Source organism: Embiotoca jacksoni, unplaced genomic scaffold (assembly GCF_022577435.1).
Source record: "Embiotoca jacksoni isolate LCO1_2020_lvr unplaced genomic scaffold, fEmbJac1.0.p SCAF_22, whole genome shotgun sequence".
Classification (NCBI taxonomy): domain Eukaryota; kingdom Metazoa; phylum Chordata; class Actinopteri; family Embiotocidae; genus Embiotoca; species Embiotoca jacksoni.
In genome coordinates, this window is record NW_027185363.1 from 8,221,402 (window position 1) to 8,283,760 (window position 62,359).

General features: G+C 42.1%; 5 protein-coding genes and 1 non-coding gene across 16 annotated transcripts; 4 read left to right on the forward strand and 2 right to left on the reverse strand.

Moving 5' to 3' along the window:
- The first annotated feature begins 5,293 nt into the window (after positions 1 to 5,293).
- Positions 5,294 to 9,932, forward strand: LOC138203113 (charged multivesicular body protein 5). Of its 2 annotated transcripts, none has more exons than XM_069157720.1 (8): positions 5,294 to 5,465; positions 6,612 to 6,716; positions 6,809 to 6,855; positions 7,495 to 7,588; positions 7,883 to 7,954; positions 8,164 to 8,272; positions 8,892 to 9,007; positions 9,485 to 9,932. In XM_069157720.1, the coding sequence occupies exons 1-8, from the start codon at positions 5,397 to 5,399 to the stop codon at positions 9,533 to 9,535; spliced, it is 663 nt and encodes a 220-aa protein (XP_069013821.1). In that variant the 5' UTR covers positions 5,294 to 5,396; the 3' UTR covers positions 9,536 to 9,932. The 2 variants fall into 2 exon arrangements, with proteins under 2 accessions (XP_069013821.1, XP_069013822.1); XM_069157721.1 differs by lacking the exon at positions 5,294 to 5,465 and adding an exon at positions 6,278 to 6,480.
- An 870-nt stretch (positions 9,933 to 10,802) lies between these two features.
- trnar-ucu (transfer RNA arginine (anticodon UCU)) lies at positions 10,803 to 10,894 on the reverse strand. Its single transcript is given in 2 exon segments — positions 10,803 to 10,838; positions 10,858 to 10,894. It is a non-coding gene; the product is annotated as a tRNA-Arg (tRNA).
- A 209-nt stretch (positions 10,895 to 11,103) lies between these two features.
- Positions 11,104 to 14,446, forward strand: bag1 (BCL2 associated athanogene 1). Its single transcript, XM_069157724.1, has 7 exons — positions 11,104 to 11,214; positions 12,000 to 12,128; positions 12,351 to 12,433; positions 12,514 to 12,627; positions 12,751 to 12,858; positions 12,953 to 13,015; positions 13,165 to 14,446. The coding sequence occupies exons 1-7, from the start codon at positions 11,178 to 11,180 to the stop codon at positions 13,252 to 13,254; spliced, it is 624 nt and encodes a 207-aa protein (XP_069013825.1). The 5' UTR covers positions 11,104 to 11,177; the 3' UTR covers positions 13,255 to 14,446.
- A 14-nt stretch (positions 14,447 to 14,460) lies between these two features.
- Positions 14,461 to 17,114, reverse strand: myl12.2 (myosin, light chain 12, genome duplicate 2). Of its 4 annotated transcripts, none has more exons than XM_069157729.1 (4): positions 16,994 to 17,114; positions 15,921 to 16,146; positions 15,530 to 15,691; positions 14,461 to 15,025 (listed from the first exon to the last, which is right to left on the reverse strand). In XM_069157729.1, exons 2-4 carry the CDS (start codon positions 16,102 to 16,104, stop codon positions 14,853 to 14,855), a joined length of 519 nt encoding a protein of 172 aa, XP_069013830.1. In that variant the 5' UTR covers positions 16,105 to 16,146; positions 16,994 to 17,114; the 3' UTR covers positions 14,461 to 14,852. The 4 variants fall into 4 exon arrangements, with proteins under 4 accessions (XP_069013830.1, XP_069013829.1, XP_069013827.1 ...); XM_069157728.1 differs by having other exon boundaries at positions 15,921 to 16,155; positions 16,994 to 17,113; XM_069157726.1 differs by having other exon boundaries at positions 16,868 to 17,113.
- Positions 17,115 to 17,823: 709 nt separating this feature from the next.
- On the forward strand, positions 17,824 to 39,768 carry myom1a (myomesin 1a (skelemin)). 2 transcript variants are annotated; one of them, XM_069157722.1, is made up of 38 exons: positions 17,824 to 17,963; positions 19,280 to 19,476; positions 23,415 to 23,555; positions 23,680 to 23,866; positions 23,976 to 24,133; positions 24,340 to 24,432; positions 24,569 to 24,657; positions 25,077 to 25,121; positions 25,616 to 25,777; positions 25,886 to 26,047; positions 26,601 to 26,742; positions 27,100 to 27,299; positions 27,380 to 27,436; positions 28,416 to 28,540; positions 29,110 to 29,293; positions 29,483 to 29,657; positions 30,121 to 30,242; positions 31,154 to 31,350; positions 31,596 to 31,722; positions 32,436 to 32,614; positions 32,718 to 32,832; positions 32,968 to 33,124; positions 33,275 to 33,381; positions 33,587 to 33,631; positions 33,820 to 33,956; positions 34,087 to 34,231; positions 34,563 to 34,622; positions 34,710 to 34,777; positions 34,870 to 34,995; positions 35,561 to 35,644; positions 35,933 to 36,020; positions 36,129 to 36,167; positions 36,316 to 36,421; positions 37,763 to 37,926; positions 38,057 to 38,093; positions 38,335 to 38,357; positions 38,678 to 38,733; positions 38,876 to 39,768. In XM_069157722.1, exons 2-38 carry the CDS (start codon positions 19,331 to 19,333, stop codon positions 39,131 to 39,133), a joined length of 4,506 nt encoding a protein of 1,501 aa, XP_069013823.1. In that variant the 5' UTR covers positions 17,824 to 17,963; positions 19,280 to 19,330; the 3' UTR covers positions 39,134 to 39,768. The 2 variants fall into 2 exon arrangements, with proteins under 2 accessions (XP_069013823.1, XP_069013824.1); XM_069157723.1 differs by lacking the exon at positions 19,280 to 19,476 and having other exon boundaries at positions 17,825 to 17,963.
- A 949-nt stretch (positions 39,769 to 40,717) lies between these two features.
- On the forward strand, positions 40,718 to 59,947 carry lpin2 (lipin 2). Of its 6 annotated transcripts, none has more exons than XM_069157732.1 (20): positions 40,718 to 40,801; positions 46,579 to 46,779; positions 49,581 to 49,676; positions 50,650 to 51,014; positions 51,107 to 51,214; positions 51,337 to 51,463; positions 51,545 to 51,884; positions 51,983 to 52,082; positions 52,261 to 52,448; positions 52,929 to 53,022; positions 53,133 to 53,202; positions 53,293 to 53,385; positions 53,482 to 53,564; positions 53,835 to 53,982; positions 54,382 to 54,530; positions 55,850 to 55,936; positions 56,522 to 56,674; positions 57,830 to 57,944; positions 58,556 to 58,659; positions 59,200 to 59,947. In XM_069157732.1, exons 2-20 carry the CDS (start codon positions 46,588 to 46,590, stop codon positions 59,342 to 59,344), a joined length of 2,757 nt encoding a protein of 918 aa, XP_069013833.1. In that variant the 5' UTR covers positions 40,718 to 40,801; positions 46,579 to 46,587; the 3' UTR covers positions 59,345 to 59,947. The 6 variants fall into 6 exon arrangements, with proteins under 6 accessions (XP_069013833.1, XP_069013836.1, XP_069013835.1 ...); XM_069157735.1 differs by lacking the exon at positions 40,718 to 40,801 and adding an exon at positions 40,979 to 41,063; XM_069157734.1 differs by lacking the exon at positions 40,718 to 40,801 and adding an exon at positions 41,099 to 41,182.
- Positions 59,948 to 62,359: the final 2,412 nt, after the last annotated feature.

The window sequence follows — 62,359 nt, forward strand, 5'->3', positions numbered from 1 at the left end:
CAGAAATTGTGGGATTACCGATGATGGCGTCAAATCAGAAAACAGCAATGCAGGTTATTGCAGAGGGCACTCTACTCTGCAATTACATTTGGTGAACTTGCTGAGTACGAGTTGTTAGTGCCGGGATCCATTGCAGGCTTACCAAATGCAACCACTGCACTGCCAAGAAGGAGTCACCACTGGGAATCCAAATCAGTGATGCAGTAGCGCAGATTCTTTTACATATAACTGCATATTTTTTTTTCTATTACAAAGGGTAGTGGTTTTCCTATATTTGGCATTTGTCAAAGGCTCCTGGAAGAAGTAGCGCTCTTCACATATCTGATAGCTTGAATGGGCTGAAGGATTCTTACAGGGCTGAGAGGCAAATTAAATCAGTCAGTCCTCATTTGCATTGATGAAGCTGTCAGCCATAATTACTAAGGTTATTGCGTTTTCTTTCTACTCTGACCCTATCTCAAAGCTATAGATGCATTAGAGAGCCATTACATACAGCAAGGTTCAGTTATAGGCTCTTCCTTCTAATGAGGATAACGTTGTTCAAAAAGCTCATTGCTTGAATACGGCACATGCTAAAGATAACAGTGGTGGGAAAAATGGAATAGGAATATACCATTGTAGAAATAATTGTATCAATTATGTCATACAGGCAGGCCATTACTCATTACACCTACTCAATAAGGCACCGATTATAAGGGGCTTATGGGTAGTTCCGATGGCATTATTTGGGGTTCATAAATTATTTAGCAAATCTTCATCAATTTCTCACAAGGACAAGTTAGGCCTTGACAGGTGGTGAAAAATCTCTTTGGCTGTAGGCAATGTGTTTGTCATTTTTGACTGAGCCTTGCAATTGTGATGCAAATAAAACACTGATAACTGGATTTCTGTCCAGATGCTCTGTAGAGCTTTCTCCCGAGGTAACTGGTGTAATTCCTGATTCCTGTTGTTCTGGGTTTTGTACCCTCATGGTGCACTTATTGTAAGTCGCTTTGGATAAAAGCGTCAGCTAAATTAAATGTAATAGAAATGTAATAATTGTCCACTGGAGCATTTGTTCTTATTAATTGAAGCGCTAGAAAGACAAAGCAAGTATCATGCTTACCAGAGGAGGATAAACACCCGCCAGAATTGTTGAAATAATACCCATCTCATGGGCATAATGCCCATAATACATCTGTACAATTCTCGCACATGCCACTCCACCCAAATGTGTGAATAACAAAAAAAAAATTCTAAATTTCCAAATGTAAGTTTTGAGATCATTTTTGGTTAATTAACTTATTATTGTTGTGTACATTGTTGAAAGTCTCACTTCACAGCTACACTTTTCCCTGTAAACGTCTCTACAACTCTTCAATAAATAGTCAGCCAATCCATTACTTGATAAACCAAAAATATATATGCAACTATTAAATAATCAAAATATCACGTAAGTCGTTTTTTAAACAAACGTGTCAAACATTAGCTGGTTCCTGCTTTCTGAGATGTTAGAACTTGCTTTTCTTTGTCATGCATGATCGTAAACAAAACATGTTTGAGTTTTGGTCTGCCAATCAGACAAAACAAAATTCAGATGTTATCAATGGCTGTAGGAAACTACAGAAGGAATTTTTCATTGTTTTCTAACATTTTATACACAAAATAACGAATTGATTATTAGAGAAAAATTAAAAAATAAATAACCAGAAAATAGAGGTAAAAAAAAAAAACTTTGACTAAAAAGAAATACCATCTTGGATATATAAAATGTTATTACAGATGGAGTGTGTTCTGATGAGATGTTAACCCTTCTAGCTGTGGCAGCAGTGTGTTGCCCCTCTGCACTACCACACACCACCTTGGTGAGTTGATTGTAAGATTGGTGTGTTTTAAAAATTACACCTATTCAGCTTTGAGTAGTGAATAGACTGATCCATATAATATACCGATATCAAATATAAAAAATATTGCAAATTTACACCAGAGTAGCTGCAACAAAATAGGGAATATGTTATTTATATTAACATCTAGCCAATAAATAATCATTTTTGTTGTTGATTAACTACAACAGCACTTATATATCAAAACTAGGATAAATATGTATTAAGTAATTAAGTAGAAAAAATGACTTGATATATTTAAAAATATTATAGTTACAAGTATTTATAAATGATATACAATAATCCGGGTATTTAAGTGTCATTGGGTGATTCATACTATACCATCACACACAAAAGAAATCAAACTATAAAGGCCCTAGATATTATCATGTATGACATTTAAAAAAAAAAATCAAGAATACAAAGTGAAAAAAAAAACAGAATTTAGAAGACTATAGCTTCTCCGACCCCTTCGAGCATTACTATTTCTTGGTAAAGATTCTCCGGTATCTCAAAGTCTCTCGGGCTTTCTGGTCCAGCAAATCATTTTACTTCTTGAGTAGTTCTACAATGTCCCATTCAAGACTGTGCTTTTCCTTCTTCAGTGCAATGTAGCTGTTTTCCATTTTTTTCATTGCGCTTCTCCAACCTTATGAGCTTCTGCAAGGCTTGGTTGCACAACTTCTTGGAAACCTCCAGGTCCCTTTGCAAATCCTCGACTTTTTTGCAATGGGCACCTGCCACCTTGACTGATTCTTGGCAAAGAGTCTCTTGTGTCTCAAATTCTCTCAGGCTGTCTGTCTCGATCTGGTCGGCCAGGTAGTTTTGGTTCTTGAGCAGCTCTACAATGTCCCGTTTGAGACGATCCTTTTCCTTTTTCAGCGCTGTGTAGCTTTTGTCCATTTTCTCACTGCGTTTCTCCACCTCTTTGAGCTTCTGCAAGGCATCATTGCAGGACTTTTTGGAAACCTCTAGTTTCCTTTGCATGTCCTCAATTTCTTTGCAAAAGCCCTCCGCCACTTTGACCGCCTCACGTTTGTCTGCCTCTTCTTTGACCCTTAATTCCTTTTCTTTCTGAAGTATCTGGTTCAGCTCCAGGATTTGTTGATTGAGACCCTCCTCCATGGTCTTAAGATCATAGCTGAGCATCTGACTTGTTACTGAGGGCTGTTGTGAGTTATTTATTTCATGCTTCTTCATAAGTGCCTCTCTTGCTTTGGTCTCTGCCGTCACTCGAAGGTCCCGCTCCAACTGGAGCTGGTCGTTAAGCTTCCTAACTTTTTGAGACAGAGAGTTGCTCATCATCTTCTCCATTTTGAGCTCAGCTGCAAGCACCTGGTATTCGGTTAATTTATCGTCCTCCAGGTTTTGACCAGCTGTCTTCCAGGCTGAGGTGGGGGCCGTCACACTTGTCACCTTGTCAACCTTTGTAAAGTTGACTTTCTCAGTCTTTTTCTTAAGTTCGTCAATTTCTTGACTCAGGGCCATTCTTTCCTCCCTCTCTACTGCTAGCCTTTTCTTGTAGTGCTCTTTCATCGTTGCATTTTTCAGCAGCAGCGCATCATGTTCACCGTGAAGAAACTTGAACTCCTTCTCATACATTTGAAAGAGGTCCGTGGTATGGCGACGGCTCGTCAAGTACTCCATTTTGTGATATTTTAATATCTAGATATTTAATCCAACTGATAACTTTGTGAGAGCTATGTCTTGTGCACCATACACTGTTAGTCTCGGGTGAAGCTCTGTGGGTTTCTTTCGTGGATGCACTGCTATTAACTGCTGACAACCTGAACTGTACTTCACTAGAATTCTAGAACATTACACATTATGACATCACATGACATCAAAAGTGTTCCAGGGTGGATGGATAGATGTTGTAAATGGGATTCCCAATTAAAGCACATATTATGAAAGTGTGTAGTACTATCGCGTTTGACTTTAACTGTTTTTGACTTCTAAGATTTCGTTTACTGATAAAGGCAGCAGAACTACACAGTATAAGCACAGCGGGATTCTGTCGAATCATTTTTATCATGTAACCATCATAAGGCCAGGCAACCTAAAACCCGTAATGTCATTATACAAACAAGCTCTTCATGAAATATTGGATCACAAGTCAATAAAATGAAACCATTGTAAATTTCAGAAAAAGTTGCCTGTAATTAATTAATCTTTGGGAAATTTATAAATCACTCATTCATAAAATAGATTGATAAGTCTGTGAATTGCTCCAGAACTATAGTTTGTCAAATGATTTTAAAATATAGGAGAAAAAAATGCCAATCCAAAGGGAGCAGTTAGAGGAGACTGCAAATAAGAAAGACATAAAACATTTACTCAATTCTCTTGTCCATGTAAAGGCCTGCAAATTTTGAATCCATTTGCTATCAGGAATAAAAACAGATTGATTTTAAAGTTTTCAATACAAAGTCAAAACTAAAAAGCCAACCTGTGAACAACGAAATACATCAATCTTTTTTGTTGTTGTTGTTCTTAATCATTTTCATTGCTCATAATTGTCATTTGTAGAATCACAGTTTGAAGCAGTATTTTTGTGTATGTTTGTTTTATTGTATGTTTCTATGGCTGTATTAGAGTGTTTAAATGTGTGTATTGTCCCCTAAAAGCCTAACCAGGGACAGGGACCGAACATTTTATTTAAATGTACTGTGCCTACATGTATCTTAAGAAATCTGGCAGGCCAATAGCTCATTATGGCCATTTTACATTACTGAAAATGTGTAAAAGTTAAAATCTAATATGATAGTCAATAATATAATGAACACATCTCAATTATTAAAAAAAATAAAAATAAATTTAAAATTTAAAAAAAACCAATTATTGTTTAATGTGAAAAGACTTTGGTGTTTTCATGCAGCGCCTCCATCAGGTCAAAATATATTTTAATCCAAAACTTTAGTTAATGACCAATTACCTGCAGTACTAACTGTATCCCCATCAGCCTCAGCTGTTCTTGGTGGTTTTGTGCTTATTAACAAATATCAGATATCTATGATACATATTGACGAGTAAAACTGTCATTTCAGATATTCACAGTTGGTATTTTGACTGATAAAAATACAGATATTGACAATTATAATTATGACTAGTACCAAGTACTGATTCATTTTGGAGGGATAATTATTGTATAACATAATATAATTACAATATTATAATCAGTCGGTGTGGATGTGTGATATTAATATAGAGAGTCAGGTCAGTCAAGAATCTGACGAAAGCCTTCATTTCATAATATCTGCAGTGGAGGAGTAACAAAGACTCCTGATGGATGCCGTGTCAGTGGGGACAAAAGGATTCCTCTGAAGGCTGCAGTACCTCTCCTCACCGCTGAGGGACGGTTGCGTCACTAAACCCTCATTGGTCAAAACTGCTTTCGCCAACCAATGGAATCCTTCTGCGTCCGGGACCGTTGCTTCCGGGTGTCTTCAATGAAGAAACCCCTTTTGCGTTTGATGCTTTTTTTTTTTGGTATTTTTTTTAAGGGAAACTAAAAGGCCATAAAACGTTAAGAAAATGAACAGAATATTTGGTCGCGGGAAGCCCAAAGCGCCTCCTCCGAATCTGTCGGACTGTATCGGCAACGTGAGTACTGTCAAGGCTGAAGAGCTATTGTTGTTTACGTGTTTATTATCCTGACCTAACGGTAACGTCACCGAGCTATCGTGGTCACAAAAGGGTCGTAAAAACAGCCGACCGTGGGAGCTCGCTCCCAGCCTGCAGTTATAAGTCCCCTCCTTATATATATATATATATTTTTTTTTTTATCCTGGTTTGTGGAGGAGGGATGTGTGTGTGTGTGTGTGTGTGTGTGTGTGTGTGTGTGTGTGTTTAAACCGCAGCAGGCTTTTACCTCCCTGTTTTCCTCTAAGGCACACACACACACACACACACACACACACACACGCACATACACACACACACGCACACACGCACACACGCACGAAGGACAATTTAGCTGGGGGTTATTTTGACCAAAAACTTGCATTTTCACAAACGTTTGGACTCTCACCATTACAATATTTATTTGAAAATGCATTGTCTGCCCTAAAAAAAAAAAATAATAATAATAATAATCATCATCAGAGAACACTGGTTCAACAAATCTTCTAGTGAAGCTATAATGGCTCAAGTGTTGTGAAGAAAACAACGTTGGTGTGAGAAGTCTCACTTCTTGTTAAGACTCAAATATACCGAGTTGGTTCACAACATTTTCTCCGCCGTGTGAATTTGAGACACGACTCAGGCAACAACAACAACAACAACAAAAAATAAATAAAAATAACTCCCTAAGAATCACCTTGTCACCGGCTTCACTTAGTTATAAGTAGTTTCCGGTCTTTTTAAAAAAAAAAAAATTTTGTAGCTGCATCTCCCCTTTTTTCTTTCTCGCAATTTTCCCAGTTGGTTCGTAGGGTCGGCAGCAAAGATGGAGACGGACTTAACCTGCACTTGACCCACGTATTCACCGTTTTGATTGACATCACGACAGCCTTCCCTGGTTTCTTCTTCACAGCTTTTGGACAAAAGACAGATTTTTTTTTTTAGAAAAGCACTTCTCCTTCAGCGTTGACTCTTAAAAGCTAGATCTACTCAAAATGTAAGACACGGTCTCAATATGTGGGACAAGGGGTGAGGGGGGGGGGGGGGGGGGGACAAACGCTCTGCGATCACCCTAGTTTGTCAGGATGCTGGAAATCATTCGCTCCAATCAATGTCCTCCTCCCTCAGGTGGATGCCAGGTCAGAGTCCATAGAGAAGAAGATTAGCAGGCTCGATGCTGAACTTCTGAAGTACAAGGATCAGATGAAAAAGATGAGAGACGGGCCCTCCAAGGTAGGACGCGTTTGTTTCAGCCTCGGGTGTTTTAAAGGATGCCAGACAAAAATGACCGAACTTCAGTGTTATTTATTCCTTTTCAAATGCAGAACATGGTGAAACAGAAGGCGGTGAGAGTCCTGAAGCAGAAGAGGATGTGAGTCCTCCACCGTGCCGTCATGAGCACGTTTTAACACAAGAGATAGAAGAGCTGGAAGCTGACTGATACATATCCGCGTGGCAAAACCTTACCAGTAATCACGGATATATCGCGTTCAGATAAAGTGGCAGATAAATATCCAGATGCTCCAGTATATGTTAATGATGTGGTTATTTAGGGATGTGTTGCCAGTACATAGTTTGTAGATCCCACGGTACTGACGTAGAACGACCGTTGTCTATACGTCATCATTCACAAACATAGGGGGTGTAACTAATGATTAATGACATCATACATGAATCGTTTGGTTGGTCAAATATTCCTCGACCCGAAAGGGCGATGTCGTCCGATTTCTTGTTTTGTCTCAAAGCCGAAGATATTTCGTTTATTAGAATTCAGTTATTACCATGTTCCTCAACATAGTGAAGTCCTCACAACAGGACTGACTTAAAGAGTTCGTTTATTATCAAAAATAGCTTCCTTCTCTTCAGCTCTATGCAGATAACAATCGTCAGTATCAACGTCACCAGTCCAGTGTTGGTAGGACTCAAATGAGAAGTGAACTTAAAAAAAAAAACAATTAGGTGCAAAATATTCGTTAAAAACGAACTGTGCTGGGGTTTTTTTTTCACGCAGGTATGAAGGTCAAAGGGAACAGCTGGCTCAGCAGTCCTTTAACATGGAGCAGGCAAACTACACAATCCAGACATTAAAGGACACCAAAACAACAGTAAGCCCCACATTTATTTTATTTTATTTTATTTTTTTTAAATTACAGCTTTTAACCACATCAAACATAACTAGATTTGTGACACACTTGTCTTTTATAGCTCAAGTTGATTTTATTTTTTTGGTGTAATTTAATCAACAAACATGTAGAATAATACCTAAATGTTGACAACTTCTAGCTGGAGAGCTGAACTTGAGATCTGACACTGATCCCCAGATCGGGATGTTTGTTTACCTGGAAAGATATCGGCACAGATTTATGTTGCCAGTGACTAAATATACTTTGTGTCCCCAGGTGGAGGCCATGAAGATTGGTGCGAAGGAAATGAAAAGGGCCTACAAGGACGTCAAACTTGACCAGATTGACGTATGGTTGTTACGTACTCTCCCATGAAACTGTTTCCGTTACCGTTCAGCAGTTCACGCGTGTTTCTGTTACCCGAGGCATCAATACTCACTGGGATGCGCTCATTTTCTGTCTATTTATAGAAACAGAATTGTTTACTCCACGTGCTTACGGGACTTAACTCGGTTTGTTCAGACACTAAGAAAGGATGCATGTATTTGGACCTCCAGGATTTACAGGACCAGCTGGAGGACATGATGGAGGACGCCAACGAGGTACAAGAAGCTCTGAGCCGCAGCTACGGCACTCCAGAGATCGACGAGGACGATCTCGAAGCAGGTAGACTGAGCTGACCGAGGCTTTTGTTTGCTTTTTTTTTACTTTGCGGGCGGACTCCTTTATGTTTTTTTGGGGGGGGGGGATTCATTTAACAGGTAATGAGTGCAAAGTGCAAAAAGTGTGCGCGGCAGAGTTTGAATCGCACAGTGGATTTTGCGGGGAGCCGTGATCAACCAGAACCGCCTCGGGTTTGTATTTCTGCGGCATCCCGTCAAGATGCAGTTCACGTTTCACATCCGTGTCTGTCCGGGCCCGTTTCCGGTCCTGAGATTTTGCGTTTATAATAATGGGACAGACGTGAGGTCACATTGACACTGACCTCACTGACATCAGTTCATCCTCGAGGCAAAGTCAAAGTTTGTGCTAAATTTGAAGAAATTCCTTCAAGGCGGTCGTGAGATATCGCGGTCGTGAGCAGAGGACAGACAACTTTAAAAAGACAAAAAAAAACACAAAAAAAACCCGCCACAGTTGTTGTCGGCAAGTCAATCACGTTACAGGCATTTTACAGCAGGTGGAGCCGCACGCACCTGACCGGGGCTATTTTTGTATTGCTATTTTTATTTGATTTGACTTTGTTTTTATTAGTGCGACAGTGACAGTATAGCTGTGGTTTCAGAGCTGGACGCTCTGGGCGATGAGCTGCTGCTGGACGACGACAGCTCGTACCTGGATGAGGCCTCAGACGCCCCATCTATCCCCGAGGGAATCCCCAGTGACAGCAAGACAAACAAGGTAACGGCCTCCGGAACAACTGATGGCGCTTTCAAAAAACACGCACCGTGGACTCATTCCTATGAAGATACATGAAAGTAGAAGTAAACATGCTTGGGTTTTCATGGGTTTTGCGTCTACAGTATCGCGGATGCATCATATTCTTTCTGCATTTTCCAACTTCCAGGCAGCCACTTGTTTAATTATTATTATTATTATTATTATATGAAAGTCAAGAAAAAGAGATTTGAAAGTTGTGGTTGTTAAAAATTGTATTCAGGATTTGGGAGTGTGTTTTCAGGAAAACAGTTCGAGCTTCCCATCTTTTAAGCTGTGTACTTGCAGCTCTACTGTCTTAAATGAACCAACCACATGAACAATAACGCTTGAAATGTAACCGTGTGTGTGTGTGTGTGTGTGTGTGTGTGTGTGTGTGTGTGTGTGTGTGTCTCGAGGTCTGTTTTCTTGTGATTGATGTTTTTTTCCTGTTGCTTTCAGGATGGTGTCTTGGTGGATGAGTTTGGCCTGCCGCAGATTCCTGCCACATAAAGAAGGAACCCGTTCAAACAACTGCACTTCAACTGAGAACACTTTTATATGTAGAGTAACATTTATACATGCAAAACCATTTGACCTGAGAACACTACGATTTCTAAGCCTTCACGGTGTTTAGGTTGCGTACTGTTATTACTACCGTGCTAGCATGAGGCCTTGTAACATACTGAACCTTTTTTAAAAACATTATTCCACTGATTCTCCCTCTGTCGTCCTCAACAACTCGTCCGTGTCGTTCATCAGTATTACTTAATTTATTCTGTTGTTAGTTGCTCTGTGTCTTGTTTAGTCATTTTGTTTTAACTCTCAAAAGGGATTTCCACTCTGCCTGTTTAAAATATCTGCAGGGTTATTTGAAACATGCAAAAATAAATTACGTGTTTCAATTTCACCTTGAGTTTTGGATTTATTAATTACTATTTAGCTTCATTTTCTTTGTCTTGCTGGTTGGTTTTGGTTCTTTTCTTTGTACCCTTTTAGCTGTTGCGGATTGAAGTCACAGAGCTTGTTGTGTCTTTCTCGTAGCTGCCGTCAGAAAACAATCATGCTCTTCTTCAGGAGGTGGACTACTGTTGACATGTGGTGGCTACAGTTCAACAGAACCAGTCTACACATATATACACACACACAAACCAAGCTGTATTCTCATAGTGTAACACAGCCCTTGTCACTGTTATAAAGGTTGATTAAACACACATGTACATCATGCGCAGCGTTGCATAATCTTAGCTGCGTTGTTAATGTCGTTAAAGCAGGCAGGGGTCAGACATTTTGGATATTGCTTTCTTGATGAGAAATAAAGGTCGAAATTGACACCATGAAGCTGAAAGCAGGCAGAGCGAGGTTAACTTTGCACAAAGTCTGGAAAGAGGAACACAACCAGTCTGTCTCAGCCTAGAAGAAACTGCATCTGCCTACTTGGTTTTTTGTTGTTGTTTTTTCACCTACAGGTGATTACATGTAGTCTAAAACACACGAGAACCAGAATCTGCCTTTACAGCATCTTCCAAATGTTATTGTTTTACTGTAAAGTGTAGCTTCCTGTCGTGTCCTCAGTACTAACAGAACATCTACGTCTCTGAATATGTTCATAGTGGATTTGAATGAGAAAACGCTTTGACATAACTTTTACTGGTATACTACACAACTGATAACCTACATGATGAGCACCAGGATTAATCGCAGTTATATTCTATTGTTTGAACCTTATGCCCTATGCAGAAGAAACCGTTGAACTGTTTACGCGCCTGATTAAAAAGCCCGACTCTGGTGGGACTCGAACCCACAACCTTTGAATAGCATCTCAAGTGATTGACTAGAAGTCCAATGCGCTATCCATTGCGCCACAGAGCCAGTCGTGCGGCGGGGTCACATTGGGCCGTCCAGTCGAAGTCCAAATCCGTTAGATCTTGCACCATTATAATTTTGTACTTTTTTTATGTGCACCTATTTCATTTGTATATGTGTGTAATAAAAAAAAAATATATATATATATATTTTTTAAAAAGGTGTATAAATAAAACGCAAAGTGTTTCTGTTAATGCTAACTACTTCCGGTGTAACCCGGAAGTAGTTAGCAATCATTAACAGTTAGCTGTGTGGTTCATGTTGTGATTAAAGGACGCCAAAAGGCGAAATGTCAACCCAAACGTTAACTGTGACAGTCGCATACGGTAATATGATGTTGCATTATTTTTTACACGATGATTACCAGACGGTAGAAATATAAAAGTTTGTGAATCGTCGACCAGAGCGAGGACATGCTAAGCTAACGTAGCTGTTCCTAAAACGTTTGCGAGTTGGTTAACTCATTTTTTTTTTTTTAGCTTTAACTTAGTTCCGTTCAATATAATTTACTCGTAAAATACACTTGTAAATCCTGAGGAATAAAACCCTCCAGGGATTTTTAAAAGAGGACGTTTTGATCAAGTGTGAAGATTTTAGTAACTGGCTTCGTTTTTAAGACGGGAAATGTTTGTGTTATATGCTTTTAACTGGTTAAGTACTAATTTACCAAATGACTTACTCCTTTAAATGAACACCTTATTAAATTAATTTTCCTCACACTTCAAAGGCTTAGAAAAAAGAAAAAAAAAAAAACAACCCCCGGGTTACAAACCAGATGGAAAAAAAAAAGCGTCTCGAATTTATTTCGTATGTGTCGTATTTGCTTTTGTTTCGATGGCTCGAAAAGACTTAAAATGTCAAGTTTTTAAGTTGTTCTGGTACGATTTACTTCTGGGATCAAATCAACGAGAACAAATGGAAACTAACACGTGATGTCTGGTTTTCTGAGGCTGCGGAGTGAAAGTGATGGATCTGAATGGTCCTGGTTGTATCCGAGGGGGATTTAGGAAACTTCCACTCCCATTGTTGTGAAAGTAATTGTCACACAGGGAGGTGTACCTGCTTCTATTTTCAGAGTTTCATCTGCTTTTATTTTTGTCTCTCGCTCCAGGACCAACTAAGCACAGCATCACACTAACGGGTCAAGATGATGACAAAGGTCCAACCGTTAAAGACCTGTCCGAGGCTCTCACTCAGGCCACCGGGGTCCCGTCGGCCTCACAGAAACTCATCTTCAAAGGTAAATCTGTTTGCAACGCCTGATTTTTAATGTCGTGGACACCGGTCGCTGATTGGTCTGAGCGGTGGAGTGAACGGGGCTTCCAAGCTGTAACCGCAACGAAGAAAACTGAAGCCGTGAGCAATAGTCGAATCAATCTTTCACACCCGGGGGAGCTTGAATTTTTTTTTTTGATGATGTACATCTGGTTCTAAACTTTGTTTATTTGTCCTGGCGTTCCAGGGAAATCACTGAAAGACATGGAGGAGAGTCTCTCCAGCTATGGAGTAAAAGAAGGCTGCAAACTCATGATGATTGGAAAGCGGGTAAGGTATTTGCATGCGCCGTGGTCTCCGACGCGTGTCTTTATATGTAAAATGAAATACTGACAATGATCCACAAACAGAACAGTCCTGAGGAAGAAGCTGAACTGAGGAAACTGAAAGACATCGAGAAATCTGTGGAACAGACGGCTAAAAAGCTGGAGAAGGTCGATGGGGAGTTGACTGGACTAAAAAATGTAAGCGATCAATCATGGTTTGTAAGTTGTGTAATATTCCTGCATTGATTTGTCCTGTTTGCTTTATATATTTGTGTTAAAATTTATGTCACTCATTTTTTTATTTTTATTCTCCCCCCGCAGGGCTTTCTGGCCAAAGACCTGCAGGCGGAGGCGCTGGGCAAACTAGACCACCGAGTGAAAATAGCAGCTGAGCAGTTCGTGAAGATCCTGGAGCAGATAGATGCCATGGTAATCTACTTTTTTTTGCTTTTAGGCATTTATTTATGAGTGTGTTTTATTTATATGTCACGCATAGGAAACTGAGCTGCTTCTCTTTCAACAGAGTCTCCCAGAACATTTTAACGACTGCAAAATGAAGAAAAAGGGACTTGTAAAGACGGTGCAGGTGAGCCTATATTTTATATATATATATATTTTGTTTTCTTTTACCTCATGGTTGAAATGCACTTATTGTAAGTCGCTTTGGATAAAAGCGTCCGCTAAATGACATGTAATAAAACATGAAACCAAAAATATGTTATTTTGTGTCAATAGGACTTCCTTGCCCAGTGCGACAGGATCGAGGCTTGTATATCGGACCACCTATCGAAGATCCAGTCGAAAAACCTCGCCCTGGCAGAATAGTTAAGTCTTCCATATCAGCTCTATCCATTGCTCCGTGAGCAATGGCGAAGTGTAAAGAGAGCTTCAAGTGTGAAGCAGGTCCTGGTTTATTTATTGTTGGTGTGATGTGTTGGGAGAGAATCTTCATCACAAAGGATCGCGTGAGGAGGAGGAGGAGGAGGACGCTGGATCATCGAGACCGATGCTGGGTACATCACGGACGGATTCTCTCGGTTCGAGACAGGTATGAAGTGTTGTCTGAGATATGGTGACCACAGACACTCTGAAAGGATCAGAGGTGCTTTGAATTGTGGTAAATGTCATAGCTTCATTTAAAACATCCAAACTTTGCGCTGAATGGAACGTCCAATGCCAAATGTCTAAAAAAAAAATTAAAAAAAAACTTGACCTGTTTATCACACAAACTATCGCAACATAAAGATGAATGTTGTATTTTCTTTGTGTACTAACTAGTTTGTGCTACACGGCCAAAAGTATACGGACACCCCAACATTAGACGCACGTGTAAAAGGCTTTACTCAAGTTTCAAGCCGCAGGGCTTTGCTCCAATTGCGTCCCCGCGGCATTCGTAACGCTTCGGTGGAAACGTTTACGGCTGCAGTTCATCCCGAAGCTGAACAGAGGTCGGGTGTCTCTGCAGGCCGCTCAAGTTTCTCCAAACTGCACATCTTTCTTTAACAAATGTTACAGGAAGGAGGCCTGTTCTAAAAAAAGAGAGCCGAAAGTAATCGAATGATAATCGCCAGAACTTTTAAAAGGTAAATGTTCTCCCGGATGAGGTTTGCGCTGCTTTTCTTCATCACGGGTGATCGTAAACTGACGATCTTTGGTTCTGTGACTGTTGGTCACAAGATGTGTGATCGCGGTTTGAAATTGTACGGATTTTTTCGTAATTCTATTTTATAAACCAAAGGCTGTATTAATGGATTGAATTATTGTGGCCTTGGCCCCAGACTATTCAAATAGCCCAAAGACAGGGATGTCCATATACTTTTGGCCACATAATGTATTCTACATTAAGCATCGTAAACAAACCACCAGCTCCTTTTGTTAAACTCGTGCGATCATGTGTCTTTGAAACTTGTGTGAAGTGTGGAACTGTAATTGCTTCACTCAGCCCGACACATCATGTCCCATTTTCCTTTAAAAAAAAATAAATAAATAAATAAAATAAACCTTTGTGAAAGATGAAGAGGGCTTTGGTGATTCATCTCGGAACACACTTTAATCTCAAAACGTATTCTGCAAAATACAACCGATTCAGTCGCAGCAACAGACGTGTTGTGTCGGTTTATTTCCAGCTTTTGTCCGTGAGGGTCGTTTCGTACATGGTTTACTAGCTTGAACAGACCCTTCGGTGGTGTTATCACAGATGTGCAAAATGAGCTTTAAAAGTAGGGTTAGCGGCGGGGAGAGGGGAGGTGTGTGTGTGTGTGTGGGGCGGGGGGGCAACAAGCAGCTTAAACAAGCGACCTTCGGTCGGCTGTACCACAGCGAAGCTTTGTCACGAGCCAAGTAGCAGGATGAAGCCGTTTGAACTCGAATGGAAACCCGTTGCAAGATACATGAATAAACCTGGTGCGGCGCTGCCTCTGTCGCTAATCGTCTTTGTCCTTCGCGCCGTGTTTTAGAATGCGCGTGAACGCCACGTAGTTGAAGTTGCTTTTCTTGTCGATGGGCGCCTCGCGGAAGAGCTCGTCCACCTCCTCGTCCGTGAACCTGTCGCCCATCGTAGTCAGCAGCTCCCGCAGGGACTCCTCCTGAATCACACCTGTCGAGAAGAAACACACGTCTATATATATATATATATATATTGTATATATGCAAGGTGGTCGCTGCCATTACCATTAAAACAAGCACCTAACTGATAAAGAGAAAGTTAAAAGGCCAAAAATTTACAAAGAAAATAGATGTCAAATCTACCATTTAGTTTGTCGAACGTAAGAATTTACTGTTGTTTTATAAAATCACCGACAAAAGCTTCATTTCTTTCTTTTATGTCACTTTCGGATTGTTTTTTTGTGGGTTTTTTTTTTTTTTAATGGAATGAAATGTTAGCCTGCAACGGGTATACAAATCTTTCCACAAATCATCCCTCCCACCGGTGAACGTGCAAATAACCCGCACATTCGGATACATTTTGAATTTCCCTCGAGTTTGGACAAAACGATCGAGAAAATAATTGGATTCTACGTGAATGGAAATATTGATGAAAATCCCTCTGCGCGACAGAAAAGCTGACCCAATCGGTTCGCGTCTCGACGCTCGAGCTCACCCGCGCCCTCCTCGTCGAAGCAGGCAAAAGCGTTGCGGATCACGTCCTCGGGATCGGTGCCGTTCAGCTTCTCTCCGAACATGGTCAGAAACATGGTGAAGTTGATCGGGCCCGGCGCTTCGTTCATCATGGCCTCCAGGTAGTCGTCGGTGGGGTTCTTACCTGGGAAAAGCAACAACAACAAAAACAAAAACAAGGTCCGAGTCGCTCTTAACCGGCTGCGACGTTCAGGGAGAGCATCGGCTTTACAACGACACGCTGGAAGATTTCTTCCTTTTTAAAATCTCTTAATTACTGAAACTACCACCCGAGTTACTTCGCGTTTCAAAATCGAGGAACGTTTACGATCAATCGCGAAGCTAATCGCGAGTAAAACACGCGTCATCTCCACCTAAAGAAGCCAGCATGTCGTGGAGGTCTTCCTTGTCGATGAAGCCGTCCCTGTTTTGGTCGATCATGTTGAAAGCCTCCTTGAACTCCTGGATTTGAGACTGATCAAACATGGCGAACACGTTGGAGGTGGCGCGCTGGGGGCGCTTCTTGGTGTTCTTCCCCTTGGCCCTTTTGCTCGACATGTTGCCGGCTCGTCGGTGTCCCCCTCCCCTCTCCTCTTCCTCCTCTTCCTCCTGTAAATACAGATGACACGACGGCAGCTTAAGCTCGGCAATACGATCAAAGTGTAAAAAAAAAAAATCTACAACGTGGTGGATTCGTCAGATTTATCTTGATGGCGTTAAATGTTACGAATGATTGATTCCCTTTTTGTTCAGGCTTTTATGTTTTTGTTGATTTAAATGCTGCGTGAAGCTAAACCATCCTTCAGTGTACCCCCCCCCCCCCTCCCATCTCCCATGATGCACTGAGCTCCTCTCTGACACTTCCCATAGTCATTTCCTAAAGCAATTAAACGAACAAGACATCAAAGCAAGTTGCATCACGTGCGAGTTTGTTATTTTCGTAAGTAGAAACTGCGAAATTTTTACCCGCTTTGTGTTTTTGCCTCAACTTGCCAATTATGAAACGTCCCCCACCACTTCTGTTAAGTGGTTTAACGGTGATATTTTTTTATTATTATTATTTATTATTACTCTTTATGAATAGTACTTAAATGATCATTTGCTTGCTGAAAATGTGCATTGTATTAAAACGGTGATGACGCTGCCACCGTTTCAAGGCCACATTACAGACAGCAAATCGGGGCAAATAATTATTGACAGGCGGAAACTACTTGTATTTATAGGATATATTTATGCGCCGACATGCATCTGCTGCACTGCGTACTTCATCAAGCCCCCCCGTCCCGAACAAAACCATTTAGTTATCAGGTAACCAGCTGACCTGGAGTGACCGCGTTAGCTTTAGCCAGCCGGCCGAGACGACTTCACAGGAAAACCCAAACCGTTTTGTGTCCTCGAATTATGAGACCTCGATGCGAGATAGATCGGTCATGTACAAGACACCCACCGTCGAGGGGAAGAAAAAAAAACAACCGAGAAGTTGGAGCCAAACAGCTGCACGCAGCTAACGATGCACCCGCAGGATGATGATGATGGTGATGGTGAACCATTGATGTTTTACTTCCTCTTTCCCAAATTGACCAATCAGGGCGCAGCTGGACGGAACCAAAAGTCTGGAATATTCCAAGTTGTCAGGTCCGCTTCTCGCTGTCGTCTTTGTTTTACATTTAATTAGATTAATTACTTAATGCGTGATGGTACTGGCAACACATCTATGATTTCTACACTGACGCGATTATAAGCGCCGACTTACTTTAATCATTAGCTCGCATTTGTACAAACGATTAATGCTCTAGTTAACGACCTTCACCACCAGGGGGCAGCAGTTACCCGTGTGTCATACGAACATGGCCAAAGCTGAGAACAAAGTGAAGTTTGAAGCGATTCTTTATCTCAATGTTAAGCTGAGGAGTGGACCAACTGCGTGGTTTTGCGCAGAATGAGTGCGGACCGATGTCACAAACAAGTAAGTTGTCTAAGGTCCCATTCTGCTGCAGCCCTGTAGAGTGAATACTTAAAACCGTCAGGTGTTTGGTTCAGATAAGAGAACTAGACCCCTTGTGTTTTGGGGCGGCAGAAGCACTAAGGTGCTATAGGCCCACGATTTCCCTATAAAGGTTTCCACTTCACCCACTGAGGCAGTACAGTATGGCCAGGCCCAGGGAGAGACCCCTCAGCTCCTCTGGCCCTTCTCATGGTCTCATGATCTAAATTTAAAGCTGCCCCAGCCTTAAAAGGTCGTGACGGTGTCTTGTGCATTCTGCCGAGTGGCAGCATTATTTTTGTTCTGTGGACTGCTGTCCTGTCCACTGCCCCTCACCCTTGCTGCTTTGCCTGGATCTGAACTTGCTTTAGCTACTTTTGGAATAACACACCTTTTCTCCTATTTGCAACTATTGTGGATTGGTGGATTTGTGGTGAGTGATGCATATATTTTATTAACAAGTCTGTCTCTAATACTGAAAAAATATTCTATTTCATGCCACTTGGTCATCTTTTGAAAATCTTGATTTTGCAGGCCTGAGGCCTACTTACACTTTATTGATTCCTTTTGTTGAATAATGTGTTTTAATCCATGTTTGTTTATCATCTCTTTTTCTAACAAGGATTTCTTCATTTCATAATACGGTGTTCTTGTGGATTAGACTGCATGTGTGTCACTGCAGTGAAATATCATCCTAATCTATCCCATTAACATAAACTTCACCTTAAAAAACACTAGGTTTCTATGACCCAGATTTCTCTCTCTCTCTTTATGCACTGTGTGCCCTCATGGCTTACAGTCCAGTTTAGTGTGCAGTTCTTGAGGGCATATACTGCTTACAGTGGGTGTTGCTTGAGTACATATTGAACTATTCATTATTGTCATAAATTAAATCCAGGTAAAGTGCAGATCTTATAGATATTGTAGTGCCCCGCGGTTACATGTTGATAGGGCTGTACCCAGAGGAAGTGGTTCATGTTTTTAACTTGTCTAACTTGAGGGATTCCTATAAGAGCAGAAACATTTATCTGATTAATTGCTTTGTGGATTCACAGGAAAAAAATAGGCAAAAATTGTGATGATAAATAATTCTTTATGTTCCTCAAAATGTCAAAAAATTATCTTATTCTGATCTGCTTGTTTTGTGACAATAAACGGAAAACTTTTTGAATTTCGACTTTTATTGGCCAAACAAGCAGTTTGAATATGCCAACACTGAGTTTAGGACATTGTGATGGATGTGAAATGAATAAAATGAAAATAATTAATTTAAACAATAAAGCACATAATCATTTGTTGAAACCATTTAGTTATGTTATTATAATCAACCAAAGCCTGCAAATTAATTAAGACATTCCCAAATATCTTGTGCTTTTCCCAGCAGATCATCACAAAACACTTAATAATCCCCCTGCTGGAGAAGGAATTGAATTGAAATCTGAATTGAAATGTACATATTATCTCTAAAGACATAAAACCAATAAGACAAGTGTTGAGAAATCAATGCTGCTGATTATTTATTACCCGTCGCGTCATTTAACACCGTATCGTAGATGTTAACCAGAGCTAACACTTCAGCTCCCCCCATCAAACTAAAGTCATCATAACACCATCTTACTGCCATCTTTAAAATTGTGTTGTTTTTTTTTTATAACTAAATCACCACTCCTAATATCTAATCACCATCCCCTGCTCGGGACTAACCCCTAAAATCAAATCTACAATAATAACAGTGAGGTTGATTTACAGAGCTGGTAAAGTAAAGGACATTCATTGTAAGTTGGCGGAGTGGCCCTCAGGATGTCACGATCATTACAAGTGACGCAGAAGCAGCAGCATCAACAGCAGGAGACGCAGCAGCATCACTATGAGAGCAGCTGTTACCTGAGCACCAAGTCGTCCGTTAGCAAGCAGTCCTTCTCCACTTACAAGAGCTCCAGCCGTCGGTAAGACTACACAAGGTCCAAAATTCATGTATGATAGGTGCACCAGAAAGCTCAAAAAGAAAAAAATGAGGTTCCCTTGATGTAATATGCCACTTTCATAACCCGAGGAGTGATGAATGCGTTCAAGCAGACCTCTTTCAAATATTTAACGCTGTACTTAAGGTCTGGAGCGAAGTGTGTTCAGCAGCAGGAAAGAAAAAGCGCGTAGGGGAATTAGTGCTTTCAACCAGAGCAGGTGCTTTCTATTTGCGGGTATTCATATACAGATTGAGCTTCATCTTGTATGATACGTCAGGGTTTTATCTTATTCTCATTGATGGTGTAGCAGAGTGGCCTTTCAAGTTAAAGTCAAGTATCCAGTCTTCACGAGCAAACTGCGAGGCAAGAATGATAGTATTTGAACACTTTCCTTTCAAAACTCACAAAGCTATCAGACTCACTCTTGACAATACATGCTGTAGGTCTAATAATTGAATCCCTGTAAGATATATTATACAAGTTTACCATGAGTTATTATTAAGTGTTTTTGCCTTCAAAACTTGACTCAAAGAAGTCAACTCTCAAAGCAGTCTAGTCGAAGTACCAATTGGTGTTGCTTAAAGACCGAGTTTAGTCCAAGTGTACAGCTCTGTGTGGTTGTAATGTTTGTAACTACTTAACCATGTATTTAAGAGAGAAAAAAAAAACATGCAATATTTATATGAAATAATTTAAGCGTAAGATAATTAGCCGCTCTAGCCATTAGCACATTGATATACCATGCAAAGTCCAAAGAATACTATAATAGCAACTTGCAAATTGGTAATTTTTCAAGAAATGACTGGTTTAAAGTTACAATATCGAAGATCTCCACTTTGGGTTTTTTTTGGCGGAACCTGTGATGAAAAGCAGTAATCGCAACCATGTTGTTGAACTTCACTTTCCAGAGATCCAAACAGTGTGTGACGTCAGTCAGTTGGCAGTCGAAGAGTGTGCGTGTTGCGTTAGCACCACCGTCCCTCTCTGGTGGGAATAACCACTGCCAGGCGATGGAAAACGCGTCATTAACTTTGCTTGTGATTTTTCCCAAAGATGTGACTGCAGACACAAACTTTGTTGAGTTCATGTGCAAATGTAAGGGCTTTTTCATCAGTGGATCACAGGCTCAATCACCATTGTGATGATTCTGTGACAGTTAGCAAGTGATCACATATTTATTTAAATCCAACTCTTTAAAATTTTTACTTAAAGTTTCTTTAGTGTAAAGATTTCCTGCTTTTATTTATTTATCTACATTAGATTGAATAGCTTTGTTTATTGACCATTGATTGAATGAAATAAGCAATTTTAAGATGTCACCTTGCAAATATTTTGCTATTGTCAGATATCTTTCTGACCAAACAGTCAATTGGTGAATGAAGAAAAAAATAGCTTATTTGAAATCACTACAAGTTGGTGTGCTAATATAAGATGTACCGATGACCATAGATTTTCCAGCCTTAACTTGATACCGTAAATATATAAAAAAAATTAAAAAACAATAAAAATAATTTTAAAAAAAACAGGACGTGGCATTGAGGTATTAACATAGAGATTTCTAATTAAACACGGGGGGACTGTTCATCACTTCCTTCATGTTTATGCTGATTAAACTTGTATTCAGAATTCTGTGTCAGATTTGAGACGAGGTTTTATCAAAGCCCAGAACGAGGCCTTGTTAAAGAGATACTAACCATCAAAACAAGTCAGCCTCAAGCTGTCAAGGACGTCACTTATTGATTCATATATCTCGATCTTCCATTGTGTCACTAACACTCGTCAGCGTTTAACACGGTGAGAGTTTCTTTGTCCTTGAAGCTGCGGGGCTCAGTGTACATGTTGGAAGGAGGAGAACTTTCTAAATGGGGTCAAGGAAAGAATTTCAGCTGCGGTGAAGGGTTGCCAGATATATTCATGAACTGCTGAGCTATTTCTGTGGACATGACACGAGACGTCGCCATCGGGCCAACCGTAGGCATTGTATGGAAGTCAGGAGGTTGTAGCTGGTTGTGCACTAAAGGTTAATACTGAATAACTCTTAAACCAGGATCAACATATAACTTATCAAGTTGATTGGTGTTTTTTGTCGTATTTTGTAAAGCCAGACTTTGTGTCTGAGTTTCCAACTTTTATTATTCAAACCTTACGACTGACACAGTGTAGCTTCTCAAACTCTAAGAAATGAAATGCTCTTTTCAGCAGTATAACTTTTTACACTTTTGACTTTCCTTTTTTACTCTGAACCAAACGGTTTCCTTTCAACACAACTGGTGACTCAGCAGTCAAAGTAACTTTACGACACTGCAGGTATCTTTGGTGAGACTCTCTCCATGTGTCTGTCTCCTGCTTGTGCATTGAGCCCCCCCCTTGATCCTGCCTCACAGTATGCAGTAGAGTCTTATCAAAGCCGCGGGATCCTGCTTTTCCTCCAGGACAATATGGAAAGACAAGGGGAGACCTGGCAGAGATTGCGAAAGGAAAGCAGGGCTTTAAAATGAACCTCTCCACCTGGCTGCATATCCACCAGTTCCGGTTCCATTTATAAACCCAGCGGACAGTAGGGAAGTCTGAGAGGCTGATGGGGAAATGAATCAGGGTGTAATATGGGTCGGGGTCCTGGAGGGTGGACGGAAATATATCTTCTCTGAGTAACTGGACTGTAGCATCAGCTGAATATGTCTTTATGTAACCAGCAGATTTATTTAAAGGTTTGTATGCAGAGGTTCAGTATGGGTCATGTTGTTCTTGTTATTTTTATATTGCACTGCAGCTTTGAAGTCTTTCTTCTGAATATATCTTTTTCCCTTTTTTGATCATTACGAACAAATGTGGTGCATATACTGCGCTGTGTTTATAAGGCACAGATAGCATTACAACAAATAAGGTACAGCCTCCAGAGGACCTTAAAGGCAGGGGTGTAGTGATATTTGTTTAAGTACTGGGGCACACCTGTGACATTCGTGCACAAGGACTTTTAATATAAATGGCATGCAGTAAGTGTTAAGGTTGTATTAATGAGTAATGCAGTAACTTTAATAGGGAAAACGTAGCTGATCGAAACGAGGCTTCGATTTGACATTGCGAAACAATCAATACACCTTAAATGTTAATATGACAATTTTGACCATTCAATTCATTTTTACTGGCTCTCTTGCACGACACACGCTTCAGAGATGACCGGATCTTCAAGCACATAAGAAATGTCAATAATTTAAATTTGTGAGCATGTTATTTCTTCACTTGGAGAAAAAAAGTAGCGGAGCATCAGTTCGGTGCAGGACTTATGGTTAAAAAATGTCCAGTAACTTTATAAAATGGTTCGGCACTGCAGTATTCAGCAAATGTTACTCAAACAGGGTAGACAGCACATTTGTTTGGGAGTATTTCCTTCAAGGGATCAACGCCTTACCACTGAATTATATTATACGTTTGAAAGCACGAAGCACTACATTTCAAATGGTGTAGACCATTTGAAGATACCAATACCAACGCAACAATAACAACAGCTGCAGCAGTATTTGATTACTTTGTGATAAGAGCGAATACACTGCAGCGAAATGATCATTTCTTACCATTTCTGTCGTCTATAGGGCCACAGCGCCCTGGTTCATTGTAATGAAGGAGCATGTCACCCAGCCCTGTGGTGTAGCTCACTGATGTGTTTGTGGTAGTTTCTGGGCAACAATGGAGGTCAATAGCACAGAGAAATGTTCGAAACCAGTCTTTAACCACACAGAAAACACCTTTTACTGGGATCATTTCATTGGTGGTACTCGTCTGTCCATAAAGACAACAGAATTTCACCAACCTTATTCTTTATGTTGTAATGTGTTTTTTTTAAATGCAACAGAGTGCACCACAATCTGTACATGGAACCATTTGGTGTCCACGTGAGTTCACTGTTGTCTGTTACCTTGAAGCCAGAAGACCTCTGTGAAGACAGAGAAGGTGCAGGAGGTGGTTAAACTGAGCCCGTTACCCAAGAGAGCCAAACGCACCTACCTGGCGATGGACTTGGACAAAGAAGTGATCGGCTATGTTGTTCCGGTATTTAGAGCCAAGTGAGTAATATATATGCAAAACACAGTTAACTGATCATTCCTTACATTTTATAGTTACTGACACCGAACTGATTTTGAAGGATATTCCTCTTTTTTCACATCTTGGTGGTCTGGGTTGTTTCAGTCATGACGTGGTTCGGGGTCTGATGGAGGCCCACGAGGATGATGTCACGGAGGAGGGGATTCAGTATGTGGCCATGAGGAACCTGTTTGTCAGGGAGTCCCGGGAGGCCATGGAGGTTAAGGTGGAGAAGAAAAGCAGAACGAAGCATGTCAGGGAATCCGCTGAACGCCTGCAAATGGTCAAGACGGTAAATCCTTTTCATACTCTAAAATGATTAGCAATGACACAGGCATATATATATATATATATATATTGTGTGCTTTACATCGCAACCTGGCTTCACTCTCATGCTGTAGATGGAGGAATGGTCAGAGTTTCGTAAGAAAATGAACCCAGACAGCCTGACACACCCTGCGGAGTTCATCGTCAAGCCCCGTGGACAGACTGTCTGGGAGGGAAAGACTGTCAAGCTGCACTGCACTGTGGCTGGATGGCCCAAACCCAGGGTAGCCTGGTAAGTCCAAGTCCATTCATCACCACCTTCCCTGAGGCTGATGAGAGCGATGAGTCATGTGTGTGTGTCACAGGGAAGTTTCCATCAATACTTTCTCGTCATCAGCCACTTTTTCCCACAGCTGCAGCATGAACACACACGCCTCTGCAATTAAAGACTCTAAAGGCAATTGTAACTAAAAACAAGCTGTCTCTACTGTGTTCAAGGTACAAAAACAACGTACTCATTGATGCCAAGGCCCACACTGAGAAGTACGCAGTCGAGAGCAATTACAACATGCACTCCCTGGAGATCAAGAAGTAGGTAATCATTCAGCTGTCACTGCATGGCCTCACTTAGAATTAATGCACATCATACAAACTAACAAATTTTTTTAACGGTGCTCAATGAAAAAAGATCTGCCAATCATTTATCATGTGTGCATTTTATTTTCAGCTGTAATTTCTTGGACACGGCTCAGTACTGTGCCTCGGCCCTCAATGTGAAAGGGGAAGCTTCTTCTGTGGCCACTATTGTTGTCAAAAGTAGGTGACTCATTAACTGTTTTCTTTCACATGTTGTTCCCTATTTCTCTACAGCAGCTACTCCATCAGTTAGAGGTCAAAGTTCGAAGTAGAGGTATAAATAGTGCCATTTTAAACTCGGCACGGTCCTGCAGTTGTGTCGAGAGTGTTACGGCCTCTAAAATAAAAGCACAGCAGCAGAATTTCTGTTGCCTTCAAAATAAAAGTTTGTCTTTTTTACCCCCTCAAGTTTTTTTTTCTTGCACAGCTTTGCCACCCAATCAAAATGTCCCCACGACCCAAAAGTGGGTCAGGACCCGTCAGTTGAGAACCACTGCTTGAGAGAAACAGGCTGCAACAAAGTCTTCAAAGCTCATTCACCAGTTGAAAAGTATTTTTTGTGCTCACAGTTTGTCATAATTTAATATATTTTTCCACAGGGTTCCAAGAGGAAAAGGAAGCAGGCCCACTTGATCCGAAACCACGTGAGACACTTTTATATTTTATACATTGTACATTTGAGGTAATGAGGTGCTCAACACAAGACATCAAGTTTAAAAGTGTAACGTAAAAGTGCACCAATCAAAAGTGTCCAAAAGGTCACTCGTGGTGACCCTCTGTTCTCCTCAGCTCCTCAGCTGAAGAGTATTTTAGCATCTTTCAGCCTTTTCTCTATTACAGCCAATAATGTTAGTGTTTTGGTTCAGTGTCACTACTGTCATCGCCTCCATCACCAGCTATTACAGGCAACTATTTTTAGTGAAAAACATTCTAAAAACCCAATGTACACAACTGGCTCAAACACAGATTGCAGCCACACAAAGTTAGCTGGCGAGCGTATTTCAGCATTTAGTGGTGGAGACCAAAAACAGAACAACAGAGAGAGAAAATAGTGGGCTACTGAATGAAAATGTTTGCTGGATGTGAGTCTTTGTTTGTATCCACTCAATGAAGTTGATATAATTTTCCATGTCCCCAGATGGTTTCTGCGCTGAGCATGGTGTCACCTTTTATACAACCATCATTGACAAATTTGAAGTGGCTTTTGGCTATGAGGGGGAGACGTTGAGTGTGGGCTGCTCTGTCATCATTTATCCCACCGTGAAAAAATACCAGCCTGAAGTTGTGTGGTACAGAAACTGTAAGTAGAAGAATGAAAATAGTGCATTATCTTCCCTCACAAATACTGTATATTATATCGCTTCATGTGTCCAATCCCACCTCTGTTTTTATTGACTTGTCTCATCAGCTGTCCCCTTGAAGCCCTCCAAATGGGTGCACACCCACTGGTCTGGGGACCGTGCCACACTCACTCTTTCCCACCTCAACAAGGAAGATGAGGGCATGTACACCTTGCGCGTCAACACCAAATCTGGCTTCGACACCTACTCTGCCTATGTGTTTGTCAGAGGTAAAGAACAGAGTGTGATTTCATTGTAAAAACAAAGACTTTTAGCTTTTTAGTTCTGAAAATTGAATTAAGCTTTGAAGCTACAGACCATCAAGTCTTACAGTGTTTGTTTTTTTGTTTGTTTTTTTTTAAATAGCATTATGTGCTATATGAAGCAACATATTACAGATGTGGTGGAGGGAACTGTTCAATTCTGCTGTCTTTAAGTGACACAACGCTGCGTATGAGATGTTTAGTTTCCTCTGAGGAATGCTGTTTTCTATATCTGTCTGCATGTCAGAAAAGCCACTACAGAGAGCGTGCTCTGTTTAAACCAAAAGGTTTATCAATAAGAGAGAATCTTTAAAGTCCCCTTTTTCATGTTTCCACGATATAAAGTAATGTATCTTGGCTAGTTACAGTGCCACCACACACACACTGTACTGTAAAGACGTAAGTAGGTCAGAAAATGGAAACTGAGTAGGCAATGGAGATCGGCCTGATTTAGAAACAGCGCTACTCAGAAGTGTGTGTGTGTGTGTGTGTGTCTTCTTGGATGTGTGTGTTGTGCCAGATGCCGATGTGGAGGTGGAGGGTGTTCCCGTGGCGCCCCTGGATGTGCGCTGTCACGATGCCAACAAGGACTATGTGGTGGTAACCTGGAAGCAGCCAGCAGTGGAGGGCAGCAGCTCCATCCTGGGATACTACATCGACAGGTTGGTCAGGTCACTCTGCTACGGTTCACTTACATAGAATCATTTTAACTCAGTTTACGTTGCTCTAGTATCATTCCTGTATGCATGATCTAGAGTAAACTGGTTGTATTTTTGTTTCTGTGTAGCTGAACTTAGTAATACTGCAGAGACGTGGCACTCACCCAAATCTCTCCTAGATGTCTGTTGAGCTGCGATGTTGACAGATGAATGTTACCTTCCAGATAAATAACACCTACATATATTCCTATACCTGCCCGTCAATCAGCTGTTCACTTGCTGTGTGGGCACTATCACACGCTGCAAGTATTTCAAATACAGTGCTCACACGTCTAACTTGTAGATGTTTTGTGTTGGCAGGTGTGAGGTGGGCACCCATCACTGGGCTCAGTGCAATGACACCCCAGTCAAGTACGCCCGCTTCCCCGTCACAGGACTGGTGGAGGGCCATTCTTACATCTTCAGGGTGCGGGCTTTGAACAAGGCCGGAGTCAGCCGCCCATCTCGCGTCTCCGACGCTGTGGTCGCCATGGATCCCTCGGACAGAGCCCGTCTCAGAGGTGAGAGGCACGCCAGAGTCTCACCGACAGGTTTAAACAACTGCATTTCTTAATGGATTTGTTTTTATTTCTCCCATCAGCTGGTCCCTCAGCACCCTTTACTGGGATGATCAAGTTCACAGAGGAGGATTGCACTGGTATGGAAACTTTAAATGTCATCACAGATTAATGAAATAGATTTTGAAGTCACCATGTCAGGCATTTTTTAGCTTTCTTGTGTTGACCAAACAAAAGCTAGTGAATTAGGCCAGAGTGAATCAGAGCTAAGCTCCGCCTCCTGAAATCCACATCCCACCCAGCTACTCCCTTCTGAATCACTGCATTAGAAACTCTCAAACAACTTTGGACAACTGTTTTCAGCCACCGTCTCATGCTGATGAAGCAAATGAAGAATGTAGACTTCTTTTCTTTGACTGTCTCCAAATAGAGAGAAACTTTACTTATTTACTTTCACGATATGTTTTTCTGGTGTATCAAATGATAAGGTGTTAATCTTTAAACAGATATATAAACAACATTGAACTTATTCAATCACTTACCGTAATTAAAAAGTGATAAGGCAACACAAACATGAAAATATACTTTATTGTTCTCAGCTTTACTGTAGATACTGGGCTTGCCTCAGTACACAGATCTATTTTAATGCGGCACGGGAAGTTCTGTTTTTCCTGAACCATAAATCAAATGAAAAAAACAAAAACAAAAAAAAAAAACATTATTCTTTGCCACTGCAGTGTATTTGGGTTTTTATGCAACATTTGGGATATTGATTTAAAAGTGTCCTTTCTTTAGATAAAGTTGATCACTCACAAATCAGGAATGTTTTTATAATTCCAGACAGCATTCAATTTAGACAGAGTTTCTGTATTGAGGCTTGTGTTGAAAAGACATTAAATACTGAACATTTCATGTTTTTGACATTATTTTTTATAGGAAAAATTTGTTTGTAAAAAAACTAAGCTATAAAAAATGCTGCTGTTTTGGAAATTGGTGCTGAAATTCAACTGTATTTTAACGGTATACTGCCAATAACCAGCCAAACTGACTTGTACTGATAATAAATTACCCAGTTGAAGCGACCACCTTCAAATGATGAGTGTCCGCTTGCCCCCTCAGTTGGTGTCGTCCCCGGAGAACCGTCTGATGTTGTGGTTACCGAGGCAACCAAGAGTTATGTGGTGCTTGCCTGGAAGCCCCCAGTCCAGAGGGGTCATGAGGGAGTCATGTATTACATTGAGAAGGTGAGGACAAATGGGAAACTGTCTCTCAGAAACATGATAGTTTAAATCAGTGATCTGACATTTCTTTCTTTTGCAATCCAGCAAATCACTTAACTGGTATCTAACTATTCTCTTATGAAACCCTGAAGCTACTCAGTACTTGGTTTTACATTGCTGCCAATACCTCAACTATAAATTGAAAAGGGATACTGCAAGATGATTTTCAACATATTATGCACATTGATTAACATCACTGTAAATGTGCCAAGTGTCAAGGTACTAATTCATAACTGATGACCTTTGGTCAGTTCTTACATTATTATGTAAACAAAAAGAAAGACCAAAAATAACACATATTTCTACTTTAAATGTTTTGGGGGGGATTGGATCATTTTACTTAATTCAAATTAGCTAGTTCCAATGGATCAATGAAAGAAAAGGCAGGCAACTTCACTATTATTCTACTGATATGTAGAAGATAAACATATGGAGACTAATCAACCTTCATACCTTGCTTTTATAGACAGTTAAATTCCCACTGTCAGATTTCCCTGACCACAGTCATGTCTCTGCCTCTCTGCCATCCACAGTGTATGTCAGGGACAGACACCTGGCAGAGGGTGAACACCGGCATGCCAGTGAAGTCTCCCCGCTTCGCCCTGTTTGACCTGGCAGAGGGTAAATCCTACAGCTTCCGTGTGCGCTGCTGCAACTCCGCTGGTGTGAGCGAGTCGTCTGGATCCACAGGAGACATCACAGTTGGAGATAAACTGGGTGAGCCAGCAAACCTCGGTTGTGTATCAGTACCGTTGTTGCATACAGAGACTCCTGCAATGGGCTGAAGGAGATTAATATCACTGGTTTATTGTACAGCCATATTCCTTCATTGCAGACCCCTGCTCCTCCTTTCTGCATTAATTTCCCTTCCTGTTAACTGTATTTAGTCTTTTCTTTCTCCGACAGACCTGCCGTCAGCTCCAGGTAACCCAGTGGTCTGCAGGAACACCGACACCTCTGTGGTGGTCTCCTGGGGGGCCACTAAAGATGTCAGTCACCTGGTTGGCTACTATATTGAATGTAATGTGGTGGGCACGGAGGACTGGATGCCTTGCAACAATAAACCTGTCAAGCAGACCAGGTGGGGGAATTTAAAAGACACAGTTAAAGTATTCTGCCACAGGTCGCTGAGGGCAGGAAATTAAAGCTGTCATTCAAATATTTCACGTGCTGCTCATTTATACTGTGTTTTTTGTTCATCTATCTATCCATAATTTAGAGCAAGTATATTTCTTCCTTTCACCATAAACGCTGCCATGTCAACTAAAGTCATATCTACTTCTCAGAGGTTTTTAAGATCTCTCACTCTCCTAGTAGGATATTCAGAGTTCGACAGACATTCAGGTTCATTTTCCCACTCGGAGGTCGGAACTTTCCCACATAAACATACCATAAATCCACTGAGGTATTTTGTTTCCAGAGCAGCAATGTCCCCAAGTAACCTTTGGATTACTGAACAACCAGTCGGTATTGGTAATCTAAGCGTTCTCCTTTTGTTTATAAAATGAAACTGAGTGAAATGATATTGTCTGTATTCTGTTCAGGTTTGTGTGCCATGGCCTGACCACCGGGGCCAACTACGTGTTCAGGGTAAAGGCAGTGAACGCTGCTGGATATAGCCAGAGCTCCCCCAATTCTGATGCTGTGGTTGTAAAGGCTGCCATCTGTGAGTGTTCTCATCACTATTCATCTCCATTGTTCACTTTGCCTGGAGCATTGAACCCATTCTCTCTCTCACTCCATCATCCCATCCCGATTCTTTTTAAACATTTATTTATCCACAGAATGACTGTATATATACACATACACTTTGGATTTTTCTGTTTTTAAAAGAATCCTAAAGTCATAATATCTGCATAATATTTTCACTACAACTTTAACTAACCCACGATATCTCATCTTTATTGTCATTTTTTTAAATATATTTTTTAAATATCCATGTATTTTTGCACTTCATGAATGCAAATGACATGTTTATGCAACAGCAGGTTGATATTCTGCATGTGTATGCATGACATACTCATCACTAGCAGTACATCTTGTCATTTTCCCATTATTTTTTAATTTTTAATTTTTTTCAATGTTTTTATTTTGTATAAATATTGATTTCGGCGTAAAGCTGGTTTTGCTTGAGCTCTGTTTTACTGTTTGATAACTCTTTAGGGGTGCGTCTCGATGCATGGCCAAGGTGAAGGCTAAAACTGTTCTTATAGAGCATGATCGTAATGAGAGTCTCGCCTGGCTTCGGAGATTTTCTTAGTGTGAAAGTTACCCTGCTTCTGTCTTCAAGTGTAAGTATTTTATCCGTTAAAATGACTCTTAAAAAAAAGTGTGTTGCTTTTGTGTGCAAAGCATGAAGCATGTTTAACTGTAGCACTTGTAGTTACTGTGATATCTTAACACCAATGAACACTAAGATCAGCCCAATATTTTGCTAATGCCAGGCCACCTGTATGAAATTATGAGTTTTTCACTGAATAAAGAGAGTTTGAATATTTGAAAATGATCTTTCTCAACACACTATTTCATGTTTTGTCCTACATTTGATGCTGACCAGCTTGTCCACTCTGACCACAGCCACACCTGGGAAGCCCAGCGGCGTGACCCTGCTGGAGGCCGTCAAGGACTACATGGTGGTGGGCTGGACCGCTCCTGCTAGCAACGGAGGAGCCGACGTCAGGGGATATTTTGTGGACTACAGGACCGTGAAGGGAAATGTTGTTGGGAAATGGCATGAAATGAACCACCAGGCACTGACCACAACCTCCTATAAAGTAAGATCTTGTACTTTAGGTATCTATCGATTACATTTATAACGGAACTGATTAGACTTCACTGTGAATGGAGGAGTGAATATCAGTCAAAATTCCCATTCCCATCACATTTCGTCCATCAGTTGTATCTCATTAACATGTTGTTTATGAGTACAAGCACTCTGTGGGAATTGAACTGTGTCCTTGAGTATTATGAATTTACGTTTTTTTAATAATCTCTAATAATTTGCGTGTGTGTCTTTTAGGCCGAGAACCTGAAGGAGAACGTCATCTACCAGTTCCAAGTGCGCGCCATGAACATGGCCGGTGTGAGTAAAGCCTCTCTGGCCAGTGCAGCTCTGGAGTGCAAGGAGTGGACCATTACTCTCCCAGGTACGAGACAACATGCTCACCTAAACACTAACAACGAACCGAAAATTTAGCAAGTAGGTATTAGAGTGGAAACAATTAAATTATCGATCGACTACTTAATGAACAGATAATTGATCAGCAACTATTTTGATGATTAATTAATCATCGTAGCTGTTTTTGAAGCAAAAAAAGAACATTACGTGGTTAAAAATGTGATAGTAATGAAAGTCTTTTGGCTTTGGACCAAACACACAATTTGAAGATGTCTTTGGACTTTACAAAATTTTGATAGACAATTTTAAAGTTTTTATTGAAATTAAAATAATTTTTAGTTGTAGTTATACAAGACTTACTAAGCCAAAAAAAGTTTAGACAATAATCAGTTAAATGACTTTTTATTGGCCCCAGTCTCGAATAGATAATCCATTGATGGCATCATCAGAATACATGTAAAAATATGTTTTTATTTTTAAATTTAATAAGCTGATGTAAGCTGCAGTACATTCTCGTAAATATATTTAAAACATCAGAACACAGTGGAGTTCCAGTGCAAATACCGTCTGAATAAAGTAATGTCTTCAAATATATCAAATTTCTCTGACTGTATTCCTTTTTTGAAACTCTCACCCTATTGTAAATATTTGCTCAATATATTTTTTTTATGATTTCAACAGTTTGTTTGAGAATCCAAAATCCCCCCCTGATTATTTAAATGATTTGATTTATCCTTTAAGGTGCTCCTGTCGGTCTTCACGTGCTGGAGGTTCGTGACACCTCGGCCGTGGTCCTGTGGGAGCCGCCTGCATTCAACGGCCGCACTCCTGTCAATGGATACTACACGGACATCAAGGAGGCTGGGAAGGGAGGCTGGAAGGCTGCTCATGAGAAGGCCAACAAGAAGAAATACATGAAGGTGAGGAAGCCTTCCTCTATATGTCTTCCTGTGAAATATGCATGCGATACAATAAAGGAGTTTCGAACTGCCTCTCACCCCGACTCCTCTTGTGCTGATTCAGGTGACCGGGCTGAAGGCTGGTGCATCCTACATGTTCCGTGTGCGTGCTCAAAATCTCGTTGGAGTTGGAAAGCCCTCAGCAGTCTTGGGTCCAATCCTGGCCCAGACTCACCCTGGTGAGTGTGATTATTATGTAACTCGCACGTTCAATGCTGACACAACTTCATTTTTTATATATCTCTAACTGTCATGTCTTACATTCCTACTGTTTTCACCTGTGAATATTGAAGTCACCATTTCCTCTCTCTCAGGCAACATGGAGATTTATGTGGATGTCGATGATGACGGTGTGATTTCTATGATGTTTGAGTGCTCTGAGATGAATGAGGGTTCCGAGTTCATTTGGTCCAAGAACTACCAGGCGATCACAGACACCTCACGTCTGACTATTGTCACCGAAAAGGGCAAGTAAGTATCCTCTACGTGCCCAAAGATCCCAACACTTGATCCCAAGCTGGAAACATTTTACCCCAACCTTAAAATCCACCTTTGCAGTTTAAATCAGCTAAAGTCCTTCCCTCCATTCCTTACATGATGTTGTTGTGTTGTCCTCTTCAGATCCAGAGCTATCTTCAACAGTCCTTCCCTGGAGGATCTGGGCACTTTCTCCTGTGTGGTCACCAACACTGACGGCATTTCCTCCAGCTACACACTCACTGAGGAGGGTGAGTCAGCCCACAGTCTCAGCTCTGTACATGCCTGTATGTTATCCAGTTTCAACAGCTGCTCTGTTAAACTGGGGGATACAGTGTGTGTTTTTATCTTGAGGGTTGTCTCCGGGTATTCAGTGCTGTGTGTCTGTTATTTTCCAGAGGTCATGACATTCAACCTTTTTTTTTTATTCTGGTATTTTGTGTTCTTATTCAACAGGTCTCAAACGTCTTCTGGACATCAGCCATGAACACAAGTTCCCTGGTAAATATCAAAACAGCGGGATATGTTACTGACACCAGATTTTTTTTTTTTTTTCATTTACCCAGAATTTTGATGTTTTTTAGCACCAAATGCAGATTTAGATACTTAAAGCCCCAAAGGTATAACAATGTAAAAAAAAAATGTGTAGTTGGTTCTGCAAGAGCTTTCAAATATATGGCGCTCCCCAGTTATCCCCTTCAAGAATGAAATGGCCATGGATCTGCTTGAGAAGGGTCGCGTTCGATTCTGGACTCGGGTGGAGAAATTAACTTCTGCCTGCCAAGTGGAGTACGCTTTTAATGACACCATAATCTCTCAGGGAAAGGTGGGAATCACACTCAAATCTCATTTGTGTCTTGTTGTGATGTTGTTTTGTGTTCACTTAACTTTCAATGACCAATCTTAGCATTACAACTGATCAATTGGGGGGTTTCTTTGTGCTTTACTGCTTCCAGAAATACACGATGAACTTTGACAAGTCCACCGGCATCATTGAAATGTTTATGGACTCTCTGGAAGTCACCGATGAGGGAACGTACACCTTTGACCTGGTGGATGGAAAGGCGAAGGGTACAACCAGTCTGGTGCTGATCGGAGATGGTGAGAAATTCGCTGCTTAACATCATTTTTTTACTTCCAGATTTCCATTATTTTCTGATTTGTCTGTATACTGATGTTAAATGTGCACACAGAATAATTGTCCCACCCTTCAGATTATTTATAATGGCTCAGGCTGCTCTGCCAGGTGTATTTCATTGCTGCAGTTTAAGTGTATATCCATTGAGGGGCAGCAGAAGACAACCTTTCCTTACTGTCATATCTTTCTCATTTTGGATTGAGCTGATTTTTTTATTGTATTTTCCAGTGGTGGAAACCTCAGAAGTTTAATAATCTGGTACTTAACATTCATATTTTCTTTATCATTTTACAGAATTCAGGGAGCTTCAAAAGAAATCAGAATTTGAGAGAGCAGAATGGGTCAGGAAACAAGGTAAGGAATCTCATGCACTTGTCACATAAGTTTAATGCTTATCATGCAAGTATGTTTCCATAATTATTTTCTTTTTCTTGTCCTCAGGTCCTCACTTTGTTGAGTACCTCGCCTTTACTGTCACCCCAGAATGTGACGTGCTGTTGAACTGCAAGGTAATAAAAGTTTACACTGCTGTTAATATTTCTTCAAAGAAGGAGCCTGCAGGCGACACAGCTTTTTCTCTTGTCTCTCCTTTCTTTCACAGATCGGAAATGTCAAACCAGAGACCGAGATCACTTGGTTAAAGGAATACATCGAGATCGCCGAGGATGATGAGGACGCTCACAAAATCGAAAGAAAGGACGAAGTGCTGACCTTCAACATCGGAAAGGTCAGCCGTTAGACGGAGTCTGTACTTGTCGAGGACTGGCAAGCTTACGAGATAAAGAGCTAAAAGTGGCACTGATGCAGCTGTGCTTCTGTTGTAAGCTTTGCTAGATGCTGCGCTGCCAACCTTCCCTCTCTGACATACACAATCACAAATGATGAAACACTTTCAGAAGTATTCATATTCCCGAGTCGTCCTGGAGATCTGGGAATCTGAATAGACATAATGGGTACAAATGACTCACTTTTGAAGTTTTTACTTTTAAATTATATTTTTAAAGGATCTATTTCTACATCGTAGATTTATATATTATGTCAATGCAGCAAACTGTTCATCTGTGTTATTAATTCATTCATTTCATCTCTAACACTGTAATTCATTTAACTCCTCTGGTCACCTGATTCAAACATTTAAAAACTCCTTTTAATTTGGTTTGTAAATAAGCACGTGGTGCCAGTGGAGTTACATTTATGTTTCATGCAAACCGTGTAACTCATTACGAGAGGGTCATTGCATAACCTTCTGTCAGTCGCATTTGCAATAACTGGCTTATCTGTCTAATTCACAGTGGGTTATTAAGCAAGAAAAAAAGAAAGAGAAAGGAAGGAAAAAACCACCTGCAGACGACATTCCCCTGCCTCCAAGACCTAAAGTCTGGACATGAGCTTTCTGCCATAAGTTGACGCCTGATTTCTCCATGTGTCCTCGTCTTACCTTTTCCATGTTTTTCTCCATCCTTTCCATGTTTTTTCCTCTTAACGCCTGCAGCATCACGGGCGGGAGAAAAGCTTACCTTTTCGGTTTAGTTGGTCTCTTGTCTGGCTATTCTTCTGTCTGTTATCTGTCCCAAGAATTATATTGTATTCCTGTCTGTTTAAAGGCTCCCGGGAACTCACCATTGCTTCGAGGATACTAATGTGGCTTCCACTTTAAACCCTAGATCTCCAAGCAGGATGCGGGTGTTTACGAGGTCATCCTGAGGGACGAGAGAGGCAAAGATAAGAGCGCCTTCAATCTGACGGATGCAGGTAAAGTCTCCTTGGTGAATTTCAGGAGCAGCAGATCAAGTGGAAAAGTGGAAATCAGTGGTATCAGTCAATGAAACCTTAATTACTCTTGTCATTTTTTTTTCCAAGGATACCAAGCTGTAATGAATGAGCTCTTCAGGGTTATTGGTGAGTCAAACACAACACATAGGCCACACATTTTCCTCAGCAATACACATTTACCGGCAATACATCGACATTTTTATGCTTTATTGTGTACCATTATTTATTTCTAAGGGATGTAAATAAATGTCTGTTTTTGTTATTTTCTTTCCAGCCACCTCATCCAGTGTCGTCCAAGTTGTCAGTACCGAACACGGCATCATCCTCTACTCCATGGTCACATATTACGATCAGGACCTGCGTGTTGGTTGGCTCCACAAGTATGTAAAACTGATATTGTATACTTACATATTTGGCATCCTTTTTTTCCCAATGTGAACACAGCGATTTTCATCTCTGTATTTTGATGCAGGTGTTTTAAAATTTCAATTTTGAATCTCTCAGGAATTCATAAGACGAATAATAAAAGACACCATTACCTACATTAACTTAAATAATTTGACCAAAATAAGATATTTGCTGTACTACTTATATTAGAGACGGCACTAATCAATTAACAACAGCTTGCTTTGAAAGTGTCGCTTTAGCCAAGTCTGATTTTCATCTCCAGCCGCTCGGCAGGTCAATGTCATACAAAAAAACAATTAGACACCGAAAAAGGAGGTGAAACTACATCAAAGCTCAAACGAAAGGGATACAGCAGAACTGAAATGAAAACCTTGTTACAGTATTTTCAGAACAGATGCAGAAACAGAAAACTGCAGTCTTACAAGCAAATACTAAAGTTCACACAAAGCATGGATAAAAAAAAACAAAACAAAGAATAATGCAGACACAAGGCAGTCAACATCAAATATTTAAGATTTCAAGTGTACCTGCTTGTTGTTCTTTACAAACTGAATTAAATGAATGGAGCAAAACTGTTAATATTGTAGACATATGCATAGCGTGTGTATAGTTTACCAAATTATCCAAGCTTAAAAGATTGTGTTTCTGTAAAATGTTGCAATCGTGGTGACGGTACAGCTTTTCCCTTACAGAAAAAAAAACCCCACATAAGTTTCCCATGTTTTCCACACAGGACCAGTGATCACATGTATGACACATGTCGTAACATATGATAACATGTGGGAGATACGCGGAAAGGTTTTCTCATGGGAATCTACATGGGCTTCACGCATTACACCATGAAAATGTTTTTCAAGTTTTTGCACTTGTGAAATTCACGTGTTTTTTCTGTAGACGTTCGTCTTGAGACTTTCAAAGTTTGTATGTACAGTGTCGCAACAGGCTTTCCCCATCTGAGACCAGCTATTCACGCATTACAATATAAGGCAGCAGCATTCGATTCCTAAAGGATTTTTGTGCTTCTATAGATTCTGGTAATTAATATCGTGCTGTAAGAAAATGTTTCAACTACAATTCTCAGCATAGTTTCACAATCCTCTGATTGTATGAAAACAATCCACATATTGGGACAAAGTCTCGCCACATGTATGATTTTGGTCTAAACACAGGAATGATTATGCAAATTTTAATGGTCAACTGCATTTACTGCTCCCTACCTGAATCTTGCTTTTCTGTGTACTTGATCTTATGATGCTCGAGGTTCAGTATATAAAGCGTCTACTTGATCTCTGTGTTCCCGATGTCTTCATCAGAGATGCTAAGATCGCTGCTTCAGAGAGAGTTAAAGCCGGAGTCACAGGGGAGCAGCTCTGGCTGAAGATCAATGAGCCCACTGAGAAGGACAAGGGCAAATACGCCATGGACATCTTTGATGGCAAAGACGGTGTGAAGAGAGTCTTTGATCTGACCGGCCGAGGTGAGTGAAAGTTTTGAAAGTCAAAAAAGGGGAGAGGTGCTCCAGGCGTAAAACGAATGACATCCCATTAACATTGGCTATTTTGGGGCTTTTATAACTAAATTATAATTGGTGATTTGTTCTGTTGCAGCATGGGAGGAGGCGTTCGAGGAATTCCAAAGGCTCAAGTAAGTAAACAAACTGATCCAACCTGGTCCTTCCTTTTGTGTAAGTCTGCCCTTCTGTCCTAAGAGGATGTTTACACAAATATAAAGTAACAGTCATCACATGCTTAAAATAAGTCTCCGTGCACTTTGTGAGCCCTTCCAGAAGCACACAGAATACATTTCCTGCCATTGTAGCACGTAGTAATAACCGTGATACCATTTTGAGATGCTTCTGACAATGCCTGTCACCTTCCTTCCGTAGGGCGGCAGCAATCGCAGAGAGAAGTAAGTGGTTATTTATTCCTCGCTATTCTCCCAAGAGGTATTGCTCTATGAAATTATGTAACACTTGCTCAACATAGAAACCTTAAATTTAGTTTTTAACTTGGCTTCAGTGGGATTGAAGTCAAGATTTCATTACCAGAAATGGGCTTTTCTGCAGATGTGATGACTCTGCTGAAATACTGAACTAAAGAAAGGTCATTTCTAAAACTTAAACATATTTGGTTCAGTTAAATGGTGAATATTATGTTGTCAGCAGACAGCTGCGAAACAGGAGGATTGATGGTTGACATTCTTGGCTCACTCCTGTATTCCTTGTTCAGACCGTGCTCGTGTTGTTGGAGGCTTGCCAGATGTGGTTGCAATCCAAGAGGGCAAGGTAAATAACTTTAGATATTCACTGTGTTAGGCTCTTTATCTCGCCCTCAGCCACCACGATAAGATCTCCTTTTGGAATGCACGATAGTGTGACCCACATCGACCTCCTCCCAACCCCCCTGCGATCCTCTCTTTCTCTCTAGTCCCTGAACCTGACTGGCAACGTGTGGGGCGAGCCTGTGCCTGAGGTGTGCTGGGTGAAGAACGACAAGGAGCTGGTGTCTGACGACCGCTACAAACTCAAGTTCGAGCACGGCAAGTTCGCCAGCATCACAATCGCCGCCGTCACCACGGCCGACTCCGGCAAGTACGCCCTCGTGGTCAAGAACAAGTACGGCACAGAGGCCGGCGAGTTCACGGTCAGCGTGTACAACCCCGACGAGGTGGAGAAGAAAGACTAAAGGAGGATGCGGCGTGACGAAATGGAGGAGGAAAAGAATTCACGACCGAGCCGTCTCCAAAGCATTTTACCCCGGCACATGCTGGTGCAACAAAGCAGTGAAATAAATCATGAATACAGCTGCTTTCCTCCTGCGTCTTTCATGTGCTGGGCTAAAGAGCTTTGGTCCACGGCTTGTCAAAGAAGCAATCAAGGAACGTGATGAGGAGGGAAATTTTGGAGGCTTTTGTTGCTCGACATGTCTTCTGTCACTTGTGGCCAATATCAGCAGTTAATGTTAAGTATGGGGAGATGGTTGATCTTAATCTTTGTTTTAAAAACAACGTAAAGGCCAGCAAAAACACACACACACACACACACACACACACACACACACACACACACACATAAAATAAATAAATTCTGTATTCATATATTACAGTATTACATTTGGGTAACCTTTGACTCCTCTGACCACATCACGTTGAGGTTTCGTACTGTAAAAAAAAAAAAAAAACCAAAACAAATAAAAGGTAAAACTGTCATGAACTTTCTACCATATATTTGGTTTGTGTTGAGTGACACTGGAAAAATGTGTCAGCAAATATGTCCACTGATCCGACCTCTTTGTCTGTTTATAAAAGGTTAATGTTTAAATTGTACCGTGTGCTTGTGTGTTATATGTACCGTCTGCACGTAGTTATCGCGACCGTTTACAGGAGAGGTGGAGCAGGTAAACACTGACGACGTATAGTGCGGGGGTACGACAACCCACACCGGTTGAAACTGGATCACGGAAGACATCACATGCAGCCTAGGGGAGAGGGGGATGTTGTATTTCAGGTACAATACGGAGACTACAGATAAACTGCCCTGCGGCATTTGGCCTGAAGCTGCGTATCCGATGAACACGTTAAACGCGTGTGTTTCTATTCAAGGTGTTCCCTGTAATAAAGCTCCACTTGCTTTCTAGAGGTTTCCCTTTGTTGTTTTTACATAACCTCCTATAAACAGTTCATTCATTGAAGAAAAAAAAAAAACAAAAAAAAAAACCACCTCACCGAGAGTTAAATAACTTGATTTACCAAAAGCTCAAGTGTTTTAAGGGATTAACGATATTTCATCCCGCTTCCGTTGCTGGTGCCCAAAAGCGGGAGTTCAGGGCCTGGAAAGGTTGTCACAAGCATCTTGAATAGCTATTTTACAAACGTTACCTCTCACCCAGATATGCAATGCTTTGTGCAAATATCTGTCAATAAATGTCCTCGAACCTGGACGACTCAGGGTTGGGAGGAGGGTAGGGGGGGGGTCAAAGTCTTACTAAATACAGTAAAGATGCTTTCACTCCTGGCATATTGAAGTCCCAATCTCGTCTGAGGAACTAAACCTCGACCAGGTCTGAAGTGTCCCAGCAGCTGCAGCAGCAGCAGCAGCTGTGTGTGAGCGCCCCGCCGCTGTGCGGCTCCCCCCCTCCTCCCCCGCCCCGGTCCCGTCAACTCTCCAGCCAGCCTGCCAGCCAAACACCAGTCGGTCACGGTGGTCCAGGCGCGGACACGTCAGGAGGGCTTTTTTTTTTTTTTTTTTTTTTTTTCTCGGAGGGGAGTTTCACCGGCGACGACATGGCGACTCAGTGAAGACACCCGGCACCCGCGTCCTTCGTCGGCAGCGTCTCGCTGAAGTTACCCGGAAGGTAAGCGCCGAGCGACGGGGAGACGATGCGAAGCCCTCCGACCGTCGCGGTGTCCCGACCCGTCGGCTAACGTTAGCTGGCGACGTAAGCTCGCTTAAAAAAAATATATATATATTTTTTTTTTTTGTGGGGGGGAGGGGGGGGGGGGGTGTTGGGGGATTAATTAAAACGGAGAAAACGCGACGGGTTGGATTGGAGATGCGATCCGGAGCCCGGTGATGTCGGGACGGACTCCCGGCGCGTTAACGTTTCGCCGTTAACGGTAAACCAAAACGACAGCGCTCCGGTTAGCCGAGCTCCGTCTCCATTCATCGCTCTTCTACTATCTTCAGGCTTGAATTGTGTACTAACGGCGATGCTCGTCGAAATAAGTCATTTGAGGTTGTTTTTTTTTTTTATTATTGTCTAGTCGTTCATTTCCGGTGCTTTCATACTGGGTGATTTATCAGCTTTAATCTCCGAAATTTTGTTGTTGTTGTTTTAGCTCGAAAAGCTAAAGCTAACGTCAGACCTGCGAGACGTCCCCCGGGGGCTAACGTGAGCTAGCTCGGTTGTCTTGTGTGTTTTTGTTTTGGCTTTATCGCAATTTGATTTAAAACGACAACAAAACATTTCGATTATAATTAGAGCTCAATTAAAAAAAATACAGAAGTGCTGTCAGAAAAATGTTCTTAAAGGATCAAAAATAAAAACTAGTCAATATGCAAAATGGACCAATTTATTTGATCATAAGTGAATTGAAAATATTGCTCCATTGACATGTGATCAGCTGTATATTTGGTGTCAAGGCAGACACGTGATACTGCTGAGTAGTTGTCTATGTATAACAATTCATATATTACAAACTGATTATATATTTTATGCAGAAAATATTGATCTGAAAACTGACTATTGCTGTGAAATATACGTTGTGGAGTAAAAAAAAAGTACAATATATTCCTATATATAATGTGTGTGTGTATATGATAATGTTACTTAACACTCAAGTCAGATGTTATCTTTACATTATAAAACACGTACTTTGAATCAGATATCAGCTATTCTGCCTCTTGAAGGAGCTTCTTTCTGATCTTTCAAATACCAAATGGCTTAGAGATGAAACAATAATTTGAAGTAATTGTTGTTTTTTTTTCCAGCCTTAAACACTACCAAAAGCTACAACCGACAAATGTCCCGTAAAGTTGGGGAAACGTATTTCGGAAATAGATTTGTCACAAATATATCCGTTTGCTGGTTTACCTGATAACGCAGCAAAGTACTTGAAGATAAATAAAAGGACATTAAGATCAAACAAACTCTGTTTTAGGCTTCTTCTTTGTCGCAGGGTGCGGCCTCAATCCTCCACGGCAGAATTAGCGGGAGAGCTTTGACCGTCTTTGCTTTGTGCAGTCTGTCACTAAATTCACACGTAACCAGAAATTTCCGCAGACGACAGAAAATAAGGACTCGAATTGTCATTCTGATGAAGAATCTGTGTTTTCCTGGCTCTGTGGAGTGTGTGAAAATGAAAGCCTGTCTGTCTGTCTGTCTGTCTGGGGCTGTCATGGTTTGAGTTACACAAATAACGTGGAGGCTGATTTTTGGTATGGCTTGGTGTAACCTCATACTTGAAAGAGTGGAACAGGAATCTTGTGTGGTCTGGCTGCTCAGCTAACGGAGAGGAGGGATTATTTTGTCACCCACTCAAAGAAAATGTGCTCTGGACCGTCCCAGTCTAGAACCATAATAGTCAAAGACCTTGATAATAGCATGGCTCTTCCTAAAATTCGTTTGTACAATTTAACACTTGTACAAGTGTAAGTTCCAGTGTCTTAACAGCTTCAAGTAGTGAAAGCTTTAAGTGTTGATCCTTTTTTATTTAGTCATGGCTGTGTTTTTCTTTTTTTTTTATAACTCAGTGCACAGTGCAGGTAATATATTATTTGCGACTAAAAGGAAAGTATTCATCTATTTATGCACGGCCCGAGTGAAATTCTTGAACGCAGACTAGATCCCAGCACACGGGAAGAAGCAAGTCACAGCCTCAGTAGGCCTGTGTGTTTTCTTTGGTAGTGTTTACAAAAGGCTTGGCAGATGGGACAGGAGAGCTGCATGCATCATGTTCATCTTCGGCACTCAGTCAGGAGCTGAACCAGACAGGAGGAGGCTGGAAGCCAGAACAGGGAGAATCTCCTGACGACAAAAACATGTTCAAATTCGTCACTGCGTGGACTACAGTCTCATGAGTGTGCCCTCTCCGTCTGTGTTGAGTTTAGATCTTGATATCGATACTTAATGTAAAATAATCCCTCCAGAGAGATGATTCCTTTAGTATTTACAGCACTGTACCATGTTTTCCATCTGTGATCACATGTCCAGGATGTCAACCAGTTGTAAAAAGCTACAAACAAATCAACAGGTTGAAGTCCATTGTACTGAATATCCCATCGGTTGAATCCATTGGCCAGTCAGTGTCCACCAACTTCCCTCCCAGTCCCCCCTCCCACCCCCCTTTAGATAAATCATACACAGTAACAAGCTCACGCAGCAAAGACTGTCACGTACACGTGACTGACGGTGCAAGAACATCACACTGCTTATTTTTTTTTCCCCCTGAGCTTGAACTCTTATCAGGGCGAAACATTGCTTAGCTGTTCACAGGAGTTCGCTGTTATCATCTATTTACTGCCACCTTCAAGAGGCCATCCCATTGGCTAAACCCTTTATGTCCTGTCAGCTGACTCAATGAGCACAAGTGCACATCCTGCAAACAATCACCCAGAAGAACGATGACAAAGTTTATGACAGTGTTGCATAATTGCCCCTGGCACCAGATAGTGTATCTGTATTCACCCCTGGGAAGGTTATTCCAAGGTGATTAGGTGGGCCATATTTGAGATTGTATTCAGGATGGCAGGTAGACATTATCATCACAATCGGAGGGAGAAGAACATCGGTCCCAGCGGAGTACCTTGAGGTGGGTAAAGTAAGAGCTGGGGCTCCACAAATAGTGATGAAGAGACAGAGATCCTGGGATAACGGTGAGCTCCAGGGAAGCAACATAGAGGACAACACAGACACCAGTGAACAGGATGAATCCCTGTCCCTGAGGACTTCTTGGTCCCTGGTGAGTCAACACTGACAGGTTCCCTCGTCGGTCACAGCTTGGGCCTGATGCTGGAGGACCTAATGCACTGTTAGTCATCTTGTATTGTTTGGTTTAGCTGCTAAACAATTAGCAGGTCGCTTCGCTTGTTGGTGTATTGTTGTTGCCAAACTATTAGTTTGACACCTAACCACAGTGAGTCAGATGGATGATGTCAGCTTGAACGCTGCAATTGAGCCTTTTTTTCAGCACTACGTTGGATTGTGAAAAATGTGGGAAGCACTAATATTGTGTTGTGATCTGGTCCAACGTATTCAGGCTTGGTAATGGTGCTTACATCACCTGTCCAATCTGCCAATCATCTCCTATTTACTTTGTACTTTGTGGTCTGCCAGGATGTGTACTTGTGCTTCCGCTGTGCTGACACTAAAATGAAAAAAACAAAACAGCAATAGAAGCAGGTGAAACCTGCTTCTCACATGTGACTGTTTTCTAGGTAACTCATTATTACATGGTGCATTTTCTAACAGCTTCTTAATTTTGTTTTTATTGTGGAATATCTGCAATTGTTTCATGATCTTTATAGATCTTTGAACCCTTGTTGTTACGCCCTAATTATTTTTGACTCTCTGCGCTCGGTGTTTACACTGTAAGTGCAGTGGGTTTTCCCTTTTGTGCACTTTTACTTTCGCTATGACACGCTGTGCTGTCCAGGTGAAAGAGAAAGCAGATTTTATATGAATAGTCTGCCAAATCAAAACGTGTTCCTTGCTCAACAGCAGAAAGACAGATTTGCAGAAATGCCACAAAAAAAAAAATTGAGATGAATGGAACTGACCAACAACATGCCACATGGCGTCTACATTTTACCAGTGACAGTGGTACATTGAAATGATGTTGCATCAAAAGTGTGTTACTCCACGTCTCCAGGCCATGTTTGGGTTCACTGGTTCCTCTGAGATGAAATGTACCTGTGTGTACCAGTGTATGTGTACCAGTCGTCACTGTATTGAATCACCCTTTTCCCATCAATAAGTCATCTAAACCTTCAGACAATATGGATCTGGCTTAAGCGCCCTGTATTTGCCTACTTATCTTTGTTTGTTGTAAACTGAAAGCACAATTTTTTTTTTTACTCTATTTAATACAGACGCCAGACTATGAAAATCATATCGTAAACACATACTTGACAACATACTTCTGTCACGCAAGCAGCGCTAAAACTAGTTTTGTCTTCGATCTTTGGTTATTTTTGTATGACGTATAGTTTCATGTCATCCTCAAGACGGGTGGTAACTGATTGTCACAACCTGGGATGTCAAAATATTGATGTTGTAACTCCTGAAGAGAGTCATTTTGTTAAATGTCAACAAAGGGGAAACCCTGTTCTTTTTTTTGTCATCTTTCTTGTGTACAAATGTTCAAAAGTTCTGAGAAAGAATTGAGAGCTTCTCGTTCCTGAGCTTCCTCCCGCAGCACTTCCACTAAGTCAGCTGAAGCCGTCTGTAACCCTTTAAACAGCCAATTTGCTGTGACTTGTGTTGCATGACGTTGACCTGTGTGGTTGTGGTTAAAAGTCAATCGTCCTGCGTTGCCTGTACACACGTGTACCTGTTCTACGTTTCTTTAATTATCAGCGTGCCCTGAAGTGAGAAAATGACCCTGTGAGTTTCCCATATTCCACGATGCCACCGTTGCATAAATGCCGCTATTCTCTAGTCTTACCCTGCCCCCCTCCCACCACCACCACGCCCCAATCGCTGCCCTCATCATGGCTAGACCCAGAACAAAAGATCAGTGTGACATAGGAACATTTCAGGTTACATAAACCCAGTGAGGTCAGCAGGGGAATGTGTTTACGGGCCTCACTGAACTAGACCCTGAGCCCGAGCAAACCAAAATTATGTTGACTAAGTTAATCGTCACAGTGTGTCACGATGCACTAATGATGGCAAATTATTGAATTATTCAGTAAAGAGGCCACAGGAAGGCAGGAACGTTTGTATGATTAGCTTTGGCCCGTGTGTAATTTTCTCTCTTGATTTAGTAGCTTCAACAGATTGCTTGTAAAGTTGTTTACAGCCCCCCCCCCACAAACTCCTGATCCCAAGTAACTAAAAGTGTTGTGAGAAAATGTGCAGAATTAATCCAAGGCCATATAATTCTAGCCACAGAAATCTGGCTTTTTTGTTGTTGTTTTTTTTTTTTTTTTTTTTTTGTCGTATTTTGCAGAGAGCCGCGAATGTAAACAGGAAGTCAGCTGCTCCCATGACAGCAGGGCAGTGGGATCTCTGTGTGAGGTTGTCTCATTGTTTCGGCCCAGCCATGAGCCCCTCTCTCTGATGTCGCTCGCGTGGGACAATGGTCAGTGATAGGATAACAGTGGGACTCTTGCAGTCAGTATGCAAGTCAGGAGATAACAGACACCACGGGGCAGTGAGGCAGCTAAGAGATGAACGCAAACAACAAATGAGGCATCCCGACTGTCTGGAAGAGCCGGCTTAAAAGAGGTGACAACGGTGGACAGACTGCGAGACTGTTCTGCAAATCAAACGGGGGGAAACAACGAGTCGATTTCTCGACTTGTGCCTCCTACTAGAGTCTTCTCTTCTGGACTCTTGCTGAACAACATGCCTTTCCGTGAACTCGGCTAATGTTATATTCTTTTTTTTTTTTTTTTCCTCCCCTGCAGGGGGACACCATGAACTACGTGGGCCAGCTGGCAGGTCAGGTTCTGGTAACCGTCAAAGAGCTGTACAAGGGCATTAATCAGGCCACGCTGTCGGGCTGTATCGACGTTGTGGTTGTCCGTCAGAGAGATGGCACCTACCAGTGCTCACCGTTCCACGTGCGCTTCGGAAAGCTGGGTGTCCTGCGCTCCAAAGAGAAAGTGGTGAGTTCCGTTTTTTTTTTTTTTCGTCTTTAGGTTGTTACCCTTTATTGACATGTTGACGCCATGAGCTCGATATAAAAACGTATCAAATCATTTGTGTCCAAATAAGCACATTTCCTAAATGTACATATGACAGAAAACAAAGTGTCCTTTTGAAGAGGAAATACAATTCCCCCATTCCCATACAGTATAAGACCCTGCAGACCTGTAGCCAGCTCCTCATCTCTGCTTGAGAAGAGTGGCTTGACACTCTATTAGCAGCTATTAGCATAACACAGCTGAATCTGTAATTGTACTGTTGGTGGTTGCGTTGCATTATGGGTTATGTGGGTGCTCGTGTTCGACAGCGAAAAAGACTGTGCGATAATAAGGACAATGTCTCTGGTTCTGCTGCAGTGATTTTAACATTTATTTTTCTAACCAGCCCATCAGTGGGGTAGTCTTTTTAACTATGAGTTTGTAGTTGTGAATATTGCATAAGATTATTTCCAGTGTGGCACAGATGAGTTTTTCTGGTTATATTTTAGGCTGCCGCATTGCAACTTAAAAGACGTCCAGTTATTTGCCCGGGTAGGCTTGTTTTCATAACACCGTCAGCATGTGCAAAATGCGCTTTATCGACATCTTCCCCACGGCACGCTCATAATAGCCTTCAATTCAACTAAATTCACCACACTAAGCTCAGAAAAGGCATGCGATTCCACCGATCCGATGCGGGTAATTGATGAATATGGAGCGGAGCGATCGCACACTGTGAATCATTCATGGGAATCTTTTATGTTCCGCTGAACATAGGTGGGATGTTCGGGGCTTTTCTCTCTCACTGATGGTTGTTGTTACTATATTATTACTCGCTTGCACATGAGATCCAATTACTCATGGATGAAAAACAGTGGTGTTATCTTTAGCACTCCCTCCTCAATTGAGAAAATGGGCATTTTTGTAACACCTCTGCACTGGCTCAGTTGATGGGTATGGACAGCAGATTAAGTCCAGTTTAGTAGTAGTGGAGAGATGTAGAGCTGCATATTATGGATAGAACTATAGATCTTAATGAAGGATTATTAGAGAAAGCTACATCCGCATAAATTAACCCAGGCTTTTTTGTTTGTTTGTTTGTTTGCTAGAGGTTACTTGAGTTAAACAGCTTAGATTGAGATAAAGATTCTGAATATTTTTTTGGTGTTCAGTTCGCAATTAGTAATGGCCAAAATTAGCTTTTGCAGAACGGCAGTATGAATGGTGAACTTGTCCTGACTTATGTTCTCAGAACAGTTTTATGTTTCGCACTGAAAGCTTATTTACTTGCTGGTGGACCAGAGTGGATAATGATTTGGGGGGGGGGGGGGGGGGGGCAGCGACACTGTCTCTCCACCTACCCAGAATGCTGATGGGCTTAGAGAGGAGGAATGAATGAGTGGTTTCCATGGCAACGGCTCTACAACTTGAATGTGTGGGAGAGGGAGGAAACGTGAAGAAGGCCCCAACAAGGGCTGTTGTATAACTAACAGTTATGCATGTGTCACCAAGCACCCATCAGATCCTGTATATATATATATATATATATTAATAAGTTGATGGACCAAATAAATGATGCGATGTTTGTTCCTCACATGGAGGCAGTTTGAAAAATTCAGAGTGGGAATTCAACCGAGTCACCAGCCAAATACTAATTAAATTTTGGTCGTGGATAGTATGTCCGTCCTCGTACACCAGTCACATCGGCTGGCAATCAGAAAGGTTTTTAAAATACTGTTTGGCTGTAAAAAACATTGGGGGTTATAATCAAACACAGCGATGCACAAGTAGTTATTTCTTCCTTTTCATTTTCTGTTCTTCTTGCTGGAACTAAACATGAGCCTCAAGCGTCAATTTGGGTAGCGCTGTCAGAACCAAATAACCCAATACACTGTCCTAATTTTGAGCATCTGCTGGTGGCCATTGCCTTCAATAATTCCTGTCATCCAGCACGATGTCTGCAAATCCACAACTCAGCCACTCAAGTGAATGTAGCCTGTCACTGACTGTGAAAGGTTGAAGAGGATCCTCATTTATTCAGGATCATTATTAATTGGGCATTGAAATTCCCAGCCACGACCACACATGAATTCCCCTCAGCAACTCTGAGGGGGTGAAATTAAATCTCGACGCTGCAGAGAAACCACACCAACAGTAAAGCAGAAGGAAAGAAACAACATGACGGATCACATGAGAGGAAAAGGAACAGATAATTCTGGTGGCCATTGGTTGAAAATGAATATTGATGTTTTGGTTTCAGGTTGCAGAGCACTTGGAAGTCAAAGTCTGCCTCCTCTATAGTCTCTGCCAGACGTGACCTGTTTTTTTTTTTTTTTTCATTTGTGGTGTCAAGTTGCTGAATGGGCCCCCCCCCGCTCCACTGGGGTTTGTCTGGCAAACATGAATGGCCTTGTTCTATTGACAGGCTCTACAGAATGTAAAAGCCCTAAAGACCCATATGCTTATTAAGTTTTCTAAAGCCTCAGTAGAAAGATGGGGTTTTAAGTAGCTACAAGCCCTGTATGTGGTCTGATAAAGTGGCGGAAGTGTTGTAAAACAAGACCCAGTTTACTTTTAAATCACTTAAAATGGCTAATAAATATGATTTGTATTGATTGATATGTACCTATAATGATTGACTAATCACCATTTTCAGTGTCCTCTTTATGATTTTGATTTTTCTATTAGAAAAAAATACCCTTTCAATGACTGCACCATTACATTGTGAGTTTTCATGTTAGCCCAGAGGTGTCAATCTTTTATCTGCTGCCAACCTTTTCCAGATTGACATCGAAGTGAACGGAGAGCCCGTGGACCTGCATATGAAGCTCGGTGACAATGGAGAGGCCTTTTTCGTCCAGGAGGCTGAGCAGCTTAACGTAAGTATGACATCAACTACACAGATGAAAATAACAATACTCCTGAAGGTCAATGACACGAAGTTTAATCAGGATTACTGTGCTTTGTAAAGTACAGTAACTAAAGTTAAGTGAGACATTGAATAGACTGCAAAAAAAAATTCCTGTCACAATCGATATCAACATCTTTACAGATTTCTAATTTGTGTAGCTGCTCAAGCTAAGGCTGACAACCTTGTTTTGTGTTTCAGCATAACAGCCATGTCTTAAGAATTTATGGGGGGGGATTGTGTGTGTGTGTGTGGGGGGGGGGGGGGATCTCATAACACATTCAGCATTGCTTTTGTTCACACTGCAGAAAAACACTGTTTTAGGATGCCTGTGCTTCATGCTGTAACTGCAGCCCTCTTTTTAGTGCAGTGGGAGGGCAATGTTTGTGTGAGAAGGTAATTACTCCACTGTTGTGCAGTCGGTTAATTTGAAGGGTGACCTTATGCCCGAGCACCTCGAGCACGTATTGTGACAGCTCAGCTGTGACCAGCACCCTCTTCCACAGGACTTGAGTCACTATGCTGCTTATGCTTTCACTTGTTTTAACCGTGTCCAGGATTTAGTGGCATCTCACGGTGAGGCTGCAGATTGCAAACGACTAAACACCCTACACCTCAACCTACCCTTTCTAAGCATGTCGGAGAATCTACTTAGAAAGATACTCAGGAAAAACACAGAAGTCCCTCCCTGCAGACAGTGTTCGGTTTGTCCACTCTGGGCTACTGTAGGAACATGATGGACTCTGTGGCAAGGGACCCGCTCCCTCTGTAGATAGTAAAGGCTCATTGTAAACTGACAAAAACACAACGATTCTTCGTTCCAGGTGATTTTTACACTGATGAAAACATAATCGTCAATATTTTATTCCATTTGCGCCAATAAATCCCCTTCAGTCCTTCACACAACCTTTAAGCCTCACGTCCGTGCGTTTGTCCTTCAACAGATTGTCCCGGCACACCTGGCCACCTCACCAATCCCCACAGAGAGTCATCTGTTCTGGATCTCTGAGGTGGAGCACAGAGCACCAAAAGATCTGGAGGATGACCCCATTGACCCAGAAGACCCACCTGATCCTCCTGCTCCCAGCACCATGGCCACGAAAAAGAAGAAAAAACGGAGAAAGAAGCACAAAGGAGACCCCCGCAGGGAGGAACTGACCCCACCGATGTCAGTCACTACCGCTAACGCTCTCGCTGCTAACGCCTCCGCTGCTAACACTGCTGCTACCATGTCCAGCATTGGGCAAAATGAAGAGATCTTTGAGATGGACTTGAGCTCTGACGAGGAGGCTGCAGCACACGTCTCAAGGTAGGTTCGGGGTCAATGGTTGTTGCTGTAGGCAAGATTTATTCAAACATAGATGGATTGATTGCGATGTATCTTTTGCACTCTGGGTTTAGGTCACCGTCAGTGAACACAATGCGAGACATTGACCCCAAATTACCCGCAGCCAGACACAACCTTGATGGTTATGCAATGTCTGATGGGGACTGGGCAGCAAGTGATAGGTACGTATTGACATGAGCATTGAGCTATTAGTAAGAGTATAGTAAAGACACATAAAAAGCGTTTTTTAATTTTTTTTTTATTTAACTGATTGTTTGCGTTTTTTTTTTATCTGTCCCTTCAGTCATGGTTTGTCTCAGGCCTTTTCCCCAAAAAGCGACTCAGAACTGATGATGAGGCCCTCAGAGAGTTTGCTCCGAGCCGAGTCCCACATGCAGTGGACCTGGGGAGAGTTTCCAGAAACCACCAGGGTAAGCTCTTCTTTCCAATAAATCTCACAGCAGTTTTTACTCTGCCTTTTGTCATAGCCATGTGTTATACCCGATATCCAGGTCACCAAGAAAGACAAACCAGAACCACTAAAAACGGTGACCATCATGCCATCGGAGAGCACCCACTTCCGCGTCATCCTCAGCTCCGAGGCCATGGAGATTGACAGCGAGATCGAAAAGAAAGACGGTGCCTTGTCCTCCTCAGTGTGCACCATCGTCAAGCCTGAGCCACGCACCCCCATCACCACTGTAACACCTGGGAATCCGCTAATGGCCATCAGCCCCCTAACCTCTGCGAGTCCCGTAACCCCCACAGAGCCCCTCGATATCCTGCCATCCAGCACGGGGACCTCCACCCCTTCCAACAGCCAACAGAGCGATTCTCCTTCGAAAAAGAAAGGTAGGTTAGAGCGCTGTCCGTTGTTTTTTTTTGTTTTTTTAAGCACTGGTTATAATCCAGTACATTAAATAATGAAATACTTCTGTGGTTGAACGCAGGTGTCCCAAAGAGGAGCCAGCATCAGGGTCCTGAGGATATCTACCTTGACGACCTGAATGTACTTGAGCCTGATGTTGCTGCCCGATATTTTCCTAAGAGGTTAGATAATGAAAGAGGCACCTAATTGCTTGACCTAATTAAAGTGCTCTATTTTAAATCGTGAACAGAGGCAGGAGAAATATCCCTCCTCTAAAATACCACCGAAAGCCTTAAAGACCAGTATCATGACGTATATGCCTCTTTTCTTTTCTTTTTTTTTTTTTTTGTGTGGCTCCAGTGAGTCTGAAGCTGCGACTAAGCACTGGATGGACTCAGAGATGCACTCCGGTTCACAGTCTCCACAGTCGGTGGGTAGCGCCGCAGCTGACAGCGGGACGGAGTGTCTTTCTGACTCAGCCAGTGACCTCCCCGACGTCACCCTGTCTCTCTGCGGAGGTCTCACAGAAAATGCTGAAATATCCAAAGGTACACGAGAATGAAACGCATTAAAAAAAAAAAATGCAGGCTGAAGTGCACTTTTATGGCAGACAGAAAGTTACCCTCAGCTAGGAGGCATTCGGCTAAATGTGTTGTGTAACTTCAAAGTTTCACTGCTGTATTCGCTACATAAGAAGGCATCCAGCTACTGTTAGAGGAGGCTCTTTTTTTTCTTTTTTTTTTAATACAAATAATCAGCTTGGTATGCTTAATTGTGCCAATGCCCACATTAACCTATTTTACTTTCCCTCTTATATTTCATCAGCTCTGCCTTTTTCTCTCATTTTCATGTCAGTAAATATATATACACTCTTCTGGGAGTGTGTCTTTATATCGCTGAGCTGCTGTGGCTGAAGGAAGAAAAAAGTTCCTTGACCTTTTTGTGTAGTGAGATGTTATGGCTCACCACCGCTGCCCTTTTCACCCGCTGTCTTTAATTAGTCTTCTTCCTTTCTCCTATGCTTGCAGAAAGATTCATGGAGCATATCATCACCTATCATGAATTTGCTGAAAGTCCAGCAATTATTGATAACCCCAACCTGGTAGTAAAGATAGCAAATAGGTACGTCAGTGTTTTTTTTTAAATTTATTTAACAAGATAAATGTATAAAAGAGAGATATACTGGGAATGTGTGGTCATGATTGTGTCTTAACCAAAGTCTGTGTTCTCAGATATTATAACTGGACACTAGCTGCTCCCTTGATATTAAGTCTACAAGCATTTCAGAAGAATTTACCAAAGGTAATTCAGGTTTTGTTTTTCCATTTTGTGCACCATATTTGTGTAAATTTGCAACCAGCTCATCATTAACTGTCTCCTCGTATATGTTAGGCTACAGAGGAGGCCTGGGTGAAAGAGAAAATGCCAAAGAAGTCAGGCCGCTGGTGGTTTTGGCGAAAGAGGGCGGACAGCGCGATCAAGCAGGCATGCATGCGTTATCACACGTCTTTATATGCAGTGGTTTTAGATCTGATTTGCGCTAATTGTCCGGTCATTTCTGTTCTTCCTCCTTTCCTCCAGTCGGAGACGAAGCTTGAAACCAAGGAGGAATCTCAGTTGGAGGACGAAGGGCCCTCCATATCTCAGGAGAACCTGGTCTTACCGTACGTGATGCCAAAGCAGTGTGTTAGTGATAGTATTGGACAGAGGATAGAGCTGTCAAACCAGTGTTGTTGGTTTTTTTTTGTTTTTTTTGTTTTTGTTTTTTTTATAACAAAGCAGGTCATGACTGATGTGTGTATATGAAGTGACATTTAATTTAACTGTCTCTCACTACAGATACAATCTTGCAACCGATACATGCTGTGTCTACAGTAGTTTTCATTGCTCGGAATAATTAGATGACCATAAGTGTTGTTGTTGCCGCCCAGCAGACCTAAAGCAGGAGACTCATCCAGTGATGAGGAGGCCAAGGAAGTGAGTGCCGCCTCCTGTCAAGAGAGGCTGCAGCCAGTTGATGGCCAGCACCATCCCAGCCCACACACTTACAGGAAGTCACTACGCCTTTCTTCTGATCAGATTGTAAGTACACGCTAACACATTTTCCTCGCTCAAGTTCATCTAGTTTTACTTTAAATCTAAAGCAATATACTAATTCTTATTACATGTCCTATATTTGTGAATTCATACTTTAATGTGACTACAATTAAAAATGGGCCTCGCTTTCAGAATACTCTGTGCTCAAAGAGGTTTGTACAGGAAAGGGTTTATTTGGTAGTTTAGAGCTCCCTCTGCTGGCTCGCTGTGAACTGCAACGTGTTTACTCCCCTTGTTGTCTGTAGGGGGCTCTAAAGACCTGCACATGGTCGTTGTGCTGTGGCAAATCAGATCATACTGGAGAGTAATTCTGATGTTGTTGTAATTAGTGAATGAAACGGACTCTTCCTCCAGATGCCTTCACTGTTCTCGTTGTTTTTCCAGGCCAGTCTGAAGCTAAAGGAGGGACCGAACGATGTGACGTTCAGCATCACCACGCAGTACCAGGGCACGTGCCGCTGTGAGGGCACCATCTATCTGTGGAACTGGGATGACAAAGTCATTATCTCTGACATTGATGGCACCATCACCAAGTACGAACTTTTAATCACTCACACTAGTTTCCCGACGCCTCCAAACTAAGCAATGATACTGAATTACTGTGGCATTTGTTCTCCATTTATGGTGCTACTTAATGCACATTATCACAGAGCCAAACTGTACAGCAAACTACTTGTTTATTAAACTGACCTGAAAATGACCTGACAATTGTGGATAGTAAAGCACAACACATTAACTCATTGAGTTGTTGTTGCAACCATTTACATGATTGCAGGCTTCTTCTCCACTCGTGCATAAGAGTTTGCTTGTTTGCCTGCTCGTAGCATAGTCCTAAAAAACTGAACGTATTTGGCGTGCGTGGAGTAACCGCTGAAGCTGCCATTCATACACATCTCCTGTAAATGCCTGTTTTACTTTATTTAATAAAGTGAGGATCAAATTTTTAATCAATCAGTCAAATCAAGTAAAAGCGCCAGTCTTGAATTATTTTCTGTTAATATCCATCATGCCAAAAAGGAAGGATGACATGAATTAACTAATAGCATCTGTAGTGTTTTTAGTCCATAAGTTAACCACATATTTTACTCTTAAATAAGGCTTCTTATTTGATGGCTACTGTGATGTATGACCAACGGAGGCCAGCAGGTGAATGAACAGGGGCTGAAGGTTTTGCAAAAATATTGCATACGTTAAAGTGCGTTCAACCAACTAAAAAAAAAAAAAAAAAAAAAAAAACAGCAAGGAAAATGAAAAATGAGTTTTACAGATTGTGTCAATTAGCAGTTTTCTGAGCAACTTCATCACCAGGGACACGTTCCCGATCTCAAACAGCAGATATTAAGCCCTTCACCCAAATCTATTTATGTTAAAAGCTAGTTACCTCTCATTTGAAACCGAGCTGACGACAGCTGCCTGTCCGACGCCCACTCTGCAAAGGTTCAGAGGTGGTCAACATCAAACAAGCCCCGACTGACTGCAGCTTATTATCCGTGACCCTTCAGGCCAACCTGTGACACGAGGCTCTCTTTGAGGAACCGGGTGAAGAGCACGGGGGGCTCTAATGAGCTCATTTACATTTAGGTCTGTAAGCACCACAGAGCCATAAGATGAGGGTGAGACGGTGCCTCCCCTATGGGCCAGTAATCCTCATTAGTGGAGAACAGCCCATAATGTTCTCTATTTAAGATTTAAAAAAAAAAAAAAAAAAAATCCAGACTTAGTTATGCGCCTTTATTTGACCTCTTTTGAACAGTCTGTACTACCAGCGTGCTTTCTAGTCTTTTACTCTACATAAGAGTGCGGGGGGTGTCCCTGTCTTTAATGTCACTAATATTTGTGTTGAATGTCTTAGGTCAGATGTATTTGGACAGATCCTTCCACAGTTGGGGAAAGACTGGACGCACCAGGGCATCGCCAAGCTCTACCACTCAGTAGCTGAGTAAGTGCACACCAGCACTGATTAATCACAGAGGAAGGATGAAGCGTTGGTCAGTAGTTAGGACTGTCTGGGTCGGATTCCCAGTCGGCTTGCTATGCAGTCGATTCCGCCTCCCGGTGTTTTGTGTGTGTGTGGGGGGGGGGGTGAGAGGGGGGTTACTCCCAGGTGGATGACTCGGTAAGTTTAGCTGTAATTAAGACTGAATTATCGCAGAAACTAAAAACACCATTAAATTCGTCACGGCCAAATTTCTAATTGGATTTCCTTTTTGACTTTGTACATTTTTTCTCCTGGACCTGCTTCAGTCACGCAACGAACAGCAACTTGAGTGCCCTTTTATGCAGGAAATAGGTTGAAGAGAACGGGCTGGGGATAAATATAATCTTTCCTCTGTCCAATTTTGCGTTGAATTGTTATGACTTCTGCACTTTATGAAAGCAGCCGCTACAACCGATCTAATGAAAGTGCTATTTTTTTTTTGTTTGTTTGTTTTTGTTTTAGCGGTTGCTACTCCGGCCCCCCCCCCCCGATAATGACGCGTGTTGGGAAACAAGTGTTAACGAGCTCTGCTCTCCCCATTGGCAGGAACGGCTACAAGTTCTTGTACTGCTCGGCTCGGGCTATCGGCATGGCGGACATGACGAGGGGTTACCTGCAGTGGGTCAACGACGGAGGCACCATCCTGCCCCGCGGGCCTCTCATGCTCTCTCCCAGCAGCCTCTTCTCCGCCTTCCACAGGTACGATCACGTACGCCGCGAATGGCCACCAGTCGCGGTGTCACGAAACTCATCGCGCGCTAAATAATCCTCCTGATGCCCCCCCCCCCCCCCACCACCTCCCCCGCATCTTAATTGTGTTTTCAAACCACCCCCTTCAGACTTGAATCCTTTTTTTTTTTTTTTTTTTTTTTTTTTTTTTATTATCCGCAAACTTAATTTCACATTCAATATCCCGATGATGTTCGGCGGTCTCGGGAACCCCCCTCGCCCTCCGCGGCCTTCGTCCCCGACGATAAGCCTTCCGTACGCCGTCGTCATTAAGGCGACGGAGAGCCCGAGCTCATGAATTTCTACCCAGAGAGGTGTTAACCGTGCTGGCAGCCGTACCGCCGGCTCCCGGAAATAGCCTGGCGATCGGCGTTCGTTATTGAACTCCGCAACAGTTGTTTGTACGACTCGTGATGCCAAGTCGATGCCGAGTCAAAGAAAACAATTGAAACGCTGCACATGTTGTCGGGAGCTGCTGGCTTTGTGTGGACATAAACATCACGGGCTTGTGGAAATTGCTAAAAAAAAAAAAAACATTCATTGTGCCCAAATCCAACCCTCTGGCTTAAATGTGCACAACACGCACACGCGCACACACACACACACACACAAAGTAAAATAGAGGCTTTTGTTACACCATCTAGGTCTATTATCAACAGGATTTTCAACTCTTTTTGTGGAGTCAACCGTTCTGTTGAACATGACCTGCTATATTTTGCGTTTTAATCATCCAGCACATCACTGGCGATGTCTCGTTACCTTGAACGTACCCATCAAGGTGAATCTGTCGCCATAGCAACTTACACCGTGTTCATTTTTGTGTGAAGTCATTAAGTTGCAGATATTTGCATTATTCATGGCACCTGGTGTTTGGACTTTCATCAGACAAGCTTGATTGAAGTGATTTATTTGATTTTTTTTTTTTTTATTTATTTTTTTTTAAATGATATTTTCAGGGTGCCTTCAGATGTTTTGCTTTGACATGTATACAGATTATATATTAAGCGAGGTGTGGGGGTATATATATATATATATATATATATATATATATATATATATATATATATAAGGACACGCGTGTGTGTGTGTGTGTGTCGCTCTAAAGAAACCGTCTCTCTGCTTCAGGGAGGTCATCGAGAAGAAACCGGAGATCTTCAAGATCGAATGCCTTACCGACATCAAGAACCTGTTCCAGCATAACAAGCAGCCGTTCTACACCGCCTTCGGGAATAGAACTAATGTGAGTGAATGCGCGTTTGAAGACGCTACACATTTAAAGTGCTCATTTTTACACGTAAGCGAGGTGTGTTTTTGTGTTGTTGTTGTTGTTGTTGTTTTTTTTGGAAGTGGACGCAGCAATTGCGTACTGTAAGATCAACGCGGCGCTTTGGCGATCAGTTAAGCAGACGCGTGTGAAACCAGCTCCGGGGCTGAACCCCGAGCCGAGGTCGCCGGCGGGAGTCCGAGCCCCGTGTGACTTCACCCGCGGGCCCGGGGAGCTCGGGTCGGGCACAAAGCGTCCCGTCTTCAGCTGCGTAAACACCGACACCCAGATGAAGCCATCGAACCTCCCTCCGCCTGTCCGCGTCTCTCCCCAAAGAAAACAAAACACAGGACACACGATCGCCCACGGCTTCGCCCCCCCCGCCCTCCAAAAACACAAACTCCGGCAGCGTCGCCATTACACGCGTTAGGCGGGGCGCGAACGGGACATTTGTGGCTCACGGCATTAACGCACTTATTTCCTGTTTGCACCCCGTGTGGGTATTAGCTTTTTTTTTTTTTTTTTTGTCAAGTTTACGTTTGGATCGTAGATTGACGGACGCTTTAATCGTCATGTCTCCGCTCCAGGACGTGTTTGCCTATAAGGAGGTTGGCGTTCCGGTGTGCAGGATCTTCACGGTTAACCCCAAGGGAGAGCTGATCCAGGAGGATCAGAAGGGCAACAAGTCCTCGTAAGTACCGCAAAGATCCCCGGCGTTGACGTCGGGACATTTGTGCCGTCGGCATTGCAGCTGATTGGGTTTTTTTTTTTTGTTTGTTGTTGTTTTCCAGTCTGCACCTTTTACCGTTTTCTTCACTCTCCCTGTAACTGTGACCGCGCGCCATCTCGCCCGGCAGCGATAAAAACACAAAGTTGACCGGCGGGTGAACACGGAGGGACGTTCAGGAACACGCCCGAGGAGGTGGCGGAGAACAAAACGGGAGTTCAAATTAGAACAGTTATTCGACATATTTGTCAGCTGCTCAAAAGCGCGACTTCAAATTCGTTTGGATTTCGCAACGGTCTGAAAGCTTGTCCTCGAGTTCCCTAAAAAAAAATAAAAATAAAAATAAAAAACCGACGCAGCGGTTTGCTCCCTGCGTTTCGATATTTTGAATACACTTTCAGCACGTCTTGAAACCCTTTCTCAAGGATCGGACGCGCTCATCCGCTTGTTTTTCCCCGACGCGTCGTTCCATGTCTTTCTCAGCCCGATGTTTTTCCTTCGCAGTTATTGCAGACTGAGCGAGCTGGTGGAGCACGTGTTCCCCCTGCTGAGCAAAGAGCAGAACGAGGCCTTCCTGATGCCGGAGTTCAGCTCTTTCTGTTACTGGAGACAGCCGATAGCGGACGTCGACCCCGATGAGCTGCTCTGATTTCCGCGCGCGTGGACACGCGGGTATCCGTGTGATTGGACTCCAGTGCACTTAAAATCAATGCATCTCCTGAACACACACACACACACACGCGCACGCACACACGCACACACACACACACACACACACCACTCTACACTGAGTCTTGACACAGCAACACGGTTATGATCACAAACACAAAAAGGTGGAGATTAGTACCAGAACTGTAAATCCTCATGAGTGACGCCTTCAAGTCCGTCATCCCCTGGAAGACGAGGGAGAGAAATCACCGACTTTTGTCTGCGAAGCGGCCGTTCGAGGGGGGGGGGTTTAGCGACCGAAGACCCGTCTTTTGTCCTCTCCGTAAACTCCTGCCATCGGGAGAGCGACCCGAAGTCCCATTTTTTTTCCCCCCCTCGACGGCCCCGAAGGAAGTCGGACGGGCGGCGTTCCAAAGGAAAAACGACACGCCGTTAAATTAAAACGGGACAGACGGTGAAACGCCGGGCGGCAGTTTACCGCTGCGCGTCGGCCTTTTTTACGCTGCGGCTGCCGCGTTGGCCTCGACGCGAGCGTCCCGGCCTTTAATTGGAGGCTTTATTCTGTTCCTTTTTTTTTTTTTTTTTTTTTTTTTTTTTAAAAAGAAGAAAAAAAGAAAAGAAGAAGAAGTAAAATAGTCACAGTGGCTGAAATAACAAGATTACACCGACTGTGACCCCCCCCCCCCCCCCCCGTACACAGTGGTTAAGTTTCCAGGAACCTAACCCCCCCCCCCCCCCTCCCCCAGAGGTTATGGCCTCCGTTCTCAGTTAGTCACGTTCGGTACCGTTCACATTGAAGGTCGCACTCGGGAGACGCTCTCGACAATCACGTGAAGAATGTGACTTGAAAGCGAGACTGAAGCAGCAGCTCCGTGACACACCGTCTCGCCGTCTGTTTTTAAAATATGTTTCTTCTGTTCTACAAAGCTCTGGAAAAAAAAAAAAAAAAAATCAAGTGTGTTCTGCTAGCGATGCAGTCACTATTTATGAGAAATGATGGGGGGTTTTTTTTTGTTGTTGTTTTTTTTAAGTTATTGATTTCTATCGTGATGCCTTTCGCTCGTCTGAAAAAGTAATTTATCACCGACGCGACGTGGAAATGCTTCAAATTTGGTATTTTGTGTTTTCGGTCACAGAGTTTTAACACGCACTGAACGGTAACTCCCTCGGCCTTGTGCAAGCTCGTCTTCAGTCATGTCTCCCACGGCAACCTGCACATAAGACATTCCTGAGCAAAACCTCTGTATGAAAAAAAAAAAAAAAAAAAAAAATCTGCAGCTTTAGTATTAAAGTGTGTGTGTAAATGTACGAGATAACACTCGAGTTGGAACAGCGGAAGGAAGCGGAGAGCTTAACATGAAGGATCCTCTGTAGAATGACTACGAGTTGATTTAAAAGTGTGTGTGTGTGTGTGTGTGTGTGTGTGTGTGTGTGTGTGTGTGTGTGTGCGTGCGTGCGTGCGTACCTAATCACTGAGCGCTGCTGCTGTTGGGGTGCTGCTATGGTGCTTCCCCTTTTGCTCGCGTCCCCTCACCGGCTTCACCGAGACTTACCCGACGCCCTCTGCCCGAGCTGCGCCCGGAGACGCAGACGGTCCACCCAGCATGCCTCTCGCCCACAACTGCACTTCACCGACGGCCTAAGTACACGGTAGACCCGAGTATGCAATTATTGCAGGATTGAAGAGTTGTTGTTTTTTTAAGTTTTTTTTTTTTTTTTTTTTTTTTTAGTTTTACCTCTCTGACCCGTTCAGTTCTTCTGAGATACGTGACGACGTAAGTCACCGTGGATAGGTGCTGTTTGTGCGGCAGAAGCGGGGGAGGAGGGGAGTTGCGTTTACTCGTGGTACCGGAAAGACACAACAACAACGACAACAACGACAACAACAAAAAAGGTCGTATCACAGCAGCCCCCTTAAGCCTCAGCGTGCGAATGTGTGAGAGAACGAAACGACTGATCGTGTGCCTCCGGCGACCGGAGGAAGAGACATTTGGTTTTGTTTGGAGGTAAACAGGAAATACTTGACTCCGCAGAGGAAGCTTTTTGAAGCGCGCGCGTACGATTTAAGAAACGACTTGTTGTCGGACGTGCCGCCGACACAAGCGGGACAGGAATACGACTGTGTGTTCTTGTCGAGGGCTAAAAGAGAAAATAATGGAGGGAAGAAAAGAAAAAAAAGAAAAAGAAAAGAAAAAAAAAAAGCACAATTTGTGACGACGGCTCCATCCGGACTGTCACGCTAAGTTGTCATCATTTCAGAAAGGGTTTCCTCATTCGCTCCGTAGCGCCGACGTTTCGCGACGATCAGGACGTGTGTTTTGCGTTGATTCGTTTGCTCGTTCTCTACAACGTTTTTGAAGTCAACTAGATTTATCTTATAATTATCAAAAGAAATTCCATTCTTTCTATGAAAGTGAAGCACCTTGTGTGAAAGAATCACACTTTATCCTCTTTGATTCTGGGATATGTGGTATATAATGTTTGTTCTCACTCGACTGCTGTGGAAAAATGATTCGGTATATATGCTGATCATCACCTTTTCTTTCTTTTCTTTTTTTTTGTCTCTGATGCCTTTTTGTTTGTTTGTTGTTGTCTTTATTATTTCTTCTATAGTACCTGATCTTTTGTGGGACTATGTTTCGGGTTTTTGTTTTTTTTTGTTTGTTTTGTTTGCTTGCTCTTTGATTGTGTCTGACCAACAGAAATACCTTAAACGTATGCCGTGTTTAATTTTGTACAGAAATGTGGTTCAAAGTATGTTTAAAGAACAAAGTCCATTGTAAGAAGAAAAGCGGGCCTAACGAAGCTAAACCAAGTGTGGCTTGTGGTCGTATTTGTATTAAATAAAGTTTCTAACTAAATATATTTTCGTGCGCTGCAATTTTTCTCATCTGCAGTCCGAGTCAAAGTTCGACAGTAGCCACAGGCTGGCGTGGTAGCTTTTAACCTACTGTTCATTTTGAAGTAACAATACATTAATGAGGTGGTTGAAGTT

What these genes read in the sequence shown, in the direction of transcription:
- LOC138203113 (XM_069157720.1), top strand. Translation starts at nt 5,397, where the DNA reads ATGAACAGAATATTTGGTCGCGGGAAGCCCAAAGCGCCTCCTCCGAAT. An exon ending in TCAAACTTGACCAGATTGAC is followed by an intron (nt 7,955 to 8,163) that starts GTATGGTTGTTA and finishes TTGGACCTCCAG; the next exon opens with GATTTACAGGACCAGCTGGA. An exon ending in CGAGGACGATCTCGAAGCAG is followed by an intron (nt 8,273 to 8,891) that starts GTAGACTGAGCT and finishes CTGTGGTTTCAG; the next exon opens with AGCTGGACGCTCTGGGCGAT.
- bag1 (XM_069157724.1), top strand. Translation starts at nt 11,178, where the DNA reads ATGTCAACCCAAACGTTAACTGTGACAGTCGCATACG. An exon ending in AACTGTGACAGTCGCATACG is followed by an intron (nt 11,215 to 11,999) that starts GTAATATGATGT and finishes CTCTCGCTCCAG; the next exon opens with GACCAACTAAGCACAGCATC. An exon ending in ACAGAAACTCATCTTCAAAG is followed by an intron (nt 12,129 to 12,350) that starts GTAAATCTGTTT and finishes CTGGCGTTCCAG; the next exon opens with GGAAATCACTGAAAGACATG.
- myl12.2 (XM_069157729.1), bottom strand. Translation starts at nt 16,104, where the DNA reads ATGTCGAGCAAAAGGGCCAAGGGGAAGAACACCAAGAAGCGCCCCCAG. An exon ending in CGACATGCTGGCTTCTTTAG is followed by an intron (nt 15,692 to 15,920) that starts GTGGAGATGACG and finishes TGCTTTTCCCAG; the next exon opens with GTAAGAACCCCACCGACGAC. An exon ending in CTTCGACGAGGAGGGCGCGG is followed by an intron (nt 15,026 to 15,529) that starts GTGAGCTCGAGC and finishes TCTTCTCGACAG; the next exon opens with GTGTGATTCAGGAGGAGTCC.
- myom1a (XM_069157722.1), top strand. Translation starts at nt 19,331, where the DNA reads ATGTCACGATCATTACAAGTGACGCAGAAGCAGCAGCATCAACAGCAG. An exon ending in ACAAGAAGAAATACATGAAG is followed by an intron (nt 32,615 to 32,717) that starts GTGAGGAAGCCT and finishes GTGCTGATTCAG; the next exon opens with GTGACCGGGCTGAAGGCTGG. An exon ending in ACGTGCTGTTGAACTGCAAG is followed by an intron (nt 34,778 to 34,869) that starts GTAATAAAAGTT and finishes TTTCTTTCACAG; the next exon opens with ATCGGAAATGTCAAACCAGA.
- lpin2 (XM_069157730.1), top strand. Translation starts at nt 43,794, where the DNA reads ATGAAGAGACAGAGATCCTGGGATAACGGTGAGCTCCAGGGAAGCAAC. An exon ending in GACTGGGCAGCAAGTGATAG is followed by an intron (nt 51,215 to 51,336) that starts GTACGTATTGAC and finishes CTGTCCCTTCAG; the next exon opens with TCATGGTTTGTCTCAGGCCT. An exon ending in AGTTTCCAGAAACCACCAGG is followed by an intron (nt 51,464 to 51,544) that starts GTAAGCTCTTCT and finishes CCCGATATCCAG; the next exon opens with GTCACCAAGAAAGACAAACC.